We start from the raw sequence: 64669 nt of genomic DNA, 5'->3' as shown, positions 1-64669 counted from the left end.
TCCCAATAAACCAAATAATGAGAAAGAACCAAATTGCTTACCACAGCTATGCAGACGACACACAGCTCTACTTAGCCCTATCGCCTAACGATTACAGCCCCATTGACTCCCTGTGCCAATGCATTGATGAAGTCAAAAGTTGGATGTGTCAAAACTTTCTTCAGTTAAACATAGACAAAACTGAAGTCATTGCATTTGGAAACAAAGATGAAGTTCTCAAGGTGAACGCATACCTTCACTCTAGGGGTCAAACAACTAAAAATCAAGTCAGGAATCTTGGTGTGACACTAGAGTCAGACCTTAGTTTCAGTAGTCATGTCAAAGCAATAACTAAATCAGCATACTATCATCTGAAAAATATTGCAAGAATTAGATGCTTTGTTTCCAGACAAGACTTAGAGAAACTTGTGCATGCTTTCATCACCAGCAGGGTGGATTATTGTAATGGACTCCTCACTGGCCTTCCCAAAAAGACCATAAGACAGTTGCAGCTCATACAGAACGCTGCCGCCAGGATTCTGAGCAGAGCCAGAAAATATGAACATATCACACCAGTCCTCAGGTCTTTACACTGGCTCCCAGTTAAATTTAGGATTGATTTTAAAGTATTATTACTGGTATATAAATCATTCAATGGCCTAGGACCTCAATACATTGCAGATATGCTCACTGAATATAAACCCAACAGATCACTCAGATCACTAGGATCATATCAGCTAGAAATACCAAGGGTTCACTCAAAGCATGGCGAGTCTGCTTTTAGCTATTATGCCAGCCGCAGCTGGAACCAGCTTCCAGAGGAGATCAGATGTGCTCCTACTGTAGTCACATTCAAATCTAGACTCAAAACACATCTTTTTAGCTATGCATTTACTGAATGAGCACTGTGCCAATGTTCGTCCGACTGTTTGTACTGTACTGTATTTTATTTATTTATTTTTTCTTAACTGTTTTAATTATTCTTATTTCTTTTTATTATTTTAATTTATTTTATGTAAAGCACTTTGAATTGCCATTGTGTATGAAATGTGCTATATAAATAAACTTGCCTTGCCTTGCCATGTATGGTAACCCCTACTACTCAGCTTTCTCCACAGAGCAAGAGCCTGTTGGCTTACCTACCAAAAAAAGACGGCTGACACTGTGTGTATATTCTGTGAGTGAGATCCCACCCTCTATGGGCGGGTTGAAAACATGCGGGACAGCCCCTACTACTGGCTGTAGTTTCTAGCCTCTGGCCAAAAAATCCTCCGATGATGCAAAATTACGATTTTTGTGTCATCGGAGGATTTTTTCCAGACAAAAAATACATAAATCTCTCATCTTAGGGGGATATGAGGGAGGGAAGCACGGTAATTCGAAAATACTACAGGTTTTCTACTAATACAAAGCTTAATGCTAAATGCTGACGTATCCCTTTAATGAGATATTTTAAGTGATTAATTGAGTGATGGCTGGGTGTTATTGAAGAAAGCTGATGTTAACAAGCAGAATTACTGAAGGAAAGAGGAACAACAAGAACAGAAACTACAACTGACTTCCAGCCACAGCCTTGAAATTAACTGAAGATAAAAGAAGACATTGAATCTGTGAAGATCTCAGCAGAGGAGGATTAAACAACGCCACAAACAGCATTACCAGCTTCACTTATTACTAACCAGGTTGACTTTATTTCTGTCATACGTCTGTAGCCTGTGGGCCGGGTTAGGATTAGGATCCTTCAGTTCACTCTCATTCTCTGACTCATTTTCATGTTTAATCACGTCACTAATTGGTGGGTGGAGCAGGCATTTAGTAAATCACTTAACGCGATGGAAGCAGGCTTATATATAGACACCTGGGGTCCTTAGACCGGGACCGTGTCAATTTATGCTGGCTCTGGTGTGGTGAATCAGTGATTCAGGTGCTGTTTTTTAGTGTTCAGGTACGTTCAAAAGCGTTTTCCTTGTCTGTCGTTTTCACTGGGGGTTAGTATTCCAAGCGAATGTTTGTTTTAATAGTGCGTGGAGGAGCCGACGCTGACTGAGCCCCGGTGCAACATTGTTTCCCTGTGAGACCGTGAATGGGCGAGCGAACTATGGCAAAGTAATGCCAAACTACTTCCGTGTTCAACAAGCGTCGGCTGGATACTGTGACTGCAGTGGGATGTTTACATCCAACTTAGTGTTTCCCATTCACTGTTAACGCTACGACAGGTATGTTTAAAATTATGTCTTGCCTGTATTTGTGTTGCACACTCTTTCCCTTTGCTGTTTTAACTAAAATATATATATATATATATATATATATATATATATATATATATATATATATATATATATATATATATATATGTATATATATATGTATACGTATATGTATGTATGTATGTATATATGAGTGTATTTGTCTTGTATGCTTAGTATATGAAGACAGTTAAATATAATATTGACCACCTTTGTTTATGTGGCCATTTTATCATGGAATGTGTGAAGACTGCATCTAAAACGTGATTTGTATTGACTGTGAAGCATGATCAATCAAATATTCTTAATGGTGTGGTTGTGTTTACAGACCTGTACAGCTACACCTGAGTTGCTGGCTGCTGTGTGATTTGATTGTGGGGTGCTGCTTATAACATAGGTAGCTTTTATTATTATTTTTTTCTCTTTTCTCTTGCTCAATTAAGACGTTTGCAGTGCCGTGTAGTGTGAACCTTAATGTCTTTTAACCATATTTATTAGAGTGCTGTGAGTTTGCAGTGTGTAGGCATTTAGCTCTAGTGTGTACTACTTAAAAGGCTCTGTGCCTCTGTTCACGGGTGGTAGTGAGAACTTAGCCTTCTCTTAGTGCTTTCCCAAACCGCTCTACTGGCTCCCATGCTGATGGCCTGGTGATTTCTAGTTATATTTATTTATTATTGATTTATTCTTTGTTTTCTTTCAGGCCAACCAACACCTTCAACTATTTATTAATAAAGATTGTATTTTGGTAACACTTTAAAATACGGATCCTTCGTTAATGAATAACTACACAGGAACAAATGAGTAACACAATATTAACAATCTAGTAACTACAGTTAACTAACAAGTAACTCTGATTAACGAATTAGTAAGTAATAGCACACAGATTTAAGTGGTAGTTCACTATTAACTAATCAATAACTACTATTTTTTTAATACTTCCCAGAGAACTACTGAATTTTTTACAGATTTAAGTGGTAGTTCACTAATAACTAATCAATAACTACAATTTTTTAATACTTCCCAGAGAAATAATGGAAAAAAATTCACAATTCATGCAAAACTTAATAACTAATGCAGGAAAAATTACTAGCACTAGATTAACATTACTGCTAGATACTGTACACTAATTATCAATATGTAGTAGCGTAGCAGACTTATGATTTGGGAAAGCTGTCAATAATTAGCCTATGCACTGCTGTCTTTTAGAGAACTATTCATAAACTAAATAATTTTTAAGAATTGTTTTTATAAATGCACTTGTCTGGAACACTTACCCTGTGGCCGATTTTCCGGCATTCCTCTGGACTGGCTTTGAATAACTAGACTCATCATGGTGAGTACTGGAACATACTGAGTCATCAGCCATCCAAATACCAGTTATTTTATTATTTAACCTACCTCTCAAAATAGTTTTTATGTTCATATGTATATATATATATATATATATATATATATATATATATATATATATATATATATATATATATATATATATATATATATATATATAAATATGTGTGTGTATATATATCCTGTGAATGATTAGATGATTCTACCCTTTCGGGTTGGCTCTTCATTAGTAACTACAGCATGGAATCATGATAACTAGTAATGACTCAAGTGTTAATGCATACTTTTATAGGACTTACAAATTATTTGGATCCGTATTCTAAAGTGAAGATCATGTTAACTAACTAGTAATGACTCAAGTGTTACTACATACCTCTATAGGAACTACTAATTATTTGGATCCGTATTCTAAAGTGAAGATCATGTTAACTAACTAGTAATGACTCAAGTGTTACTACATACTTCTATAGGAATTACTAATTACGTGTTGGACACACGCAACATATTGAAAGAGCTTGGTTAACCTACAAAAGCCAAATTTGGCGACTGAGGGGAAACAGGACAGAGCAGCTTCTAAAAGAACATCTGTCTTTTATTGAGTGGACTTACTGGCTGGGACACAAGCACAGATATGGTCCTCTAGGTCGTCTTCTGAAAGACATTAGAAGGCATTACAGCAATTAAATATTGTATGCTAGAAGACAATAAATAGTTTTTTCCAGTTCAGGCATCACATATGTGAAGTTGTTGCATTAAATGGAAATGGTACCAGACGCTTAATAAATAATTATAAAATATATGTTTATAAAAGCTACTTTTTTCATGCCTCATGTTTAAACAAATTTTTCTAGTCATGATTTGTGCAACCAAACACAAGTCATTTCAAGCGTATGAGATATTGTTTGTGAACTTTTAAATACTATACTTTTAGAAAATTTCTTTAGAAGTATGCATTAACACTTGAGTCATTACTAGTTAGTTAACATGATCTTCACTTTAGAATACGGATCCAAATAATTAGTAGTTCCTATAAAAGTATGTAGTAACACTTGAGTCATTACTAGTTAGTTAACATGATCTTCACTTTAGAATACGGATCCAAATAATTAATAGTTCCGATAGAAGTATGTAGTAACACTTGAGTAATTACTATTTATCGTGATTCCATGCTGTAGTTACGGTAAGCCAACCCGAAAGGGTAGAATCATCTAATCATTCACAGGATATATATACACACACACACACACACACACACACACACACACATATATATATATATATATATATATATATATATATATATACATACATACATATCTACATATGAGCAAAGAGACATACATAAAAACAATTTTGAGAGGTAGGTTAAATAATAAAATAACTGGTATTTGGATGGCTGATGACTCAGTATGTTCCAGTACTCACCATGATGAGTCTAGTTATTCAAAGCCAGTCCAGAGGAATGCCGGAAAATCGGCCACAGGGTAAGTGTTCCAGACAAGTGCATTTATAAAAACAATTCTTAAAAATTATTTAGTTTATGAATAGTTCTCTAAAAGACAGCACTGCATAGGCTAATTATTGACAGCTTTCCCAAATCATAAGTCTGCTACGCTATTACATATTTATAATTAGTGTACAGTATCTAGCAGTAATGTTAATCTAGTGCTAGTAATTTGTCCTGCACTAGTTATTAATTAGTTTTGCATGAATTGTGAATTTTTTTCATTATTTCTCTGGGAAGTATTGAAAAATAGTAGTTATTGATTAGTTATTAGTGAACTACCACTTAAATCTGTAAAAAAATTCAGTAGTTCTCTGTGAAGTATTAAAAAATAGTAGTTATTGATTAGTTAATAGTGAACTACCACTTAAATCTGTGTGCTATTACTTACTAATTCGTTAATCAGAGTTACTTGTTAGTTAATTGTAGTTACTAGATTGTTAATATTGTGTTACTCATTTGTTCCTGTGTAGTTATTCATTAACGAAGGATCCGTATTTTAAAGTGTTACCTGTATTTTTTATAATTTTCTACAAACCTGTGTTTGTACATTTTTATTGGGGCAGAGTTCCCCTTGCTCTGACACTTGCACTAACCAGCTAAGCTCAAGGGGTGTTGTAGTCAGTTGTTCAATAGGGGGCGCCACACATCTACAGAAGTTCTCATTGAGAATTAACATGTTTAGATGTTGATGTTTTATTGAACATAATAGTTTGGTTTGGTGTCACCATTATGGTGATCAGTGTTTGTTGGGCAGTTTGACTCTTAACTTTATTATAATTTTTTGTCATAGCAAGAACCGCAGAGTAAAATGTGATTTGGTGCAGTCAGGTGCTTGATGATAAGAATATAATCATCATGTATTGGCTTTATACACTGATATAATTAAACTCTGCTAGTTCTCTTACTGTAAAAATACAACATAATATAATAAACAGTTATTATATTATGCTGTATTTTTACAGTAAGAGAACTAGCAGAGTTTAATAAAAAAAAAATAATAATAATAATTTTTAATACACATTTTGAACTCCTCCAAGTCCTACTCACACAGAGACCTCAATAATCAGCATATGAATCTCAACAACGGTGACATGTTTCATGCCGCAATGCATTCCGTGAGCCATGGACGAGTTTTGTGTGACTCACCCAGAATGCATTGCTGCACAAAACATGTCACCATTGTTGAGATTCATACGCTGATTCTTGATGTCTGTGTGTGTCTAAAAAACACAAGTTTTTAAAAGTGTTTAGTGTACATTGTGTTTTTAAACAGGAGCACTTTTTAAATTTATTTTTAATCATTCAGTTTATCTAATTAAAATCCTTCTGGATCTCATGCAGTAGTTTTACTATAATCAGTAGTGATGGGGTGGTTGATACCGGGGCTCCGATGCTCTATTGACCATTGACCAATATGTGAAATCCGTGGTCTCGTTGTCAGAATTTAATTTAGATGAGATTAGATAGAACTGTATTGATCCCAGATTGATTCCACTATTGTATGTCACAGACTTCCGAAGCTTTGTTTGGTCACATGCTTTTTCTGTTCTGATTTGTTAGATATGGTGGATAAAACAAGTCTGACCACTAGATGTCACTAATGAGCACTGTGTTAAAAGCTTAGAGTAATTAACCTTCCCTTTCGTGGTCACTACGAGTTACGTCGTGACGACGAATGGGGTTTCGCCTAGAAAGCCTATCACCTTCGAGAATTAGTAAACGAGCCAATGGCAATGAAATGCCTTGGGTCTGCGGAATTTGCATAGCATAAATCCGCCCCACCTCATGGGTATATAAGGAAGTACGCTGGCAACATGCAGTTATGTTTTCGCTTCGGAGCCAAGAGTTCTCTTCACTCCCACAAGCCATTTTGAATCATCTTCACGAGCGGCTCTTCAGTGTGTTGGTGCGACGGCCGCGTTCCAGTGAGATTGCATTGCCTGCTGCTGGTCTGTGCAGTGATCTGCCGACAGTGTGTGTGTTTCTCCCTGGGTGCTTCAGCACTCTGCTGAGCTTTTTCCTCTCTCTAAAATAGCTACATGCGGCACGTCTTTTTCAAGACGGCTCGCCCGTGTATTTTCTGGATGTGGGCACGTGATCCATCTGCCTAACGGTCCCGAGCGCTGTTTCGCGTGTTGGGCTTAATCACGCTCGCCAGAGCTTCGTGGATGAGTCATGTTTTCATTGCGGGAACATGACCATTGCAATGTTTAGATCGAGACTCAATGATCTCCGTGTGGGTAGAGTCCCCTCTGCCACACCCCAATCTATCTCTTCCTCGAGAGGGGATACTTTGGCTAGTGGCCAGGGTGATCTGAGAGTTACGGTGTGGCACAATAACCGACGAGTCATTCCTCGGGCCACGTCCCCCTCCACATCGCACACCGTGGAGCTTCCGTGTGTGCCTGGTTCCTCTCGGGACCCAGTGTTTTATCCAACATCACCAGGTTCCACTCCTTTTGAGCATTTGGATTCTACTGTCAGACTGTGTAAGCCTTTGAGGATAATGCCAGTTGAATTATTATCCTTTCCTTTGAATCGTCTGACCATCTCTTGAGTAGTGGTATCCAAAAAGGTGTAGTATACCCTTGTTCGATAGAACTACTCCAAATTCTCAGGGTGATGGTCTTCTCCTGTTGACTTGGAACTGTAGGCCCTACTTATACCTTGCAGGTATTTTTCTGGGTCTTGTCTCACCAGGTATTTTGTCAGCAAACTCAATTCCAGCAACCTCAACCTCTCCTTTGCTCTTTCAAACACAATTTTGAATTCACTTTCTGACCTCAGTTCCTGAAGACTTTTTAGAACTCCTTCCACCACTGTGTATGACACTGCCAGATCCACATCTTTACACTGAAGATCAGCTGATGCAACAGCAGTCTCCTGAAACACTGGGGTGGCCACCTCCAAACAAAGCATAAACTCAATTTATGCTGCGAAACAACATTAGAGCATCACCTGCAGCTGGATCTGGTGGATTGCTGTCTGACATTTTTTTTCAACAGCTGCATAACTGCAGAAAGGATTTCCTGCAGTGCTTTTAAGGCATTTTCTTGACAGGCCCAGCGTGTGTCAGTCAGCCGTTTTAATTCCCAGGTTTTCTCTCCAGCATAGAACAATTTTTGCATTTCTATGAATGCAACATGGCAGGCTAGAAGAAGACAGGAAAGTGTAGAGCCTATCTACCAAATAAAAAAAAAAAGCACAAAATGGGGGCATGATTTAGTGGTCTCCACTAACTCTAGGTTTAAACAGTGTGTGTGGCAATGCACAGAGTGCTTTTTCATTTTGGCTCTGAATTCTGGCCTGCAGCCCCTTGTAACTAGCACTCATGTTAGCTGCACCATCATAGCCTTGACCCCGGATATTTTCAGCGTTCAGTCCATTTTCTGAAAGAAGGGTCATTAAAATTACATTCCTCACTTGTGTTCCAAGAGATCTTATTAGGTCATTTTGGGTCCTGGTAGATAAGTGTCACCTGTGGCTTTCTTCTTGTGCGACTGAATCATGTGGATCCACTCAAGATGCATCCTGAGGACATTGTCATATTCAGCTAGGAGGTGCACATGCTCAAGAAAGTTTCCTCTGTTTGAACTGGTCATCATGGCCTCTAAATGCAAGTCCTTGCCTTGCCAAATATACTGTGATGTCTATCAACCGAAACAGGATTTCTCTGTTTTTCTGTCTTTCCTTTTCATTTTGTAACTCACATTCTGCAGCCTGAGCTTTAAAAGTTTCAACTAAAGGTCCCTTTAGTTGGCCCACCTCACCATACTGATCATGTGGGCTTCAGTGGCTGCATGCTCATTGATCTTTTCAACAGCCTTCCTCCAGTTAACAACTCCAGCTGTTCTCCATGCTGATCTGGCTTTAAACTTTTCTTCTGTCAAGAAGAGACGACAACTAAAGCAGTACATGGCATCTTTTGCTACTCTAGCCAGTTGTTACCAGCATACCACTGGCTCTGAAAAGACTGTCCTTGAGGATTTTTTGGAAAGCCAGATACTGGTTGACATGGCCCAAGAGAGCAGCAGAACTGTATATAGTTGCTATCAACTTTAATTTGATGCTGATCAACAGAGCTGGGTCTGTTGGAAACTGTAATGGCTCGTTTCCACTGAGCGGTACGGTACGGTACGCATTTATTTGCGTTTCCACTATCAAAAGTTGTGAATGGTACCAAAATGCCGAACCGTACCGTACCACTTTCTAGGTACCCTTCCATTGGGGTACCTAGCACAGTGGAACAGTACTAAAAGGTGAAGCTAGACTCACTGCAGGACGTTGATTGGTTGACAGGGAATCGTCACTTGCACGTGCCACAAGGGGAATGACAACATAAGAAGCGCCATTTTTTTTTAATATACAGTTTAATATAATACTACTGTTACTGTATCACGAAATGTAATTTTAAGAGTTTTTCAGGCGAGAATGTAGTTGTTTAAAGCTCAAATCTGTGGTTTATTTATAACGATAATTTTTTTTCCCCCGGTTGTGAGATCCATGCGGTCAGCGGGCGCTCATGTTTCCCGGCTGGATGAGCCTTTCCTCGGCTAGTTCTTCTGACGTTCGCTGCTGACGGTAGTGGTTAAACATGAGATATAATTCGTCTTGTGTAGACCTAACGGGCGATCTTTGGTCTCGTGAATATATAATTCGTTCCCTGTCAATCGTTTTGGCTGAGGGCTAAGTTTAGTTTCATATTAACGTTATAGGCTATTTGTATTTAACTTTACTGTTGTAATGTTAGACTAGAGCGCTGCATTTGGATATTTGACTGAATTGTTTGCTTTATTTCTTATTGTATAGCTTCTTGTACCTTTTACTTAAACTTTTATATTGGCTATTATTGATAAAACTGAAATTTTACAAAAAGAAATATGGTTTCTTGTCATTCTTATTACAAGATTATCACTGATGTTTATTGCAACATTTGTACAAATGCATATATTGCCTGAAATATGCTTAATTTTTTTTTTTTTTAAACGAAAAGAGGTAACGTTAGGGTTGTGTTTTAAATTTCGTTTTGTTATAAATAGAATAACGAATAACGTGCAGTGAATAATCAATATGTGTTGCGCATGAACCACATTTGTGTCCCTATAATGTTTAATTTATTTAAATGAAAACGGCAGAGTGGTGTTTTATAACATTTCGTTTTATTGTTGCTTAAAATGTACATACAGAGTAACAGAGATAACCGGAGTAGCAGTGACGCTTTTAAGAACGCGCTGTACCATTTGCATGTAGGAGTCGCACATGGCAAGTACAAACTTTGCGTACTTGATATTGAGAAAAGCCTAATGTCGGCGCTTGTCTTCTTATGACAAACATGTCGAGGAGCAAGAACAAGATCTGCTGTATGTCATCCATTGTAGTTTACTATGTTCTTCTTCGCGCGAAAATGACGTCGATCGAAACACCACGCCTATCAAGTAAGGGTACTGTTGGCAGTGGAAACGCTAGCCAGATCATGGTTAACAGACCCGAACCGTACCGTACTGTCCCGTACCGTACCGTACTGCTCAGTGGAAACGAGCCATAAGGCCATCAAGGATGGGTAAACTTCTGGTGCTTTTGGACTCAGAACCTGGTATTCAGTATCTGCTGCTGCAGCTCCTTCCTCTGTTATCTCTCCTCCTTCCTCCTCACTTGGCCTAATGTCTCCTTGCATTTCCTGACTCATCTAGTCAAGTCAAGGCACCTTTATTTATATAGCGCTTTTTACAATACAGAGTGTATCAAAGCAGCTTCACATTGATAACATGAAAATAATACAACAAAGTTTGTTTCTAGAAGAAAATTGCATCATCGTCCATGTTACAACCCAGGCTCAAGGGAGGCAACATAGAGGAGTCACAAATGTCTATTATGACCAAAATAAGGTTTATTGCAAACAAAGTTAAACAGACAAAGAACAATGGTGGCTGCTGCTAACAATGCTACTGCTCCAGGTTGCAGTGTGTGAGAGAGAGAGTGGGTGGAGCTAGACAGGGGCTTTTAAATGCTGGCCAGCAGACCCAGGTAATTAGGGAAATGATGGGAGGAGCTTCCAGGATACCTGCAAAACAGGGCACAGAATAACTTTGGACATAACAGTCCACCCTAAATAAGGCAGATCAATAATTGTTGAATATTAAATGTCCCCAACTAAGCAAGCCAAAAGCCAAGGCAACAGTGGCAAGGAACCAAAACTCCATCAGGTGACAGAATGGAGAAAAAAAACCTTGGGAGAACCTAGGCTCAGTCGGGGGCCAGTTCTCCTCTGGCCAATGAGCGAACAGTGTATGATTATGATCCAGGCAGCATTACAGGTCAGAAGTCAGATTGTTCGCGTCGATGAGGGCTTCACAGAGCTGATGAGGCTGGCACTTCAGGGATGCGTCATGGATGAGTCCAGGTGCAGGTCCACCATCTGATCTGGATATGGCCGAGGTCCAGCTGACTTCAGGAAACGGAGAGACTGGTTGACACTTCAGTACTGCGTTGTCGTCGCGTCCAGGCGCAGGTCCTTCATCGAATCTGGATACGGCCTGGATCCGGTGGAAGAGGAGAGACTAGTTGACATTTCAGGACTGCGTTGTCGTCGTGTCCAGGTGCTGGTCCTTCATCAGATCTGGATACGGCCTGGATCCGGCGGACTGCGGTAAACCTCTGTATAAACAGAGAGACTAATATTAGCGTAGACGCCATTCTTCTTATGATGTAACGAGTACATCAGGATTTATGGGAAGTGTTCCTGGTTCCGGATGGCCTAATCTATGCAGCCTAATATGGAATTATAGAAGTCTATAATGTGTTGTGTGTATGCTAGGTCAAAGAGATATGTTTTTAGTCTAGCTTTGAACTGACAGAGTGTGTCTGCTTCCCGGACAATGTTAGGAAGACTGTTCCAAAGTTTTGGTGCTAAATAGGAGAAGGATCTACCGCCAGCAGTCGATTTTGATATTCTAGGTATTATCAACTGGCCGGAATTTTGAGATCACAATAGACGTGAAGGACTATAATGCGTTAAGAGCTCGCTCAAGTACTGCAGAGCTAAACCATTTAGTGCTTTGTAAGTAATCAGCAATATTTTAAAATGTATACGATGTTTAATAGGGAGCCAATGCAGTGTTGACAGAACAGGGCTAATATGGTCATACTTCCTGGTTCTGGTAAGAACTCGAGCTGCTGCGTTTTGGACCAGCTGTAATTTGTTTATTAAGCGTTCAGGGCAACCACCCATTAGAGCATTACAATAATCTAGCCTTGATGTCATGAACGTATGAACTAATTGTTCCGCATTTGTCAATGAGAGCATATGACGTAATTTAGATATATTTTTAAGATGGAAAAATGCGGTTTTACAGATACTAGACACGTGGAAACTAATGCCATGCTTCCTAATGATATCTCCTAAGGGTAGCGTACAGAGTGAACAGCAATGGTCCTAGTACTGAGCCTTGTGGTACGCCATACTGAACTTGTGATAGATAAGACATCTCTTCATTTACTGCTACAAACTGATAACGGTCAGATAAGTACACTGGAAAAAAGGCCACTCCAAAAATAAGCAAAAAAAAAAATTAATACAAGATATTTTGGCTTGTAATAAGCAAAAAAATCTGCCAATGGAACAAGTGAAAGTTCTCTTGGTAAGATTTCTTGAAATAAGACATTATATTTAAGCCTTACAAAATATGAGTGATCTTGAAATTAGCTGGGAAAACTCATTTTTAGCTATATTTTACTAGTATTGTGATGTTTTGTGTCTCATAATACTACTTATTTTCCCCTCAAAAGTAGCATTTTTTTTATAGTCATCCTGTTTGTTTCAAGTGTATTTAACTAATTTTTAGTTCTATAATTGTTACACTGTTCTAGATTTAAGTCACCACCAACTTGAAATAAGATTGGAAACTGGCATTTTGAGACAAAATGTCTTGAAGTTAGCATTCCTGACTCGTATTAGGCAGTGCTCTTTTGCCATAATAAGCCATAATTTACCATCCTGTCATTATCTCAAGTGTATTTACCTTATTGTAAGCTCAAGAAAAGTAATACTGTTCTAGATTCAAGACATTTTACCTTCTAGAGTCAAGACTTTAACTACTGTTTACTAGACAGAAAAAGTGAAAAATAGACTTGCATTTAACCTTTTTTTAAATTATTATTTAAACAGCAAAAAGTCCCAGATGACTGCATAAAAGGGAAACAGCTTCATTTTTCTCAACATTTTGGCTCACAGTATTTATGGAACTGCAATATGAAAACACGGTAGAACATTTTATAGATTATAAATGTAAGATCCCTTAACCCTACTCCCACACATAAACATACCCATTTTATAGACAATATTAAAAGGATAAAAAGTAATGGACATGTGTAGGGAAATGGCAGTTTTATTAACAATATAACGTTAGCATTAAAAGATAGTTTGAGCCACTAATCCTACCCCTAAACCTAACCATTTCTTAAAACTAACGTTACGTAACTACAATTATAAAGAAAAACAACAGACATACACGTTTAATCACAATCATTTATTTAGTGAGAAAATGTCAAAACCGGTACCAAAAGTCGTTCACATGATGATGTGTCGCAGTCCTCTCTGGCAGTATATAATAGTTGTGTATGAGGTAACGTTACAGAGCAGAATTTAAGTTATTAATCCATGAAAATGTTAATCCGGTTTCGGTTCGCTGTTCGCTCTGTGAAGGCGCGCGCGCTTCTCCATTTCAAATGTAGTACATCAACTTAAACACGGCATGTCGCAATCTGTGACAAAGCATGCGAGAGCCAATGAGTGTTTGATATCACTGCCGTAAAACATGTCGTAACGCTTCGGGCGCAATTTTTGAATTTGAATTCACCACGAGCGCGGGATGCCGAGATTTAACGTTTACGGTCGCTGCTGAGAAATGATGAAGATCACTGGATAAAGGGCTGAATTTGGATCTGTTTCTTGCAAACAACGCATGGATTCTAAAGATTTTGATTACACCAAGCTAATAAAATTGATGTCTTTTGTGAATTTATGTTGTGTTTTAGTGTATTATGGGTCTGTAGGAGAAAACGCATTTTGTGTCTCACGGTAAATAAACCAAATATTACAAAATGGTTAAACGATTAAAGAAGGTATTTTAAGGTTTTAAAGTGTAATCTTGTTTAACACCATGTAGGCTAATCCTCCAAAACGAGTTTGCAGCAGAAGGCACGAACAGAGCGAAATGTTATTATTTATGAGTAACATTAAACTATTAATAAATGTGACTGAAAATTTAATTGATAAGACAATTGAATGCAATATAGTCAAAACATTAATGCCACAATATTAATATGCATAAGTTAAATAGGCAGATTTGTTGTCTCAATTCAAGTAAAGTCTGTTTCTTGAAACAAGACGATTCGTCTTTTTAAAATAACACAGCAGCTTAAAAACCTTATGACGTCAAAAAAGCTTGAGATATTTTCAAGACAGTTTCACTTAACAAGATATTCAAGATGCACTGTCTAAAAACAAGCTCCTTTATCTCACTTAAATCTTGGTCTTTAGGTGATTTTTGTCTTATATTAAGTGTGATGAGATATTTTGACTAGAAATTAGAAAAATATACTTGGCAAGATTTTGAGTTTTTGCAGTGTATGATTTAAACCATGCTAATGCAATTCCACTAATGTCAACATAATTGCCAAAAGAATGTTGTGGTCGATAGTATCAAATGCAGCACTAAGATTGAGTAACACTAATAGCGAGATACAACCACGATCGGATGATAAGAGCAAATCATTTGTAACTCTCAGAGCACAGGGGGATTGCTGGGGACAGTGGAAGTCAGAAAAAGAGGTTTTCTAATAATGAAATATTTCACACTAACTAAATTTGAAAAACATTCTGTTCTTTAAAATAATAAATAATGTAAATAAATAATGAAATGATTATATCGTTCAATTTAAAAATAAACATCTTTTCTAAATTTACTGAAACACAGTGAGAGAGATCTTCAGAGAGAGAGAGAGAGAGAGAGAGAGAGAAGTTATAGAAGATTACTGTAATGATTTTGTTTAACGGTGACCTAAAGTATAATTTTTATTAAACAACGTCATTATGTTGCCAAAGCCATAATGATTTTTGTACTGTAACTGCATTTTCTAACCCGTACACCTACACCAACATGACCATCGCAGAGACATCAAGACATCACAACAAGACATAAAAAAATAGAATAAATAAATAAATAAATAAATAATTTAATATAATTTCTAAGCTGTTTTACACACACTCACATTCACATTCACACACACTCACACATTCATTTGGTAAAAATTAAACTTGTATTAAAGCCTGCGCAAAATGAAATACATCCTAGCTACTTTCTAAATTTTTGTTATGGAACTTATTGCGAACAATTCAACCATGCATATGTTTAAAAAAAATAAATAATAGACATCTCTCTGGTGGCATATGCATAACTTCAGAGTGTGTCTGCTTCCCGGACAATGGTAGGAAGACTGTTCCAAAGTTTTGGTGCTAAATAGGAGAAGGATCTACCGCCAGCAGTCGATTTTGATATTCTAGGTATTATCAACTGGCTGGAATTTTGAGATCAAAATAGACGTGAAGGACTTTAATGCGTTAAGAGCTCGCTCAAGTACTGCGGAGCTAAACCATTTAGTGCTTTGTAAGTAATCAGCAATATTTTAAAATGTATACGATGTTTAATAGGGAGCCAATGCAGTGTTGACAGAACCGGGCTAATATGGTCATTCTTCCTGGTTCTGGTAAGAACTCGAGCTGCTGCGTTTTGGACCAGCTGTAATTTGTTTATTAAGCGTTCAGACATCTACAACATCACAAGACATCACAACAAGACATCAAAAAACAGAATAAATTAATTAATTAATATAATTTCTAAGCTGTTTTACAAACACTCACACTCACATTCACACTCACACACACACTCACACACTCATTTGGTAAAAATTAAACTTATATTAAAGCCTGCGCAAAATGAAATGCATCCTAGCTACTTTCTAAATTCTTGTTATGGAACTTATTGCGAACAATTCACGTTTCAATCTTTTAAAAAAAAATAATAGACATCTCTCTGGTGGCATATGCATAACTTCTCCATGATGCTACTTCAGATTCAATGTGGCTTTAATCCTATATAGCTGTTTACGACGTCATGACTCTCTTTATATACACAGGTTTTGTGGCTCAGATAAGGTCCAGTTCTGGTTTAGTTCTTTGCTCTTGGCTGACATGTGGCATTGCTATGGCCTGCTTGTGGCCCAGATCTGGCAAACAGGAGTGAGCCACCCCAGGAGTGAGCCACCCATTCCACGCTGCATGTGGGCCAGATCATCATTCCACATGTGCCAGATGTGGGCCGGATCTGGGCCGTCACAATGTTGCAATGTGGGTATTAGTTAGCATGAACTAATAATGAACTGCACTTATACAGAATTTATTAATTTTTGTTAATGTTAATTTCAACTACTAATACTTGATTAAAATCTTGTTAACATTAATTAATGCACTGTGAACTAACATGAACAAACAATGAACAATTTTATCAACAGATAAAACATTAACAAATATTAACAAATACAATAACACATGTATTGCTCATGGTTAGTTCATAGTTAATACATTAGCTAATGTTAACTAATGAACCTTATTGTAAAGTGTTACCAAAATACCTCCTTAAAGCAACAACTGCACATGTTCACTTTTTACAGTGTACATACGAATAAATGAAAAAACAAACACACAGCATAAGCGACCAATGAGAAAGATCTATGGTGCACTCTGATTAAAGTGCACAAGAAGGTATTTGATCACATGTTTCACCTCTGTCCCACTCATACTGGAACCACCTTTTATTGCTCTGTCCCACTTTACACAGAACATGAAACTGAGCGAAGGACATAGAAAGATATAAACTGGGCTAGTCGGCTGTAAGGAACATTTTGGAGAAAAGGGATGGAACTATTTGGCTCATTGGTGTTGGTTTTAGTCTTGGCTGTGTTGGTGTTGGTGAAATGGAAAAGAAAGGCGAGTGGACTTTCCTTTAAGGAACAACAATTTATGGGAATATACTGCAAAATATAATGCGATAGATTACATAATACATTTCCATAAATGGGAAACTAGTGCTTATATTTTTGAATATACTGCAATATATGCATTGACCATGTATGGCTATATATTAATACATATATTTATAAAATATTTATCTGCAATATACTACACATGCAGTACCATATCTAATCACATATACATCTATATAGTATAGTGTATTACTGAATATAAAATTACATACATTATGATATATTAGTATTGTCACATATTTTTCAATATATGAAAAGCGGCAATTCCTTATGTATTATTCAATACATTGAATAATACATTAACAATATATTATTCTGTATATTTGCAAATATACTGTTAAACCATTTAATATATTGATAATTCATATATTGGGGAAATATATTTTCTTTTCATAAGGGTTCTTTGCCCCCAGGGCCGCTGGCACTGCCACTGATTGGAAACTTGGTAATAATGGACAAGCGTGCACCCTTTAAAAGCTTTATGAAGGTAAGCAGAATCATGTACTTCTGAATGTTATGCTTCAAATATGAGCACATGAATTGCAGGGTATTGTAAGGCATTGCATTTGAATATTGTGCAGATGTTTACTAGTGCATCACAATGCAGTTGCCTTTGAATAAAAATGCCATTGAGAGATTTCATTGTTGTTTGTGAAACATTGGTTTTAGTTTAGCAAATTACATATAGTATGAAATACTCAGAAACACCTGATGAGTTTGCACTGGTGTGTAACAGTAAATTCTATTCTCCCAACAGTGGAGTAAAACCTATGGGCCTGTGATGACGGTGTACCTTGGACCCCAAAGAACGGTGGTTCTGGTCGGATATGAGACAGTAAAAGAGGCTCTAGTGGACCAGGCTGATGACTTCAAAGGCAGAGCCCCCGTTCCCTTTCTAAACACAATTCTGAGAGGCTACGGTGAGATTATTGTTTATTGTTGTCAAAGACGACAGTTGTCAGTTTAATGTAGTTCAGTCTAGATTTCAATCTCCCTAAAATGTTTGTAGGTTTGACCATCAGTAATGGAGATCGTTGGCTTCAACTGAGGCGGTTCACTCTCACCACACTGAGGGATTTTGGAATGGGACGCAAACGAATGGAACAGTGGATTCAAGAAGAGAGCAGGCATTTGCTGAACAGTTTTGAAGAAACCAAAGGTGAGAAAAGAGAGCATTTGACATTTGCATCCTATGAGTTCAGTACAAGTGCAGTGGTATACATTGAGTGTTCTGCACTCACAGCTGTGAGAGTTGTATGCTAAAATGTTTTTCTCCTTTAGCGACACCAGTCGACCCAGTCTTCTTCCTGAGCCGGGCTGTGTCCAACGTGATCTGTTGCCTGGTGTTTGGGCAGCGCTTTGATTGATGACAAAAGCTTCCTGCACTTGCTCCAGATCCTCTCCAGACTTGTGCGTTTTCTCAGCAGGCCTTGGAGCCAGGTAAGCAGAAGTTTCAAAAGTGGGCATTCTGTTTTTGTATGCAAAGACCATGTCCTGTGTGAATGTCTTCTTCACTATCTTCTCAACCCCAACAGCTGTACAACATCTTCCCTAAACTAATGCAGTTATTGCCTGGTAGTCATCATACCATGTTTAGAGAGGTAGATGACATCAAAGCCTTCATTATGACAAAAATCAAGGAGCATGAGCAGAATTTGGATTTCAGTGACCCTAAGGACTTTATTGACTGCTTCCTTTTCAGACTCAAACAGGTACAGAAAGGCTGTTTCTTTTCTTTTCTCTTATCTCTTCTATATACACATTGTTCAGCATTTACTTAGACAATGTATACAATTCCTGTTCTGTTTCTTTGTGTGCTACGGCAGGAGAAACACAATCCTCACACAGAATTCCACAAGGATAACATGTTGGCGACTGTTGTAAATCTGTTTGTAGTTGGTACAGAGACCACAAGCACAACTATCAGATATGCCCTGATGATGATGATCAAACACCCCCACATACAGGGTATGTCCGTAAGATGTCCCTAATTGCCCTCCTTGCATTTAAGCTAAGCAAACTATTAGACTGAGAATCACTGTTCTACTCACTTAAAGACACACTGTCTCATTTTGTGTTGTGTTTGTGCACACACAACACAAAAATATAGATAAGACAGTGTTTACTGAGACAGATGTTTGTTTTATTTTTTTGCTACCATCATTGTCTTGTTTTGTAATGCACTCTTTCACTATCAAAGTCTCATAGTTTCACTGTTAGTCATTGCTACTCTTTCGCTTGACAGTACAGTGCACACACATGAAGAATAATTCATAAAACAAGTTTAAACAAGTCTGAAATATATTGTATCATCATTTTCACAGATATGCATACTACAAGAGTGTTGGACTAAGTTTATTTGTTCACAAGGGCAGTGCACATTAATAAACATGGCTGTAAATGTTCTGGAATTTGCCCAAAAGGCAATTTTTCATCTGTAGACCCTTGACAGAACGTCAGAGAAAAGTAGAGAGAGAAAAAAACATTAACATTATCAAATACATAATAAAAATACAAGTACATGATTCCACTTCTTATCTAAAATATCAGAGAAAAAAAGGCTTGCATTTGTAGTGTGATTTTAGCTTTACAGGGGTCAGGACTAACACAAGAAATACATTTTTAGCCTAACACTGAGTGTACACCCCGCACTCGATCGTTGTCACGTCGCAGCAGCTAGAAGCTGTCCACACCCGACGTGACAACGTGACCATTGAAAATCCATTTGTTCTTCATATCAGAAGTAGCGTGAGCGCTTAAAGTACTTCAGAAATAGAAAGGGGCATCAGTTTACCGTGGCGAATTTGTTGTGATGCATCGCATCCAGTGTAGACAGCATCACTGATTATAATGGGTTCTATGTGATTTTGTCGCGCAACTCTCGCCTGGTGTAGACACAGTGTAGCTACGATAGTATTCTGTACTTATGATATATGTATTATTTGCTTTCTGTCTTGTTTTTTTATCTTTTTTAATTTAATTATTATTGATCATATCATATCATTTTAATCATTGAATATTTGGTGTATTTGGTCTAGAGCAAATTCAGAGGGAGATTGATCGAGTTATTGGACAGAACAGAATCCCTACTATGGATGACAGGAAGTCCCTTCCCTTCACTGATGCTGTGATTCATGAAGTACAACGGTACATGGACATTGTCCCACTAAGTATTCCCCATTATGCCACGCATGACATCTCGTTCAGAGGTTACGTAATACCAAAGGTAAAAATGAACACATACAATGGTCATCTCCTCTTATCTCGGAAATTACTAGATTTGTGAAAATGCATAGAATATTTCCCAATAATCTCTAGTTGGTGTATTGTTGAATCTGGATATTTTGTGTAATTTTTAAATGTATTTTATTTCCCCAGGACACAGTAATTCTTCCCATGCTGCACTCTGTCCTCAGGGATGAGTTACAGTGGGAAACCCCTTGGACATTTAACCCAGAGCACTTTCTGGATGCCAATGGCAACTTTAAAAAGAATCCAGCCTTTATCCCTTTTTCTGCAGGTAAAATCTGTAAAGTCTGTCATGTCAGTCCAGAGTTAATCAAAGTTATCTTTTCTAGCTTTGCAAATGAGTTTGGAATTGTATGACTGAGTGCACTCCCCATCTACATTTCAGCACACACACACGCACACGCACACACACACACACACACACACACACACACACACACACACTTACTTAGTGGGGACTATCGATAGCAAAATGGTTTTTATACTGTCCAAACTGTATATTCTCTCCCCTAACACTGACTCTACCCCTAAACCCACCCATCGCACACAACTTTCTGCATTTTTACATTTTAAAAAAACATCATTGTGTATTATTTATAAGCTTATTTCCTCATGGGGACCAAAAAATTTGATATTGTCCTGACAAACTAGGATTTACCAGGGCCACACAGTCACTCACAGCATGAATAACTATGCATTAATTTATTTTCCACCTTTTAAATGAAGTTTTAAACAGACCAATATAATCAGAGAATAGCTTTAAATTTTAAGCTCCAAATTGTGATACTAAAACTTATTTCATAAATAACATGAATACTTTTATTTGGTCTTGTATCTCTGCAGGTAAACGCGCTTGTGTGGGTGAGTCTCTGGCTCGTATGGAGCTCTTTCTGTTCATCGTGTCTCTGCTTCAGAAGTTCAGCTTCAGTAGTCCAAAGGGTCCAGATGCCGTAGACCCTGTAATGGAAATTTTACATTTAGATGTGTTTTTTTACTTTTAGGTGTGTGCAACTTGTGTTAACGTTGAACATTTATTTTTACTCATAAGCATTTAAAGAAATATAATCATATAAGCTAAAGTACATTATTAAAGATATGTAACCAAGTTTTAGAAATGTATAAGTTAAGATAAGCTTGCAGGGACAAAATGTTCTGGGTTAGAAGACTAAGTAACAAAGAGACAATGTGTACTTCAAGTGACCTATTGTGTACTTCAAGTGTGAAAAGTATGTGCGCAGCTTTGATAGAAATAGAGATAAGCAAAATGTGTGAAAAAGCTGCAGCTAATAACAGGAAACTTTTGCAGACGTGATATTGTTCTGTCTAGATAGGATTTATGTTAGAAAGAGATCTCGAACAAGACGTGTTGCCTTTTAAGGTAAACCAAGGCGATCTTTTGAGACAGACCAGGATGTGTTAAGGGTATATAAGCTGGGCAAAAAGGAGAAGTCAGGGCCTTCTCATATCAGACTCTGACTGATGTGTGAACAGCCAATTTCTTGCAAGAAATAAAGATCTTTATAACTTTTGAGATTTCCAGCTGTCTTCCAATTATTATTTAAAGTTGTGAAAGAATTTCCACGACAAATGGCGACGAGGAATGGGAATCGCAAAGCTGATGACCTCCGTGGACGAAGCAATTGATTGAACATCCCAAAGACAAGAAGTCTCTGGCTCCGATACCCCAACGCTAAAAATGCAAGGGACGGGAGAATTGTGGACACCACGGCAGGCCTAGGTGGACGCGATCCCGAATAAAAGAACCAAGCTGCAAAAGACGGTGAGAGAAAATTATTTACGGGGTAAATAAGAAAATTATTTGCGTATTGAATATTTTTCCTAAAAGGGTCAGGAGTTTGGAATAAGCCTGAAAGTAATTTCCAAACAGGGTTTGAGAATAAGCCTGATAGTAATTTCTCAAATGCCATAGGTTAATTGTTTTCCCAGAAGGGCCAGAGTTTGAGAATAAGCCTGATAGTAATTTCTTAAACGTCCAGACAAGGTGCTGTTTGAAATAAGCCTGATAGTAATTTTCGAACATTTAAGAAGGCACTTGTTTCGGAAAAAGACCTAGCATCGACGGATGTGGGCATTTTGAAAGTCCTAAATTGACGGATTTAGGCAGGCGTGGTGGCCACGCTGGGGGGAAGAATTAACACAGTGAATATAGTACGTGGTGACCACGTGGGGAAAAATTTAAATACGCAAATACAAATATTGTTGAGTAAAATTAGTGCAAAAATGGGTAATGTTAATGATAAAGAGTTGGAGACAGTGGATTTCTCAAAAGGGGATTATTGTTCCATGACCAAGAAAAATGGAACGGGGTGGCATCATAGGATACCATAGTTAATTATATTGTACGGATTTAATGTGTGTTTAATGTCTGAGTGTAAGCCATCTGCAAAAGACAAAGGAAAATTGGACAAAAAACAAGTCCAAAAATATACAGAAAAATATAATTATGACTTTGATGGTCGAATTATAGATGTATGGTTAAATGAGGCAATTACCAGACAAAGAAGACAGATAAACGCAGCATTAGCACCATTAGAGAGTGCAAATAGTAGAGAGACAAAGGCAGAGGAAGCCAGAAAAACTTTACTAAACTCTGTTTCTAATTCTTCCGAGGAAATGAGATGCATGAAAACCCGCCTGGCTGAGGACGACCGCTGTCCGGCTCCCTACTCCCCCTACCAACCACCACCAGCAGTGGCCCTCCACGAACCACAAAGACAACCAAGAGCAATGGGAGGTCAAGATCCTGAGGAAGACAAAGAAGAAGAGGGAACGAGTCTGCAAGCAAGACCACCAAAACACCCATATCGAAGCCTGCTAGGTTCGATCACCCTGCCCTCTGCTCCTCCAGACTACACTCCTCCATCTGCAAAGTTCGTAAATGTTCACCAACCCAAAGAGAAGCACAGGCCAGACAATCAAAGATAAGTACGTATGAAGAATATCTGAAAACTGTTTTTCTGGATGGTCTGGAGGACCCTGAAATAGGGAAAAAGGTCAAAACGTCTTGTGTGGGGTACCACCAAGCGCGGCTGGAAGAAATCCAACGACACGAAACGCATCAACAAAAGCTGCTGAGAGACCAAGCCAAGAACAAACAGAAAAAGACTGACAAAGACACTCAACTGGCTCTGCTGAAGATGGGAGGGTTGATGATGGAAAATTACTCAAGAGGAGGAGGAAGAGGTGGCAGAAGAGGACGAGGCAGAGGAGGAAGAGGACGTGGAATGGGTGACCAACCCGCAATGGACCCTGAAGCTTGTTATAATTGTGGGCGAAAAGGACACTGGAGAAATGACTGTCCGGATCCTCCGAAGAAGAAAGGATTCCAACAGCCACCAGAGCCACAAGGAGATTGAAAGAAGGAGGGGGAGGGGAGCGACGGTGAAGGGTCTGACTCCCAGGTGGTAAATATGTCTAATCTTATCTCTTTTTCTGCTCCTTGCAATGAAGAAAATGTGCTTGCTGTTTCTTGCAATGAAGAAAATTTGCTTGCTGACACTGAACGAATGTATAAAGCATTTGCAAAATTACCAATGATTGACATTAGTGTCGAGGGAAAGAAAATTAAGTTCTAAATTGACAGTGGAGTGACAAACTCAGGAATTAAAAATGAACAATTGCCTGATTTAACTGTATTATCTGGAAAATGGGCAACCTCCAGAAGTGCCACAGGGCATCTGGTAAAGGAACCATATAAAGCAGATTTGTCTTGTCAGATGGGTGATCACTCATTTTCTCATGCTTTTCTTGTAACTACTACCTGTCCTTGTAATCTTCTGGGAAGAGATTTAATGTGTAGCTGAACTTGTATTGTGATGACAGTGGTCTCACTGCTGATATGAGTATGGTGCGAATGCCAACTGAAACATTATATGTTTTTGAATGGAGCACTCCTCGGTGTGGTCTGCAAAACAAAGCCACAAATAGGATGCCTCCTGACTATGATTTCATGGAAGAAAGTGAATTGCATTGCACATGTCATGTTAGCAGTGAGCCAGATGAAATTTTTGCTGAAAAATGGTCTGAACTAGAGATTGAGGAACTGAAAACCTCAGAGTTAGTTTGGTCAAATAAATGATGTGACTGATAGCCAAGCATCACTGTATGATTTGGAGGGGGCCGTCCCTCACATCTCTTTAGCTAAACCACTGACTGCAGAGTGGAGAGAAATGGGGCTTTTTGTGAAACAATGTGTCTCACTAAAAGATTGGTGGCCAACCACTGACAAAAATGTGTGGCAATCTGAGAGCACAGGGTTTTACAAACAGTCACTAAGGAAAAATATTAAGGGAATCAGAACTGTTGAAGTGATGTATGATAGTACAATGGCAAAAAAATGAAGAAATTGATAAAATTATTAATCATAATAATAGGAATATGCATTCTGTGATAATTAGGAAATTTTGAGTAATGAAGAAACTTTTATGAGTTAGACTTTAATTATGTATTTATGTAGATGAGATATATAAAACCGAGCAACAGGTACTCTTAAAGTGTTTAATCTATTTGATTTTGAAAAGTTAGGTTTATGTTCACTGTGTAAACTCAATCACATGGCGACTGCATCGGGCAATTGAAAATTTATATCCTAACGTTCAGACACTGTCGCAAGGGGAATGCCACAGTGTGTCTACGTTCAGTAGTTTCTGTCGTCGTCGAACTTTGTTACCGTTCATATTTGGTGGTATTCCACTCCTAATAAATATATGTTCCCCATTCAGTTCATAAACTGCTAAGGCAGACAAGAATGAATGAATGAATGAATCTCTGGCCAGAGAGAGGGGTGTGTGGAGTGTGTGAAAGTGAGTGTGTGAATTATGGTGTTCAGAGACATAAATGATGTCAATCAAAACAGCTGTATCTAAACAGGTTAAAATATGACCCAACAGGGAAGAAAATATACCCAATAAAATAATGTCCATGGATGATTTTGGCTAACTATCCTGAGCTGGGTTATTGTTGTGGCAGAAATAAACAATGCCACACCTGCGCAGCGTATAACTTTGGGAAGGCAGAGAGCAAGCAAGCTTGCCCTGTCTACCCCATGTTTAACTTTTGACTTTTTACAGGATGTCATGATGGATCTCAGCCAACAGAACTGATTCTGTTTCAAATGTATAAAATATTGTTTTGTTACTGTTTAACATGAAGTTTTACAGGTCTCATCAAAAAAAAAAAAAAAAAAAAAAAAAAAAAAGGACGACCGGCCGGATAAGCAGATGAGTCCGGCGACATGATACATGATGTTGTAATTAACAAAAATACTTAAGGTCTCCATTCACAGGTGAAAGCAGCCAGGAAGTGGTTCACTCCACAAACAAGGTCCCATCTGGGGTGCAGTGACACCTCCGCCCAAGCATATCGACTTAATCTACACCAACCAGCCTCAGCAACCCCAAACGCCGACACCAACGACAACGCAAAGCGTCAAGTGAGGGACAAAGGAAGTGCTAGTTTAACTTTCCTCCCTTGCCAACGAGGGAAAGCCCATTGCGACGGTTCGCAAAGAATCACCCTGGTGAAGATGGAACGTCCATGGGGCAACGAGATGATCAACACATCTGGAGGAAGATGTGGACCAATTAATGGTTTAAGCTTAGCATAATAATTAATTGTGTGTTATGTTAATTGATGTTTTATTTGGTTCAATCAAACTATACTGTAGGACTGAGTATTTAGATATCATGATTTGAACAATTACTGATGAATTTGAAAATATTTCAGGTATATGTAAATTGGACAGAATTAAGTAGTAATTGCAAATTACTACTTAATTCTGTAGAGTATAGGGACTCTAAATAGGTACATTACTGTAAAGATAATAAATAATCTAGGGACTATTTTTGAAGAAACTTGAGGGTTTTAGAACCCTAATTCAGATATCATAGATGCTAAAAAAATGAATAGTGGTAATAATTGTTCTCTAATAAGGGAGGCTAAGTAACTTTGCTGGACTAGGTCCAAATAGATAATTGGGTAGACTTCTATAGCGATGAATGAATGACTAAATTAAATATTTTTTAGGTGTTTCCATTTGTTAAAATAGCAAAAGAAAAACTTTCAAAAGGTGATTGATTTTGGGAAACATATTTAATTTATGGATTATTATTAGTTAAAGAAGTTACCAGTGTGATTATTGAAATGTTCCTTTCATGTCTAATGTCTGTGTTTGATATCTGAGAGGTGACTGCGGGTCTAGTCTATCTATGAATACAGTAACAGTGCTTGCTAATTTAGCCCGGCTTCCAGAAATGAAATATGGACTTGTTTTGTTGAAAAAAAAAAAATTAGGTAGGGAGCACAAAGTTAAAACCTAGACCAAGAACAATGTAACACTTTTGAATTTGAATTTAACACAGTTGAAATGTTCAATTTAAAAACTAAAATGAATCTAAACAGTTAAGACATTTCAGTGAAATAGAATATTTGCTCAAAGCAAAATTCTAAAAAGCTTTTTTAATTCAGAATGAAGTTACAGATTTAATGATCTGGATCAATGGATCCATTATGAATTATTCCGCATTGCTAACAAATAGAGGCAGGACATGTTATGTCCATCAGTTAATTCTGGAAAAATAGGATTTTAGGATAGGTAATAAAAGATTAAATGACATATCAGCAGCTAAAGCTATTCTCATGGCAACAGCTGGGTGAGAGATAATTTTAAAATTAATGACATTGTTTGAAACAAGATAATACAATTATTGATATTTGTGTTAAAAGATAAACATGAAGAGATTATATAATTTTTTGGTTAGATTTTATTACACAGATCCTTAAATAAATTTGACTAAGTAAAACAATCGCCTACTTGAATTAAAAGCTAGCAAAATAAGGTTAAGAAAAATGGTTAATTAAGGCCTAATAGATCAATGTGATTCAAAATTTAGCTTGATTCAAAGTTAAAAGGCAATGTACTATGGTATGATTAGTTTTTTTTTCTGAAAAAAAAGAATTAGATTGCTAGAATTAGAATGTTGGGAAGAAGATGAAGTTGAGGTTACAGTGCCTGAAGATGAGGTATACGAGAACGAGAGCGAACATGAGTTTGACTAAGAAATTAAATGACCATGGGGAAAATTTACCTGTTGTAAATTACTATGATTATGGAGAAGTAAATGTCAAATTGTGTGTATGTTCTTTGAATGAACATGGGGTGGATTGTAATGGAAATTTTACATTTAGATGTGTTTTTTTACTTTTAGGTGTGTGCAACTTGTGTTAACGTTGAACATTTATTTTTACTCATAAGCATTTAAAGAAATATAATCATATAAGCTAAAGTACATTATTAAAGATATGTAACCAAGTTTTAGAAATGTATAAGTTAAGATAAGCTTGCAGGGACAAAATGTTCTGGGTTAGAAGACTAAGTAACAAAGAGACAATGTGTACTTCAAGTGACCTATTGTGTACTTCAAGTGTGAAAAGTATGTGCGCAGCTTTGATAGAAATAGAGATAAAAAAGCTGCAGCTAATAACAGGAAACTTTTGCAGACGTGATATTGTTCTGTCTAGATAGGATTTATGTTAGAAAGAGATCTCGAACAAGACGTGTTGCCTTTTAAGGTAAACCAAGGCGATCTTTTGAGACAGACCAGGATGTGTTAAGGGTATATAAGCTGGGCAAAAAGGAGAAGTCAGGGCCTTCTCATATCAGACTCTGACTGATGTGTGAACAGCCAATTTCTTGCAAGAAATAAAGATCTTTATAACTTTTGAGATTTCCAGCTGTCTTCCAATTATTATTTAAAGTTGTGAAAGAATTTCCACGACAACCCCAGTCCTGAACTCAGCAGCTTTGCCAACATGCTTCGATTCTATGAGCTCATTGCCTCCCCCCGCTGAGCAACATGGATATTTGTCTCATTTTACAAGAATGTGGATATACAGTATATATGGAGAAAGAGATAAGCACAGAGTACAAACTGATCAAAGGATATATCTTTTGCATATACGATTTTTTGATGAGCCTATTTTGTCAAAATTACCACCATAAAACTGAAAAGCATTAATGTAATATAAAATAAAAAGCATTAATGTAAAATAAAATCATTAATTCTTACATTAACACTATAGTGCAGTGGTTCCCCTGATGTACTCCCTTTCGAAAAGGAAGTCTATGAAGGTAGTAATATGATGTAATATGATTTGTAAAAGTGTACATAAGATTGCAAACGGAAATTAAATTTGCACCTGCAAGAGAAGATTTGTAAAGGTGTAAATCGCCTTAAGTGTAAGAAAAAGCTATTTGCAACATTTTACTGTTATTCGTAACGTAAGTGTAATACATGTATTATGAAACTGCAGCTTCATGCTAACGCAAAATAAATATGATCTGTATTCTTCCGACTTCCATTTTTCCCGTGTTTACACTTTTGGCACATTTTTTTCCGCACAAATATGAAAAGCACTGCAAGCCTGTGAACAGCAATTTGCAAGCGAAAACAACAGTCAGGAACTGCAAAGCAGACTGATCTCGTAAAACCAACCTTTGTGTAAAGAATAAACTGCAGGAATCAGCTGCTGGTTTGAGGTTCAAGTTTTCCCTGGTGTCTGTGCACACAATAAGTGGGCAGGCAATATGCTAATGTTTCGTCTTGACATCACAACGAAGCGGATTATGACTCGAATGAAAAACAATTCATTTCATTGACTCAGAGTCGACTCTTACTTTTGAAAGACAATAACTTTATAAACGGTGCACTTTCAGATTTAAAACTTTGCAGGATGTTTTCATTCACTTAGAGCTATGTTACACACTACATGAAAGGTCATTTTCAAAAATCCATAATAGGGGCCCTTTAATGCACACATACATGTTAAATAAATAAATAAATCATGATTGCTTAATAAGCTGTGCACCATAAGGCTGACTATATGAGTTCATACTGAAATTCGAGCTGGTGTGTTAAGAAAGAAAATGTCTGTATGTTCAGTGCATGTGTCCTGCACATCATCATCCTCCTCAGCAGGCCATATAAGTTTGTAAACTTTATGCTGCTGAATATAGGCCTAGTATCTGCACTACTGCATGCATACTTGCACTTGTCTGCTGATCAGGGGTGATTCCAGAATTATTATTATTATTTTATTAAAATGAGTGAGTTATAATAATATTGTTTCTCTTTAATATATTACAATATATTGAGAAATACATAAGGAATTCCCTCGTTTCATATATTGAAAAATATGTGACAAAATATTTACTAATATATCATAATGTACATAATATATTTCTTACATTTTTTAATTATTTACATCATAAATGTTTAATATTTTCAAGCTAGTTAACAAAAGCACAACTGCATGTACCGAAGTATTTAGCCAAGAGACTATCATCATACTAGTGCACAGCCATTACTTTTAAAATATAGTAATTATAGTCTTAATGGTATTAGGCCAATCATCAACCGAACCACAGGCTTTACTCTTCAGCACAATGGAAACCCCAAAAACTCATACTAGAAAACCTTTTAAATTCCAAAATAATAGAACATTAACAGATCTCCCCCTATATTAATATTGAGCAAAACACATTAAATAACACTTAATTTTAACATTTGCTCTCCTTTAACAGTCAGAAGCAAAGCATGCTGGGAACTAGAAATCTGTTGTAACGCATTCCGTGAATGTGTGTGTGTATACTGTATTTGTGTGAACTTACATTCACATTTATATGGGAAAATGTATGTGCAATATATGTACACAATAAAGGATAAAACTTTGTAAATATTACATGTAATGCTATTTCTGTCTTCATTTATAAATAGTTTATATGTATTAATATATAGATGTATAGCCATACATGGTCAATGCATATATTGCAGTATATTGAAAAATATAAGCACTAGTTTCCCATTTATGTAAATGTATTATGTAATATATTGCATTATATTTTGCAGTATATTCCCATATATTTGGGTTCCATAGAGGGTGAATTGACTTGACTTGACTTAAAATGCAGTCTTGTGCATTTTCAATCATTGTCATCAAAATCGTATAGTTTACATCAGGTAATACAGAGTACACTGTCATTTTGATAGCATGACTAAGCATTTTGACTATCTTGTTTGTGAACAATGACACAAGGACTTGTCATTCTGATGGCACTGATATGTTCATTGACATAAATTCTGAGTTTCGAGAGATGAACTAAGGGTTTTAGGCAAATTACAGGCTTTTGCAGATAATCCATTGTGTGGTGCTGTTTGTACGAATTGTTTGGAGAAATGCACTTACTGGTTTGCAAATCTTAAGGATGATTCAAGAAATGTACTGAGAAAAGCTGTCGTCATGATCTATTCTAGTGCTTGTGAAATTGAGACCATTTTACCAGTCACACTGAGACATTTAAAATGATGCCAAACAAGAGAGGGGAAATAATGATTTCACAAGTTACATTATATCTTATTGAACTTTCAGTAACTTGAGGCATGAGGGATAGGAGAGGGATGTTAGTACAATCACAGTAATATAAGGTTTGTATATTCTACATTAATATTAATGAATAAGATCTGAAATTAAATAACGATTCAGGGATCGACTTGATAGTTAGTATTGTAGGCTATGTATTGTTCCTGCCTACCATAGTATACAAACAATATATTCATGTTTTTTTGTTTGTTTGTTTTTTTATCACACCACCAACCACTCTCTCATTCCTGGGCTGATAGTGTTCACCCTGGTTAATGTGTATAAGCATTTCACATTCATCACCTCTGTCCCATTCCGGCTTGAACCTGCCCCCTCCTTCTTGCTCTACTCCCACTGTGCATACAAAAACCTTTAAAGCCACTGGCAAAAACAGATGTAAAGAAAAAAAACTGAACTGAACATAACATAATATTTTGGAGACGAGGGATGGAACTCTCTAGCTCATTGGTGCTGGTTTTAGTCTTTGCTGTGCTGGTATTATTTCGATGGAAAAGAAAGCCAAGTGGACGTTCTTTGCCCCCAGGGCCGCTGGCACTGCCACTGATTGGAAACTTGCCAATAATGGACAAGCGTGCACCCTTTAAAAGCTTCATGAAGGTAAGAGAGAAGGTTTGTAGCTTTGATCTATACCTGTTGCTTTTACTGTACTGTATGATTCATTAGAATGTGGTCTACATGAGGGGGAATCACATAAGAGAGACATACTGTAATGTGCTGTAGGTGGTGCTCAATGACCAGGGTACAAACACTGAAAAATGGTAGCGAAGAAGGCACTGCCCCTGCACACATCAAATGTACTTCACCATAGGATTGGCAGTCTAATCAATCCTGTCTTTGAAAATGAATTGTGCCGCTCCATCTAACTTTGGTGGCTTTTGTCTGCACCATAAAAGTGTATAGATGTAGTCGCACAGCGATAAAGACTTGTGAGATATAAAGATGCTATTATTTTTATTATTACTACACTCAATAGTTTTTATTATTATTGTTATAATTTTTATAATGTGGGGTCTGATCAGGGAAAAATTCTCCAAATTCTTATATTCACACTGCACAGCAAAATCGCCAGTGTTAAATTAACACTCTCAGTGTTTATATGAGTCCACACTCAGGTCCTGATTACACGAGAATGCTCGCGGGTGAAAACGTAAAAATATTTTATCAGATTTGCCTTTTGTTTAGACGGCGACAGCGTTTTTGGGGCTTAAAAACGCAAAAAAGTGAAACCACCCTCCAGAGTGGAAATCTTAAAAACGCTCCGCCGTCGCGTTCCCGTCTAATGGGCCTTTCACACAGGACGCGGTATGCGCGGCGCTTGCCGCTGGGTTCAGCGTTGCCCTTCAGATACAACGCGAAAAAACTTTACACACATTGTCTACCTACAAGTTACCTGACTGTTAAAACACAACTATTTTTAATGTAAATCTGTCTGTCTATGAGACGATCGTTCATACCATACGATGTCTTAATATAATTTACTTTCATCCATTTTGATTTCCGTGCTTGTTTGGATCCCCCGATTCTATTGGCCGCGCTGGTAATCGTCACAGAGCGCAGCAGCAAAAGTTGAACTATTTTGAACTTTGACCGCGGCGTGCGCGTGAGCACGCCAATGATGCGCACCGCTGCGCTTGCGCTTTGGTCGACGCAGCAACAAAACGTCCTTGCGCGGCGCAAGCCATTGAGATTAATGGGTTTTATAGCGCAGCGCCGCGCATACCACGTCCTGTGTGAAAGGCCCATAAAGGGTAGAAACGCAAAAGCCTGCTAGACAGTGAAGGCACCGATCTGCTCACGGTGGCTCTCTCACATTGCCACCTAACCGCCTGGAGTGCATACTACATCGAATTTCACACACTTTTGCGTCACCATATGCACGCAGATTTCCCCCCCATAACGCTCGTCTAAACGCAGAATAAAAAGTGATAACGCAACGCCACTTTTGCATTTTCTCTTCAGATCGTTCCGTGTAAACATAGCCTTAAGGCCATTGCACACTGAGTCCGAAATTTTCGTATGCGTTTTTTCGTGTTCGTCAGCCTTAAAATTCGTCACGCACAGAAACCTTGCACACTGAGTCCGATGCGTATTTATTAAACCTTTGCGGAAAAAACGCAAAAAATACAAAATGGATTCGTCAAGCAGTGAGGATGATTTTGTTTTTGTTGCCCTCTTTCTTCTTAAAAAGAGAAAAAGAAAGAGGAAATATTGGGTCCATCCAATCCTGAGATTGCGCCGAGAGGAAGGAGAGTTTCACCTCCTTATCAAGGAGTTGCGAAATTATCCCAAACGATTCAAAATTTACCTCAGAATGTCAGTGGTACAGTTTGATGCTTTGCTAGCGATACTGGAGCCACATATTAAAAAGAAGACCACCAATTTCCGTGAACCAATCGATCCTGAACAGAGACTGGCAGTAGCCTAAGCCTATATGTCTAAGGTATGGGCACACACACACACACACGCATACACATAGCCTGCGCACGCACGCACAGACACACACACACACGGCCGGCGGAAGCGCTGGGCAGACAGAACAGCTGTATACAGGTTATATTTTATACCCAAATAATACATGATTAGTAATCGAATTGGGTGCTCGATTTTGTCGTTCGCTTGTACAGTGGCTCTGAATTGTCAAAAAACCTCTCAAAATACTGGCTGTGGATGCGAAAAACACAGAAAATCGAACCTGATCCGAATTTTTTTATTACGGACGAAAGTTTCGTAGACAGTGTGCAAGCGTGATTGACATAACGTGAGATCGATTTTTTTTTTTTACGTGCGAAAATTTCGGATTGCGAAATGCAATGGCCTTTAGAGTGTTATAGGTAACACTGAAGCAGTGTTAAAGTTAATGAGATAATTAAGTGATTAATTGTGTGATGATTGACCATTATTGAAGACACCTGATGGTAACAAGCAGAATCACTGAAGGAGAAAATTAATTTAATTATCGGGTTTAGTTTAGCTGGACTCTTGACCCTTACTTTTTTAACTTAAGAGTTTGTTTGTCTACTGTAATTCAGTTATAACAGCCAGATTAACAAAGAGAAAAGGTGATCTGATGGTGTTGGTTGTGTTGTAACATAATCATTACTTGGCCTGAATCACTGAACTCACTGAGAGCATAATTTCTGAGTAAAGTTTACCTTATGAATTATAGCAGCACTGTCCTTGTAGAGCTTGCCATTTTTAGCATTTTCAATGAAATCCAAATGATCAAATCAATAAAAAAATAAAAATAAAAATAAAAACTTCTCACAAAATATTTTTTTGCAGGCACACACAGACATCAAGAATTAGCGTATGATTCTCAACAATGGTGACAAACAGATCAACTCTGAACATAAACTTATTATTTATTCATGCAGCAATGCATGATGGGAGCCATGAATGAGTTTTGATTGGTGGCACCCAGAATGCACTGCAACATGCTTTGGAATTTATGCATGAAATTATTTGGATTACATTGTAAAAGTTAAAAATATTATGCTTTTCAAGTATAGTGCTGCTATGATTAATAAAAGTGGATCTTACTCAGAAATTGGGCTCTATATGAGTTCAGTGATTGTGAAATAATGATTATTTTAAAACACAACCAACACCATCATATCACCTTTTTCTCTTTGTTCATCTAGCTGTTAACTCAGGTACAACAGCCAAACAAAATCTAAAGTTAACGACTTAAGGGTCAACAGCCCAACTAAAGCAAATACTGATCACCATAATGGTAACATACCAATCACAGTTTTCTCCTTCAGTGATTCGGCTTGTTAATATCAGGTGTCTTCAATAATGCTCAATCATCACTCAATTAATCACTTAATTATCTCATTAACTTTAACACTGCTTCAGTGTTACTTATAACACTCTGAGTGTGGACTCCGACTCATATAAACACTGAGAGTGTTAATTTAACTTTGGGGATTTTGCTGTGTGGTAATTTTTATCACTCATGGAGACAATCATGCCAATATACCATTAACATATATGACATCACTGATATTTTTTAGATTTATAGTTTAATTGAATTACATATTTTCTGTATATTTTATCTTTTTTTTCCTAGCAAGGCAGAAAGGTGTGCCAAAATACAACTGTCTTGTCTTGTCTGATCTCATCTAGGGCTCCATGTTATTCGGCAATGCTTCAGAGCAAGTCCTCATAAATGCTTCTAATGTCTGCAACGTCAAAGTCTGCTGAACCAAAAGCAACATTAGCCCCACCCTAAGTGGACAATGAGGAGAAACAATATTGTATTAGTTGTTATCAGAGAGTAGTCTATTTACAAACATGAACCTGTCCCAGTCCTTCGAATGAGACGTTAAACCGAGGTCCTGACTCTCTGTGGTCATTAAAATTTTGGAAAAAGAGTAGGGGTGTAACCCTGGCATCCTAGCCAAATTTACCCATTGGCCTCTGTCCATCATTGCCTCCTAATCATCCCCATAAATACTGATAAGCTCTATCCCAGCTAACAGATTTTTCTTATAAGAACATTCCCATGATGGTAATGTCAAATGAACCAATCATTCATCAACATCTAAACCTCTGTTAGTTCTCAATAAGAACTTCTGTAGACGTATGACAGAAATAAAGTCAGTCTGGTTAGTAATAAGTGAAGCTGGTAATGCTGTTGTTTAATCCTCCTCTGATGAGATCTTGAGAGATTTAATGTCGTTTATCTTCAGTTGATTTCATCTAAGGCTGTGGCTGAAGAAAGTTGTAGTTTGTGTTCTTATTTCTCTTTCTTTCAGTGTTTTTCACAGCAGGTGTTGGAATGATTGAAAGAATGTTTCAGGAACATCATACTAACCTTTCAATAACATTCTATTAACATTCAGGAAACTGGACATTTTTATGTTCTTGGAATGCTACAAATCAACGTTCCTAGAATGTTTAATTGTTAATCAAAATTAAGTTGAAAGAATGTTTAAGGAACATCATACCTTCAAAAACACGTTCCGCTAACGTCAAGAAAACTGGACATTTTTTACGTTCCCAGAGACAACACTGAATATTTGGAGAACGTTCTTGTAACAAAGCTCTGTTAGCTGGAATCACTCTGTCTCCTCTCCACCAATAAGCTGGTGTGTGGTGGTTGACGAGATATAAAAGTGTAAAAGTGCTTTGAATACCCAGAAAAGCACTATATAAATGTAAATGTAATGAATTATCCAACCTTGCACTGGTGTGTGATTGCAAAGTCTGTTTTTTCAACAGTGGAGCAAAACCTATGGGCCTGTGATGACGGTATACCTCGGGCCTCAAAGAACGGTGGTTTTGGTCGGTTTTGATACAGTGAAAGAGGCTCTAGTGGACCAGGCAGATGACTTTGCACCCAGAGCCCCCGTTCCCTTTCTAAACAGAGTTGTGAAAGGCTATGGTACAAGTGATGCTGGTTTACTTTTGTTTTATAAACACATACTATCAGTTCGAAGTAATTTAGTCTAGATTAAATGTTTGTAGGTCTGATCGTCAGTAATGGTGAACGCTGGCGTCAACTGAGGCGGTTCACTCTCACCACACTGAGGGATTTTGGAATGGGCCGTAAAAGAATGGAACAGTGGATTCAAGAAGAGAGCAGGCATTTGCTGAAGAGTTTTGAAGAAACCAGATGTGAGGAACTGACGAACACGCTCCATTTATTATATACTAGGATTTGTATATCTTGACAGTTCTGCGCTAAAAATGATAATGGTAAGGTTTTCTCCTTCAGCTAAACCAGTCGACCCAGTCTTCTTCCTGAGCCGGACTGTGTCCAACGTGATCTGTTGCCTGGTGTTTGGGCAGCGCTTTGATTATGATGACAAAAGCTTCCTGCACTTGCTCCAGATCCTCTCCAGACTTGTGCGCTTCATCAGCAGCCCTTGGGGCCAGGTAAGCAGATGAGACAGGACACAAGAGAACTAAAAGAACAGGAAAGTATTATTTCAAATTCTGTTTAGGACCACTGCAGCTGTGCCCTGGAACAAAGAACTTGATGTTTAAGAAACATAAATAAAAAGATTGAGAACGGAGGAAAGATTGAACAGAGTAAATTAGCTAAACCTCTTTAGCTAAACTTCTTCTGAACATTTTTTTTCACTAGCACAGGTCAATCGTCAAAATCCTAACATTTTGACAGACGGCACCCAAACCAAAATTTAAACCCTGTATGATTGATTTGAAATGCCCTTCATAAGGAGAAGCTTCATCAAGAGTCACTCTTATGCTCTCACATGAATAACACAAGATTGATGCACAAACTGTTTGTAAGGGTGTGTTCACGCTTGTAGTTCAGTTCGCTTGGTCCAACTGTATATATGTACTATATATACAGTTGCGGCAGGTTTGAACTTTACATGTACTTTTGTCCATTTGACAGACACTTTTATCTAAAGTGATTTGCAATTCATTCAAGATACAAATTTGTTACTATGATGTGCACTTCCAGACCATCAAACCCATAACCTGGCATTGCTAAAGCTATTCTCTAAACCAGTGTTTCCCAATCCAGGTCCTGGAACAGTCCCATCTCTGCACATTTTGTCTAACACACCTGATAAGTGAAGTGTGTTATTTGACTCTCCTAAAATAAGGAGAGTCAAATAAGAGCCACATACTGTAGTGTAAATACATTTTTAAAAATGTATTACAACTCAATTTTCTCATTCTCAACAGCTGTGTAACATCTTCCCTCGACTAATGGAGCTCTTGCCAGGGAGTCATAACACCATCTTCAGAGAGATAGACGACATCAGATCCTTCATTTTGAATAAGGTTAAGGAGCATGAGCAGAATTTAGACTTCAATGACCCAAAGGATTTTATTGACTGCTTCCTTAACAGATTAAATCAGGTATCTAATGTTTACAATGATTGTATATCAGTTTTTGTAATTGTCTTTTTGCTGTGTGACACAAAAAAGCAACAGTAGTATTTGTAAAATTCTGGTGGGTTTGTAGCCTGGCTAACGTCAGACCTAGGGCCCTATTTTAACGATCTGAAACGCAAGTGTCAAAGCGCAAAGCGCAAGTAACTTTGTGGGCGGGTCTTGGCGCTGTTGCTATTTTCCCAGCGGGATAAATGACTCTTGCGCCAGGCGCAAATCTAAAATGGGTTGGTCTGAAGTAGCTTCATTATTCATAGGTGTGGTTTGGGCGTAACGTGAAATAAACCAATCAGAGCGTCATCTCACATTCCCTTTAAGAGCAGACGCGCTTTGTTCTAAAGCGGATTCCTATTATAACGGCGGATTTGCCAGACGCGCGCCAGGAGCGGTTCACAGCCAAGGAGAGCAACGCTCTCGTCAGGGACGTTGGGGATGGAGAAACCCACCCAAATTAACTTCGGTTAAAAAGGTGTATGATAATATGGGTAAATGTGTAAGCTAGATGTATGCTTTTATAATAAATTGTCTATCTATCTATCTATCTATCTATCTATCTATCTATCTATCTATCTATCTATCTATCTATCTATCTATCTATCATAATAATGTATGATTTGCAAAAATGAAAACTGCTGCTTCTGTGTAGATGAGAGAATCAAAGTGTATGCGCGTTGTGCACACGCTACATTGATTAGGGCCAAGCATGCGCCCTTAAAATAGCATATGAATAACATGCGCAACGCGCCACTGACTTTAAACTATTTTTTCCTGGTTAGTGGCGCAATTGTTTTCTAAACCTGCAAAATAGCATGAAGGAACGTTTGCGCCGGAACACGCCTCCTTTTTTGCGCTGAACCGCCCAGGGAGCGCAAGTTCATTCCCTAGTTTAGCGACGTGCTTCTGTGGAGGGAAAAGCGCGCTTTGCGCGGGTGCAAAATAGGAATGATACATGCGTCAGTGTACAAAGTCAATTGCGCTGGGTGCAAGATAGGGCCCCTAGTCTCATTTGAGACGTGGTCTGGGAACCACATGTTCATTTTCTCGTATTTGAGGCGTGGTTTACGAATGCCCAGAGCCGTTTATTGGGCGCTACGAATGTCTATCAAATGCACCTGTACGTACTGTACTGTGCTCATAGCCAATCATTTCAATTATACCAGATGACGTATGTAGAGCGACAGAAATTCGACGAGGAAGAAGACGAAATAAACTTGCGTTCTAAACTACTAAGAACACTATCTAAGGCTGCATCGAAAGGTAACTTCGCGTCTGATGCCATGTTGTATCCATAGATATAAACAAACTGCTTCGGTGTGTTGCATAGACGTCATCATCGTCTTGCTGCTCCCTCCCCGTTCTGTGATTGGTTCCCTTTTTGAGGGGAAAATCTGGTCCATGGTATCCAGGCTGCCTAGCAGCGTGAATAAAATTGTGCTGCGTTCAGGGCAGCATGGGGAAACCCAGGCTAGTGGATTTGCTCATCAACCATGACACTTGCTGAGAGAAATGTTGCAAGTGGAGTGATACAAATGGCTAAATGGGTGATACTGGTAGAGTATCGTATGGTTTGAAAGGCTCTCTCAGATTCGAGAACCAGAACGAACTGTTGTATAAATAAATAAATATATAGAGTATATGTGTGTGTGCATGCATGCGTGTGAGTGTGTGTGTGTGCGCGTGTGTGTGTGTGTGTGTGTGTGTGTGTGTGTGTGTGTATGAACAATAAATTGAAGAACTGTACAGCACAAGTTAACAGTACATTGAAGGACTGTAGCCAACATATAATTTCTGTTCTACTGTTTCTTTGTGTCGTACAACAGGAAAAAGACAATCATGACACAGAATTCCACAGAAATAACTTGATGGCGACTGTTTTAAATCTGTTTGTAGCTGGTACGGAGACCACCAGCACAACTCTCAGATATGCCCTGATGCTGTTGATCAAACACCCCCACATACAGGGTAAGACAAAGGTTACACAATTAATGTCAAACCTAGTGTGATGCTATTATTTGTTGGGGTCTACATTGTCTCATGTAGCCAGATCTTTGAATCATGGCAAAAAGTCTGGGTAGGGTTGCACCTGTCATTCATAAGTTCATACTTATAATGAAATTTAAAATGTAATGTAAATTCCACACTTTGTAGTCTCACATAGCCAGAACTTTGAGTGATAGCATGGTCTGGGCTCTTTAGCTGCTTCAATAGCTGGGTTTCAGTCACGTGATTATGATGACGCGCGAAGGCGGGGCGATTTCAGATGGAGGGCAGGAAGTAAACACGGAGAATACGTCTATGGAGGAAACCGTTGCGGAGTGTCCATGTTGTACCTTTATCCGATTTTTTTGACCGTCCGTTTACACGTTCTTTCAACTCTGACCCATATCCGATTCATGTGTTTACACTTGCCATACTATCTGAAACATCGCGCATGCTTAAAGGGTTCAATTCTCTGGCACAGATGGGCGGACGCGAAATATGCTTGATCCTAGCTCTGCGATGTATGCGAAGTTCGCCAAATATCACGATTATGAGGCGGAGGAGGACGAAAAGTGCCATCATTGCACATATGCTTCAGTTATTGTGTGTGAGAGAGATCTCAGGACTGGTGGGAGCATATTGTGTTTAAATATTGGCTTTAACCGCGGAGACGTTGCCTAATGCCTCAGAAAATCCGATCTGCCTGTTTACATGACAGTCGCATTGGCACATATCCGATTTATTTCCACATATGAATGAGGCCTGAAACCGATCTCGAAATATCCGAATGCATGCGTTTTTTTCCTGTTTACACTGTCATAGAACACATCGGATCTGTGTCATATATGAGCAAAAAATCGGGATTGGGTCACATTTCACTGACAGTGTAAACGAGGCCTAAGTAAATGAGCATTTAACGACAACCTAATGCTATATAAACACAGAAACAAAAAACACGTTGGCTAGCTAACATACCTCTGACGAAGTGGTCGCTGCAGACACAGGCATTAACAGACTCTGCTCCACCCGACCGCAGACGTAACTTACGTTAAAAATCCACTTTTTACGGCGTTGTTCTGTGAGCTTTTTACATTTCTCACCTTTATGAGTGACAATCTTCTGTACTCTATAAAAACCCTTTCCCTTTTCTCGATTAGAACGATTGGAGCAGCCGTAAACTACACAAAACATTGGCATTTTTCAGACGGCAGATTCTCAGCTATTTCACTTCCTGCCCTCCATCTGAATTTCGCGCTCTCGCTATGCAGCAGCGTGACGTCACGTGAAACCAACCTATTGGCCAGGGACCACCCACTTAGAGGTATTCTGACTGACATGTAAAGCAATCAGTTACAGTTTGTCTTTTTTAACGTCATGTTTAGTGGTGGGTTAATGTCACTACAACAACAGACAGTGTTGGAGAAGCTATTTTGAAACTGTAGTTTGACAAGCTACAAGCTTCTCATAAGTTAAAGTAGTCAAGATACAGTCAAGCTACCCTATTGAAAAAGTAGTTAACTACTTTACAAGTTACTATTAAAAAGTAGCTAGCTACATTAAAACTACATTTTACAATGACATTGTATGTAACAAATTGAAAAGTGAATAATTGTTAAAGAAGAATGTTTTAAGGTAAGATTTGGGGTTTAAACAACGTAATGTAATACAATTATGATCTCAAAGAATATTTTTAATTTTGTAAACTATCTCAACTGACTGCAAGAATAAATGCAAATACAAAATGTAAGCAAATTAAATTGGATACACAGGAGCAGTCAAAAATGCACGATAAACTCGCATTACATGCAGTGATTAAGCTTGCAGCATTTACTGAGATGCGAATCATGAGCTTCTTGTGTGAACACAGTGCGCTTCACTCTGAAACCAGCCACAACTTATTTATTAGATCACAGCCTTTGCCGTGTGACAAGCGCACTAAGCTACATCGCGATTTTGTTTTCTGTTCGATTGACAGATGCTATGCCAAAGCAATGGTGCAAAACACAATGTTAGTGACCTTTTAGGTTTATTACAAAACTGTGGTGGTACAGACAAAAACTATGACGGGTCATTATTGTAATTAAATCAGAAACAGACATTTGAAATAGAGTGCAATAAAGCAGGATAATTAAGGAAGCAACACCCCGAGTGGAGTGAGCTCTCACCCCTAGGGGGCACGGCTCGCCTTGGGACTGGTACGCCAAGGCAATGGCATCCACTATCCAGTGGGCCAACCTCTGCTTGGAGACAGCCTTTCCCTTCTCTTGACCTCCAAAGCAGACAAAGTGCTGCTCTGAGCTTCTGAAGCTCTGAGTGCGGTCCACGTAAACACGAAGTGCGCGAACGGGGTGCGCAAGGGCTGGGTCTGCCTTCTCCGGGGGCTTTGCTTGCAAGTTCACCACCTGGTCCCGAGGCAGTGGTGGGAACTTTGGGCACGTATCCAAGCCGGGGTCTCAGGAAGACATTAGACGAGGCCGGTCCGAATTGTAGCCACGATATGCTGACCGAAAATACTTGCAGTTCCGCCACCCTCTTGAAGGAAGCGAATGCAGTCAGGAGCGCTGTCTTTAAAGACAGAACTTTAAACTCAACTGACTCTAGAGGCTCAAAGGGAGCTCTCACCCTGATGGTTGAAGTGTTGTCCATCCGGACAAGTTCTTGCTTGACTTTGGTAAAGACCTGGGAAGACAGGGACTGCCCGAAGGGGAGGACCTTGAACTGACATGCTTGACCCTCAAACGCGAAGTGAAGAAAGGGACCGTGTCAAAGGGAGAATTGAGACATGAAAGTACGCATCCTTCTGGTCGATCGAGAAACACATGGACGGAAAGACATCTTGAAAAAGATGCTGACCGCCTGTGCTGCTCTTTTAGGGAAACTGCTCTTTTAGCTTAAGCACCCAGGGACGAATTCTGCACTCTCTTTGCCCAGCACGCTGAACCATCACTGGAATGCGGCTTCACACCAGCCAAGTAAAACCCATGATGAGCTGAAAGGAAGGCCAACAGTAGCAATAATAATTGCTGTTTTCAGAGGAGAACTCCTAATAGGAGAAAAATTAAAAATGAGCGATCGCTTGACAACTACTTGGCTCCGAATCAAAATATGAATGAAGTGAGTGTGCCGATCCTATTTATACCCGTATGTCTGGGTGGGTGTGACTCAGCATGCAAATCACACTGGCCAATGTCCATTCGGTCATTTTGTTACCACTTGGAGGTGATTGGGCTCCCAGGCGAGACCCCATTACATCACCCCATTACTGGGGTGCAAACGTATGTCATTCACACAAGACTGACGTAAAAGTTAAAGCAAATTGTTAGCGATCGCGCTCGCGATCAAAGGCATAATAAGATGAAGGTGACAGGAAATCCCAGTTGAGGTGAATTTATTGTGCAGACACAATAAAGAATTTATTGTGCAGAAAGAAAAAAAAGTAAATAAATAAATAATAATATTTACAAGTCTTTTTGTGGGAATGTAGCCACAGCAGCAGTTGTATAGTTTGGAAAACAAACCTTCTTAAACACAAGCTTCTATTGCTTTACTTCAACTCCACACAACCAACCTGACCCTCTACTCACCATGTACTAACTCTGGCAGCCATTCATAGTCTAGGCCATACCCCTGGAGTGTACCATTCTACAGGTAAGTTTTACTTTCTTACATATGCACTAGCTAACAGCTAACAGTTTCTAGGAGTTGCTGACATGTTTCAAAATAGTGCTATGTTTTAGCCAACAAGACAGTGATTAAGGTAATATAAAGTTAGATTTGGTGACGTACACACCCAACTCAGAAACCTTCACAAAATCTTATCAAAACTTTCCATAAATCCGCAGGAGACCGTCTTCTGGCAGCGAGAGAAAATAAGCGAAAACACAACCTGTTTGACCCTGACTAACTATGTAAAAGGTAGTCAGGGTCAAAGGTAGTCAGGTCCGTGTTAACCCCGCGTTAGGTTGTGCCCCTCGGTCCCCTACATATCCACTACACATAACGAGCAAATACACATCGTACCCTCACATCTTAAACACATACACAATACATTCAAACATTCACAAACATTGTACAAGTCCGAGTATGCATGATATCAGTGTCAGTAAATGGACCATGTTAATGCTGCGACAATATATGTGTGTGTTAGATATGGTGTGCGTGCATACAGTCCATTCATGATCATGGGGTTGCTCCAACACACAAATAATGGCACAACAATCTGCAAAAAAAAAAAAAAAAACACCTATGAAGTTAGATGAAGATGTCTGTAAAGTGTGTTTCCAGAATTTGTATATATATTGTAACAAAAGAAGCAGGAACTGGCAAACTGGTTCAACATAAAGTTTAATCACTAAATAAAACAAACAATAAAATGAACTGAATCAGAAGCCATCTTACAGCATAGGCCTGGTTTTCTCTCACCCTTCACTGTTGTTTCTCCATCTTATATTCTTCCGGAGCTCCTCTGTGGGACTTCAGACAGGTGTGTCGTGCAGGTGTCATAAATTAGCATATATGCAGCCATTTCAGTCAGACGCTTCATGTCCATTTGGAGCACATTTCTCCTTTTTTTTTTTTTTTTGTGCCCACAAGCATTGGCACTTTCCCATTTGATGTCATTCACTTGATCTTCCATTATAGATGTGAGAATATAAATATGATACAGCTATGAGATCACTCTAAAATCCATTCTCCATTGGAAGAACCATTTTCCGTATCTCTTGCATAAACATGCAAAAATGGCAGGTAACATTTTGTAGGTAAACAATTCCTTGTGCATTTAAATAAAATAAAATGTAATCCTGCATGTAGTTGCTCATGTGAAGTGTTCATTGTCACAGTCTTCATAAACATGGCTTAAATCAACCAATCAGATTTAGACTTCTGACTTCGCAAATGTCTAAGTTTAGTGTGCCATATAGAGGAATTGTTTAGCGAACATCAAAAGGCTGGCGGTCTTTGGGTGTGATCTCTGAGGCTGAAACTACAGACCGGTATCTCTCCTTCCATTCGTCGTGAAAACACTTGAATGAGTTGTTTTCAACCAGATCTCTTCCTTCCTTACACAGAACAATCTCTTGGACAACAATCAGTCTGGTTTCAAAAGCGGACACTCAACTGAGACTGCCCTGCTCTCAGTAATTGAAGCTCTGAGACTGGCAAGAGCAGCTTCCAAATCCTCAGTTCTCATCCTGCTGGATCTGTCTGCTGCCTTTGACACAGTTAACCACCAGATCCTCCTGTCAATCCTAAAGATGAAGGGCATCTCAGGAACCGCACTCCAATGGTTCAAGTCTTACCTCTCAGGTAGGTACTTTAGGGTATCGTGGAGGGGTGAGGTGTCTAAGACACAACATCTAGCTACTGGAGTGCCTCAGGGCACAGTGCTTGGACCACTTCTCTTCTCCATCTACATGACATCACTAGAATCTGTGATTCAGAAACATGGCTTTTCCTATCACTGCTACGCTGATGACACACAACTCTACCTCTCATTCCAGCCTGACGATCCGACGGTAGCTGATCGTATCTCAGCCTGCCTGACAGACATTTCTGGCTGGATGAAGGACCACCACCTTCAACTAAACCTTGCAAAGACAGAGCTTCTCGTGGTCCCAGCCAACCCAACACTTCATCACAACTTCACCATTCAGCTAGACTCGTCATCCATAACTCCATCAAGGTCAGCCAGAAACCTTGGTGTAGTAATTGATGATCAATTGAACTTCACAGACCACATTGCTTGAACTGCCCGGTCATGTAGATTTGCCTTGTACAACATTAGGAGGATCAGGCCCTTCCTATCAGAACATGCTACTCAACTCCTTGTCCAAGCGCTTGTTTTATCCAGACTTGACTATTGTTATGCTCTCCTGGCTGGTCTTCCAGCTTGCACAGTCAAACCTCTGCAACTGATCCAGAATGCCGCAGCTAGAGTGGTCTTTAACAAGGCGAAAAGGGCACACGTCACTCCTCTCCTCACAAAATTGCACTGGTTGCCAGTTGCCGCTCGCATCAAATTCAAGTCACTGACGTTTGCCTACAGAACAACCACTGGTTCTGCTCCCTTTTACTTTAATTCTTTACTTCAGACTTACGTGCCATCCAGGAACTTGCGCTCTGCAAGTGAACGACGTCTTGTGGTGCCATCTCAAAGAGGCACAAAATCTCTTTCTCTGACTTTTACCATGACTGTTCCCTGCTGGTGGAATGATCTGCCTAACTCAACCAGAGCTGCTGAGTCCATAACCACTTTCAAGAAACGGCTGAAGACGCTTCTTTTTCGACAGCACTTGATCCAGTAATACTAACACTTTCTCTACTACTCTATTCTATTCTGTTCTATAACAAAAATAAATAAATAAATAAATAAATAAAATTCTGCGTTAGATTAAACTGAGAAGGGTCATAGCACTTGCATTTTGTTGTCCTACTGTTAGTTTAACTGCTTCTATTGTTCTCATTTGTAAGTCGCTTTGGATAAAAGCGTCTGCTAAATGAATAAATGTAAATGTAAACTAAGGCTTAGTTACTACTAGATAGTTTGCTACTAACTCTGCACTTACTTTGGTTGCTCCATTTGTTCCATTTGGCCAAACTTAGCTGGTATTGTCAAAAGCTCTCCTTCAAGTATTGCATAGGCTACGTTAACATTAATCCGGATACATTTGAAAACGGCGTTTTCTTTTTTTTATTATTTAAAAAAAATAGAAATTCTTTATTTTGGTGTAGCAGCATAAACAACAGCTTTTCAAAACAGAGGTAGTTGTATTTTTCACTGCCATTACATTTTTCTTTTTTACATAAGACAAAAATAAAGAAAGTAAGCCAAGTAATAAATTAAAATAATAATAATAATATAAGGATAAAATAAATTAAAATGAAAATAATAATAATAACAATAACAATAACAATAACAATAACAATAACAACAACAACAACAACAGTAACAACAATATTTTTTTACAATTTGGGAGAGGATTAATGTATACTCAGTGATCCAACTCTACACTGAAGGGTGTTAATTGTAAGTTCTTAGCCCATGGTAAAGACTGTGGGAGAAAGCATACTAGTTTCCAGTGTGGTAGTGGAGAGGTATGCAAAGAAGTTTACAATGATATTTTTCATTCAAGAGGTAAGGGTCATTTGTTATATACTTCCACAGAGTCTGGCTGTAACGGCCTCACATATTCGACCCACTTGGTCCAGAATTTAATAAACACATTTTTCTGAAGACGAAGGGAAAAAAAGTAATCCTTTCCATAACACATATACCATTTACTATGTCTATCCACTCTTGTATTGTGGGGGGTTCAGGAAGCAACCAACACCTAGTGAGCGCTTTTTTACCAGCAGATGTTAAAATGCCAAATAAATATTCATCCTGCAGTTTTGCCTGGAAATCTGCATTTCCTAAAAATAATGTGGAAAAATGCAAGGGCAGGGCAGTGTTAAGTATGGTAAATTCTGTCAGTAATTACTCACTCTCATGTTGTTCCAACCCCGTAAGACTTTCGTTCATCTTCAGAACACAAATTAAGAGATTTTTGATGAAATCTGAGAGCTGTCTGACTGCTTCTTAGGCTTCTAGGCAATTTCATTCTGCCGGTCCAGAGAAGTTAGTAAAAACATTGTTAAAATAGTCCAAGTGACTACAGTGGCTCAATCTTATGTTTATCAAGCGACGAGAATACTTTTTGTGCACAAAAAACACAAAAATAACTACTTTATTCATCTATTCATTTTCTTCTGTGTGGGCCTCTGAGTGAGTCCACGAGAGCCATGACACATGCGCGAGAACTGAGATACCTTCCCTTCACACAGATACCCAAGACGTTCGCAGGACAGTTCGACAGCAGGTCAATTCAAGTCCAAATACATGCTTTTTTATTTCGATAGCTACAAAAATATGCAAGTATTCAGCGGTTTATAATAATGTTGCAGACTGGTCTAATTATAGTTGGTATTGGCTACACTCACATCATCCGCCCACAATTAATGTAATATTTATATTCATTAATGTAATATTTCAATTTATTTTCTTTGACCAGGTGTGTCTTTTCTGTTGTTAATGTCTGTCATGTTTTCTAATAATTTTTTGTAATTTGCAATTTATACTAAGTCTAGTGCACTTTTCAACAAGTTATCCAGAAAGCCAACCATATCAGGTCCTTCTTTATTTTCGGGTATTCCGTAAATCCTTAAATTGTCTCTGTGCGCACGGCCCTCCTGATCTATTAACCTGGCTTCCAGGTTAGCCTGGCGCTGTGTTTGATTAACGTTGATGTTGCTTGAAGCGCGGGAAACTCTGCCTTCTCCAGTCTGTCGTTTGTTCTCTTCAATTCTTGTTTATTGTCGGAAAGCTGTACCCTATTGTCCCTTCTGAACTCCCGGAGTTTGTTGAGAATACATCGCAGGCTAGCTTCGGAACCATCTTCACCATGTGGAGATGAACTCGGAGAGCTACTTCTGCTACCTTGCCTCACTTCAGGGTCATTTTCTATCACGTTCATCATTTTTCTACTTCTAGTAGTAACCCCTTTCTCCATTGTTACACAAAATATTCACTAGGGTTTACAAAACAAATTTTTTTGGGGTTATCTCACAAAACCGTCGGGGAGCTTGAAAATTAGGCTGTCATGCTCTTGGTGGCATAACCGGAACCGAAAACAGCATTTTCATTTCAAAACGCTCACCTTACTGCACATGCGTAAACCAGCGTAAACACTCATAAAAGCTCACTGAGATGATATACAGAACATAATAAAGTTATCACGCAAATCTTCTGTTAAAGGATCATTTTATTTAGCAAAATATTTCACCATTTACTGATGCATCCAGGTCACACTTAGTCACACTCATTATTTGTTTGGTCTAAAACGCAACTGCTCTCATGTTTTGCTGCAGGACAGTACATTTTCTGTCATCTTTGCAGGACTGTGATATGAAGAGTGTGCAAAGTAACATTTTAGCAACTGTGTGAAAGTGAATAGCACATAACGGGCACAATAGGGGTATAAACATGAATATCTATCAGTAAAATATGCATCACGTGACTAAACATGCGCCATCGTTTTCAAATACCTCAGTTTACACAGTCCACACTACATTGCGAAAACTGTGTTTTCAAATGTATCCACTCAGTGTGGATGGAAGGCCAAAACGGAGAGAAAAAGATGCGTTTTCAAACGAAAACGTATTATTGTGGACAAGGCCATAGTCGCATAATATGATAGCAGCCTTCCCTTGAAATACATTCATTTTGTGCTAAGTATACTACAAATACATTTATATATTTATGTGCTTAATAAAAATAACCTGCAATTGAACGTTTGGTATACCAAACTGGTATGCTTAAAGTCTCCTAAATTAGAATGACTTATTTTTTACTTAATGCACTTTAATTGTAGAAGTAGTTCTAAGGTCCAACTAAAGATATATTTAAGTGTATTTGATGGGGCTAAAGTGGAACTATTGCAAGTATACTTTAGGTACACTTTAAATATCTTGCATTTAAAGACTGACAGAGATCATACAATCCTTATTAATAGTGATATTGAAACACATTTTAGGCATAATATTAAGAAATGTTCAGTGTGCAATAAAATAAATACTCCAAATAAAGTTTAATTATAATTTTATATCAGTAAGTCTTAAGTGATGTCAATAAATATGTCTTTTAGTGCTTTGTGCTGAAGTAATTCATGACATAATGTTCCCTTTCAGTCGAGAACATCAGATGTAGTCGACGTCGACTGAAATGGGATCACGCTAGGGAGCCAATTGTCTTCGAGTGTGCGAGCACGAGCAAATGAAAACCTTGTGTGCGTGATTTGCATCACACTCTCCGCCCCGCGGAGCGGGTATAAATACGGAAGTGGATGCACGCACTAGTTGCTTTTTGCTTCGGAGCCGTTCAATGGTGTCTGAAGAGTGTTCTGAGTGTATTCTACGAGCGAGTCTGTCGGTGTTCTTCTGGAAAGACTCTCCCAGTGTTGGTGGTTTCTACAGCGCGGTGCAGCGGTGGTCGCGAGCTTTGAGCTCTCAACTGCTGTTTTAACAGCAACAAAGTAAATGTTTGTTTGTGTGTTGACGGTTGGTTGAGGGCGAGAAAGTGAGTGCTTCACTGTCTCAGTTCGCTGAGATAAGTATTGCCGCGGTCATTCCCTGTGTGCTCCGGCACTGGTGACGGGTCCCATTTCTAAAAGAGCAACACGGGTGTGAGTGCGTCTTTTTCAAGATGCCATTCCATCCGTGCGTTTCTGGGTGCGGTAAGGCTCTGTCCCCCTCTGACGGTCATGAATGCTGTATCACGTGTCTGGGCTTACAGCACACTGAGGCAGCTTTAGTGGATGACTCATGTTCCCATTGCGGGAATATGACCATCTCGGCGTTGAGGTCGAGACTTGCCTTCGTTCACGAAGGTGCAGTCCCCATCCCCAGGCCCCACTCTAGTGTTGCTTCCGGGTTTCCTTCCCGGAAGAAACCTCGAGTGCTGTCCGGATTGGGTGACCTGAGGATTACGGTGAGGGGCAATCCGCCCGCTCCCGCTGAACCACCGCAGCAGCCTCCACCCAGGTCTCAGCGTGGAGCCGGCCGCAGAAGGGGCGCCCCGTCTGCCTCAGGTGCTGCCAAGCCAGGTGGCAAGCGACAGCGGAAACGCTGACCTGAGCGGACCACCCAGGGATGGAGGATTGCTCTGGGAGATGGTCATCAATCCACTCCCTTCATCCGGTGGAGGGCCGGGTGAAGCTTTTTTGTTTTGTGTGTGTCTGTTCCGCCGCTGGCTCCCAAAAAAGCAGAGCCAGCGGTACCCACATTTTTAAAGAAAGAGCAATTTTCTATTCCTGGGCCCGAAGAGGGCTAGTCTGATGGTGTGTGACCCTGTAAAGCCTTACACCCCTCAGCCGCCTCTTCCTCGCCAGCTGGTAGCTGGGTGCGTTTGAGGACCCGGTCATCCGCCTTCTCACGCTTCCCCTGCCACCCAGTGGAGTCAGGTAAGTGCTGCACCGCACACTCAGATCCCGCTTCGGGCCGCCTTTGGGCCTCTTGAGCCGGATCCCTGTCCTCCACTTCGCTGCCCCACTTCGGGTACATCTGTGGTTCCTGGCCCCTGGTCCGGTTTTGTCGAAGTCTAAGATGCTTCCAACCAATGACCAGCCTGGCCTCACGGTACGTTCAGACCCCGCTTGCGATTCATTTTCGCTTGGCTTCCTCCAGGCTCAGTGATATTCATCATACATCAGAAATGCTCCTAAAGAGATTTTTTAGTGAAATTCATCATACCTAGGTGTTGAGCAGAGCTCCTGTCCTGTGGGTGTGCCCCACAGTCCTACTGGCGAAGGACGCATACTAGCATTTCCCTCCAGCCTGAATGGAGTCTGGCTTCAGAGCCTGTACTTCATTGTACCCTTATTATGTGGTGGGTTATGACCATCTTGGTTCTGTGTCAACTAAAACGGCCCTTTTTCGAAAGCCTTCGTTCACCTGTTAACACAGAATTGCATTTTCTATGCCCGTTCCCAAGCTTGGTCTGCAGCGTTCAACCTGAAAGACGTGTACTTCAGATCTCTATCCTTCCGCTCCACAGACTCACTGTGTTCTTGCGTTTGAAGGCACGAAGTATCAGTACATGGTCCTACCCTTCGAGGGCTCATAGCCAGTTGGGTCTTCAGGTCAACTGGGAAAGTGTAATCTCGCCCCAGTTCCGAGTTTCTCTTTTCTAGTTTGGAGGTGGTCTTGGCCTAGCACATCTCTCAAACGAGGTGTGCCAGCTTAGTGCTCTGTAGAAGTGAGAAAGGGTCCCACTGAAACTGTCAGAGGCTCCTGGGGCATATGGCAGATGCAGCCGCTTGGCTTCCTCCATATGAGACCGCTTCAGCACTAGCTCGATGACCGAGTCCTTAAGGTGGCCGTGGCACAGCGACACGCTCCACTGGCCTGTCGCCAATCCCTCAGCCCATAGCCAAAGCATGGCTGAGGGGCCACGTATAAAGGGCATGCAGTAACAGAACTCTGGGCGCCTCTGACTGCATTGGCATTCATTGCCTCGAGTTGTTCAGTCCCTCGCTTCGAGACACCGCTGCTCAGCGAGCTTGTACTGTTCCGACAACATTGCGACCGTTGAGCTGCGCTCCCCTCGCATGTTGCAACTTGCCCGCCACCTCCTCGGAGTCAGAAGCTTCTAAGATCGCTTCATTCCACCTATTTTTCTGGCCTGCTCACTCGTGCCGCTCACAAGCCTCACGACAGCCTCCAGTACAGATACAGTGGAGACTCCATCCCCAGCTGGCCAGCTGTTCGGACCACTTCGGGGCCGCACAGCCACGTCTGTTGCCCCTCCGAACTCGTCCTCCGTCAGTTGTTTCTTCTTTTGTCTGAGCAGATAACCCTCAACAAAAACTCTGGCCACAGCTGGCCCTGGGCTCTGCAGAAATGCGTTCCCCAGTGAGCCTTCTTGCACTATGGTGCTTAAATCAGGAAGAGAACAAGTTCAGTGATCTTTGTCACACCAGCTGTTGAGCAGAAATGCTCCTGATGCTCAGTGATATCCTTTACATCTGGTGTTGAGCATTGCTCCTGTCTTGTGCAATGGAGCAGGTCTTGTTAGTTGCCCCTTATTGCAACCAACCTCCTCCTCTCGACAGCCTTTCTGACACCTTCCTCTGAGCATATTCTCAGGGATGGGGCACAATGGCACCCACGTCTAGACCTTGGAAAGACCCAGGTCTAGTAAGAACGTGACACGGCGGTTCTGGTCTACCGCAAGAATTGTTATGCAGTAGAGACCATCACTTCTGTGAGCACCTATAGAAAGAAGCTTGGTCCTCTAAATAGAAATCGAACTGGTTCGCTGAATTGAGTCTTCTCCCGTGAGGAGATCCTGAAGGTGTTCGATCACTTCAGGGCTCCGTTTAAGAACTGCTGGTGGAGTGAGGGCTGTCCTCCACCTCAAAATGTTGTGGCTTCTACGTTGGCGCATCATAAAGCAGTGGTTTCAGACGGAGTGTGATTTGATCGTCAGGTCCCTGAGGCGAGCAAGGATAATCTATAAAAACCTTGCATCTCCTCCTTAACCTCTTGGCTTTTTCTCTGGTGCTACTGCACTACAGAGACCGCCCTGAGCCATCCTAGGCAGTGAGTTAAAATATTCTGTTTTTTAAGAAACAGCTCTCCTGCTCACATGGCTCCACTAGAGGGTAGGGACTTGCTACCTTCAGTCGACGAGTTGTGCCTGGAATTCGGCTGGCCATCTCTCACAAGTTGAGACCCCGGTCTGAAGGTGTGCCCAAGGTTCCTACCTCTCCTACTGGACCAGGTGGTGAGGCTGCAAGCGCTGCCCCGGAGGAGGCAGACCCAGCCCTGGCTTTTCTCTGTCCGTCCACCTCAGCGCGGTTATATGTGATCAGATTGCAAAGCCTAGACCTTAGACCAGCTCTATCTGTTATGGAAGTCAGCAGAAGGGAAGGCTGTTTCCAAGCAGAGGTTGGCCCACTTCAAAGTGGTTGCCTTCGTCTTGGTGAGTAATCCCAAGATGCACTGGCCACCTGGGTGGTGAGCTCCTCCTAGGCCTTGGCATACAGTGCCTCACTAAACAGATGTTAAATAGAGTTGGGGGCTGGGCGACACCTATACACATCTAGCATGTGTCTCGAACCGCTGCTTCCCGTGGGCTCCCTTCACATGAAGCCAGTTTCACCATAAGCACAGTTCGAAGTGTCGGCTTGCTGCGCCATTCCCCTCCTATGGACTGGATACGTGCGCAATTTTGCTCCAGTAGAGTTCCCCTTAACCAAACCCTGTTGAGTTCCTCCATACCCTGTGGCATCGGACGTGGCGGAGTGGCCGAAGCCAGGCCTACCAATCGTATGCTCTAGTGGAACCTGTGTTAGGCTGGGTCCATATGTTGCGATCCCTACGGCGATCCCATATGTGTATTATTCCACGGTACGGCTCCCTGCGGTGAGCCTGTGTCTTCCCTCGGCAGAGCCCACTCTGCCGTCACTGTTGCTTGATCCTCCCCCCTGTTAGGCTGGAGTCATCCCAGTGACATTTCCATATGTTGTACTGCCTGGTCACCAGTCCATATGTGTATATCCCACATAATACCTCCCCTTTGGGCCAGGATGTGGTTTCCGCAGCGTACTTCTTCCTTGTCAAAGGTACGCTTTCCCAGTGGTCCTGTAGGAACAGCAGTTGACTTCCCTGGCCTAAGCCTCGCCTTCGCTGCCTCAGTATTGCGGGGGGAATTGAGGCTTTTAACCAGGCACTGGAAGGTGGCAGCTTTAGTGGTGGATTCCAAGGGCCTAAGATCCCATTTCAGTCGACGTCGACTACGCGTAAAGCTCCTGCTCCTCAGCGTAAAGCAACTAGTGCGTGCATCCACTTCCGTATTTATACCCGCTCCGCGGGGCGGAGAGTGTGATGCAAATCACGCACGCAAAGTTTTCATTTGCTTGTGCTCGCACGCGCAAAGACAATTGGCTCCCTAGCGTGATCCCATTTCAGTCGACGTCGACTACGTCCTTCAGGGAACGGTGGGTTGCATACGCAACCAGGACGTTCTCTCTCCTAAAATGTAAAGAAGTGTAAATGTCAACATCATATTTGACTAAGAGATTGAAGTCTCATTTAAAACATGAGCTTAATGATAGTTTTATTCTAAACGTTACCCCTGGTTGGAGGCTTCTGTAATATTTAGTTTGAATGCAACATTGTGTTTCTGCTCATTTTAATGCTGCAACACTCAAATATTAAGAAGTGCAACTTGCGTATAGTTGGTGCAACTGGCCCCTGGTCCTTTTCACAGCTTATTCTGGTCAAGAACCGGACACTTAGAAAGAAAAAGACGGTCATATTGATAAAGTGACCAACCACAATTCTCAGCCCACAGACTGCCTACCTCTGCTTTGAGTCAAATGGCCACCTATGTGAGACAACCTTCAAAATAATTCTTGATAAAAATGCAGAAAAAAATGTATAATTGTTTCGCATAGAGGTAGCCTGCTCACTTAGTGTACTTTTTGTATGTATATATATTAGGGCTGTCAAAGTTAGCGCGTTAATAACGCGTTAACGCAAAATCATATTAACGGCACTATTTTTTTTAACGCTCAATTAACGCAGCGCGTATTTTCTGTTTGACCCGTGGCCCAAAACCTAGTTGGAGAAATGGAGATACACAGTGTTACCAACTTAGCGACATTGCAGACCCATTTAGCGATTTTTTTCCCTTCAACAAAGCGCCCAAACCTTATTTAGTTTCTGAGAATCTACCGGTACCGCCGGTACTGCTCTCCCAGCACGCGCGCGCGCCTCTCTCTCTCTCTCTCGCTCTCTCTCTGCGTCTCGCGCTGGAGAGAGGAGCAGCGCTTTAATTCAGTTAAACACAGATATGATGTTGCTTCTCTAATTTTACATGCAAGTATAGCCGAAATCGCAAAACAGATATTGTGTTTATCTTATGTGTATTTGATTTCATCAGACGACGGCTCGATTATCAGGATTATTGTGCAGATTAACATCTTGGAAGGGAGAGCTGGTTATGTCTTAATGGGTCGCGTTTCAGTCACCATTTCATATTCATTCCGTTGTTTGACAACAGAAACAGTATATACCAATGAAAACAGTTTTATTGAGAATTTAGCTTCATCAAAATGGGCACAGAGAGAGACAAACTATAATGTAGCCTAATAATAAATAATAAATGTACATTTAGCATTTTCAGAAGAGCTGCCCTGTCATGCAAAAATCTAAACATGTTTGTGTTAATTGCTCAGTGCAAAGAAAGAGAAGTAATGGGAACCTGGTATTTCTTTGTTCTTTCTACATGTGTCTAATAGACATGAACAAGTTCTTTGAAAAACATCTATGACCTTTGAAACATGTCTCGTCTTCATGCTTTATGTTGACTATGGTTTCAATAATAAACATACATTTGCATAAAGCATCCATATTTATCCATGCCCACGTTGATTAGAGTATTACAAACTTGAAAAGTATTAATTTAAGGTACATTTAGAACAAATAAAAAAATGTGCGATTAATCACGAGTTAACTCATGACAATCATGCGATTAATCGATTAAAATTTTTAATCGATTGACAGCCCTAATATATATATACGTTACTTTTGTATTACTTTTCTTTTTCTTCATTAATTGCATTGAACTTTTCACAATTAAGAGAGAAAAAAACAACAACAAAAAAAAACCTTTGTGTTTGATCTTTACAAAAACGTTTTTTATTGTGTTGCTTTAGGGCAAATGCAAAGGGAGATTGACAGTGTTATTGGAAGAAACAGGGTCCCTACAATGGAAGACAGGAAGTCCCTCCCCTTTACTGATGCTGTGATTCATGAAGTACAACGTTTTCTGGATATTGTCCCACTAAATGTTCCCCATTATGCCATGAAAGACATCACATTCAGAGATTATGTAATTCCAAAGGTAACGATTAATCACACAATACTCAGCTGTTTATTTTATTGTATAGCTGTTGAGTATTGTTGATTTTGGAAATATTCATATAATTTTAATTTCATAAGCTTTCATTCTTTCAGGATACAGTGATCATTCCCATGCTGCACTCTGTCCTCAGGGATGAGGTACAGTGGGAAACCCCTTGGACATTTAACCCAGAGCACTTTCTGGATGCCAACGGCAACTTTAAAAAGAATCCAGCCTTTATCCCCTTTTCTGCAGGTAAACTCTGGACTGTCTACAATCTCACACCAAACAAAAGTTTTAAAGTTGTTCATTTAAAAAATAAAATTACATATTGTGAAAATGGTTAAATGTCTTTTTAATTTTCAGATAAAAATGGCATTATTAAAATTTGTTCTTTTGAAAATCAGTCCTTAAAATCAAGTCAAATAATGTTTAACATAGACCTATAGCACTATAGAATAGCTCCAGATGTACACAAAGCTTCTTCACGCAGTTTAACTTTATATGAAGTAACTATTTTAAGCTGCTTGTTTCGAAAATTACTTCAGTCAATGTGGCTAATTTTTATTCAACACTTGTTCAAGTTCAACAAGCTTAAATCCAATGTGACATTGTAATAGGAACCAAGTAATGGGCACAAAAAAATGTCTGGCCCAATTAAACAGAGGCAGAGTGAATACAAAAAGTTAAGTCTATTTATCCAAATGTGCAAAATCATGACAAATCCTAACCCAAATATATAACATTAATGGAAAAATTAAACAAGACTATTTATCCAAATGTGCAAAATCATGAAAAATCCTAACCCAAATATATAACATTAGTGGAAAAATTAAACAAAAAGGGAAGAAACTTACCCAAATTACATTTAAAAGTAATAATGCCAAACGCAAATTTTCCAAAAAATAACTTCCTCAAAAAGAAAACCAAGAAAAACAAATCAACAAAGTACAAAACACCTGCAGCACTCAGACCACACTCTACACTGCAGCAACCAACACAGACTAACTCCATTAAACACAGATGAGCACATTTATACTGGCGGCCAGCACCATTACCCCATGGGGAGGGACAAACTCACATTCAACAATTTACACATTTGCTCATAAATATAGAGTCTAGAAGAAACATTTTGTCATACTGTTCAAAATAGATAATCTACTCTCTTATGCAACAGTTGATATAATTTACAATACATTGAACAGGAAATAACAGAAGCAACTGCTCCGCATTGTCCCTGAAACACCCATCCTCAATTAATAGATTGGTAGATTCCAATCCTTAGCGGAACCAAAGATTTCCGCCACCGTTTCCCCATCGGACCTTTAAAATTATGGGACAAACAATACTGCATAAAGTATTTCATTCACTCATTTCGATCGATAATCATAATAAAGTCTTATTTCAGTAAACAGTCTCTCTGTGTGTGTGAGTGCATTTATTAACTCAAGTCCATGTTAAATGTGCGGTCAATCCATGACCGTCACAGACATCCACACAAGGAACGAATGCCTCACGCAAAACTCTAGACAGCATTTCTTGAGCAATGCAATGAAACCAGCTGAAGGATAACTGAAATTGTAATTTAAATTGAAGTGATATGATAGGCATTGTATTTCTAAGTAGATCAGATGCTGAGTATCAACTGGTGAAGCTTAACTGATGTGGCCTGTCTGACTGACACAATATACTTAAAGGGATAGTTCACTTTGAAATTAAATTTTGGTATGTTTTAGCTTACCTCAAGGGCATCCAAGATGTAGGTGTCTTTGTTTCCGCAGTAGTTTCAATTTTGATATTTTTAGGTCAAACCGTTCTTGTCTGTCAATCATATAATGCAGGTTTATGGTCATGGTCACCACCTCAAAGAGCATGCACAGAGTCCAAATTAAACAATTCCCCATCGTAAGTACACATTCATGGCCTAAGACACAAAACGAGCAGTTTTGTGTGAGAAAACGAACAGTATTATGTCGTTTTATAACGACGTACACGCACAAGAGATCACTTCCGGCGCTTTCCGGCGCTTGGACAGACTAAGCCAGAATGCCCGCACACGTCACACACCAGGAAGCGCGTGCGCCCTCAGATCACTTGGACGTGGTTGTGTACAAGAGGTAAAAACGATATAAATACTGTTCGTTTTCTCACACAAACTGCTCGTTTTGTGTCTTAGGCCATCAATGTGTACTTACGATGGGGAATTGTTTAATTTGGACTTCACTGTGCATGCTCTTTGAGGTGGTGACCATAGACCTGCATTATATGACTGACAGACAAGAACGGTTTGACCTAAAAATATCAAAATTGAAACTACTGTGGAAACAAAGACACCTACATCTTGGATGCCCTTGAGGTAAGCTAAAACATACCAAAATTTAATTTCAAAGTGAACTATCCCTTTAACAACAGGCTAAACACTTAAATGCAAAACTAAATATTTATATATAAAAATAAATGACAAATAATTATTTATAAATAAATAAGTTATTTCATTTTTTTTTTTTTTTTTTTTTTTTTTTTAGCACAACTACCTGTTAGAAAAGGATTTTGTTACATGTCACAAGTTCATCTCTTCTGCATTCTATCTCTGCAGGTAAACGCGCTTGTGTGGGTGAGTCTCTGGCTCGTATGGAGCTCTTTCTGTTCATCGTGTCTCTGCTTCAGAAGTTCAGCTTCAGTAGTCCAAAGGGTCCAGATGCCGTAGACCCCAGTCCTGAACTCAGCAGCTTTGCCAACATGCCTCGATTCTATGAGCTCATTGCCTCTCCCCGCTGAACAAAGAAACATGACCATAATTCATACTAATTACAAGTTCTTTGAAGCTGGATCAGTTTAGAGAGTATTTGTATATAATTTGTTTAGATCTTTTGTTTAACAAATTTAGAAAAAACACCATTATTTCCAAATTTTCAGCGAAAAAGTTACAGTGAAAACTGAAAAATTGATATTAATGAAGAATGTGTTCTCGTGCAATGTTCTCGTTCTTATTTCAGAATCTACAGGTTTATTTGAGAGATGTTGAGAAGAGATTGAGGGAAAGTATTTTTCTGGAGTCTGTTTCTGATTCTTATATATGTGTGTTACTTGCTCCTGGGTGTCAGTCAAATGCTCCGTAATAAATAGCTCAGCAGTCAGCAGTCAACACCAGGATGAATTACTAGAAAGGGCATTTGGAATATAAAATGGGGCACATTTGTCAATTTACCCTAACATGTACTGTAACATTGCTGATATTCTGATTGTTTTTCATCAACAACATCACCAAATCACCAAATAAAAATATATCATATGAAAAATAAATATCACAGACAATTTTGTGTATGTTTGAATTATGTAACAATGAATATGAAGTCAATTTTTACAAAAAAACAAACAAATCAAGGGTTGGTTCGCCCAAAATTGAAAAATCTGTCCTTTACTCACCCTCATGTTGTTCCAAAGCCGTAAGACTTTCGTTCATCTTAAGAACAAAAGTTTTCTGTACCTCCATTGACAGTCCATGCAACTACCACTTTGATGCTTCATAAAGAGATTGTAAAATAAACTGAACAAGGCGGAGCCACAGGGATGAGGAAGCCTGGTCAAGCCGTAGGGACGATGGTCCCAGATGGAGCCGAGGGAGTGAGTAACCAAGGTGGAGCCAACTGGTCAACGGGCCGAGGCGGAGTTACGGGCTTGGAGGTTCTAGGCGGACCTAGAGGGTCAACACTCCAGGGCAGAGCTGGCGAACTGGAAGCCCCAGGCAGAGCCGAAGGGCAGTAAGGAGCTAGCAAAGACAGGGCCAAAAAAAAACTGGGTAGCACAGGCAGGGGTCTACAAAACAGCCTCCTTGGCCGATACAGGGCAGAAAGAGACTTTAACCCTCTGTGGTCTGAGCTGTTTTCTGGGCCCTGGAGGTGTTCTGACATGGTCTGACATTTGTGCTTATTTCTGTTACTTGTGACATTTTCATGGCTAAAGTCTGATTACACTGTATTCAGCACAAACTCTGCTACACTAATATATCAGCAGCATGTATGTAAAAGTTTGTAGTTTTGAGATAATGACATTTATGAGTGGTTTGTGAAAATACCAAAAAAAAAATCTCACTGAAATAAGGCCATGAAACCCATACTGATTATTTCTTCACAAGACTTTTGAAAATTGTATCACGTAGCCTAGAATATTTGCTCCAAAACTATGTGAAAATCCCTGACTGCTCATTCAGATAAGACAATATATTGATTTAAAATTTGTACGACGTGTTTTGTGTGAGAAAGCTTTATGCGGGAGGTGTGATCACATCATTAATATGTAAGCTTTTCACACCTGAGAAAGACAAAGACCCTCCCCTAACGGCCCTATTAGGAGCTATCAGGCCCTATCATTCTGAGCAACCTTGCACAAAGAATGAGGAGATTTAAAAAAGAATGGCTTTTTGATTGTTTGGATTTATTTACAACACAACATAATCCAAAGATACAAAACAAATGACAAAAAAGCACTTATTGAAAACAATGATCCAAAGACAGAGACCTTTGTGCCATTCCTAAAAACATTGTACATACCTTTCATTTCTAAGGTGTTTGATTTTCACTTTACCATGTTCATGTACAGCAGGGGTGCCCAATCCTGCTCCTGGCGATCGACTGTCCTGCACAGTTCATCTCCAACCCTAATCAAACACACCTGCCTTTAATTTTCAAGTGATCCTGACGTGCTCTGAAGACCTTAATTGGTTGCTTCAGGTGTGTTTGATTAGGGTTGGAGATGAACTGTGCAGGACAGTCGATCGCCAGGAGCAGGATTGGGCACCCCTGATGTACAGAGACTCATGTGAATGTTGAAGTCAGCAGGACTCAGTGGCATCTGGGCCCTGAAAAAAAAAAGAAAAAGTGAACATACTGATATCAAGAGAAAGGCCTGCACGATTTGGGGAATAAATTTTTGATTTTTCTGGTTAAAATTGCTTTTTAAAATTCACAGAATACACACACACACACAAATGTTTACAACAATATATAATATAATGAACACCAGGTTTGTTGTGAACATAGGCTATGCGCAGTGCTGCATAAAATAATAATAACAATAACCTATAGCAGCCTATACATCTTCCAAAAGATTTCAGTAACAACTAAGCTAGAGAAAAATATATTGATTATCATATGTTACTTCAAATGTTTCCATTCGTTATGATGATATGAAATGAGATAATAGTAAAAACATGAAGCCGTTTGGTGCGTTTTGCTTTTCAAACGCGATCGCGTTCCAAAATATGATACATTCAAACGCGATCGTGCTCCAAAATATGAAACATTATGGTTACCATATACATATCTACGTTTGAGCAGATATCCACAAACACAGTAACAGTAAACACGGGTCTAAATATTATAATATTCACCATATATCTAGCAACAGTTCAACTGCAATGTGAAATTTATGCAACAATAACAAACTAATATGTAAGAATTTCTTACCTTACATCTTTCTTGTCTTCAAATCGCGTTCTTCTTCTTCTGAGGTAAATCCAATGTAAGCTCACGGCGCATCTTTCAAACTCGATGAAAAGCAGAGACTTGTGAAGTTTTTTCGTGCTTTGTTTTTGAGGTAACGAGCGCGTTCGCGTTCCATGTGGAGATTTGCATGTGAATCTCTTTTGCGCGTGTGGGTGTGGTCAAATTAAAAATAATGAGCAAGCGTTTGAGATACTGGACATCTTGTTGGTTTTATACAAATTACTTAAACAGAGAATATTTGTTTTCAGTTTGAATCCGATCATTTAAAAGTACACACTTAAATGTTTATAAAGGTATATGGCTCATAAATGTGTGACAAGTATTCGCTGAGTTTGGTTTCAGTTTATAGACGTGCTCAAGAAAAGAAAGTTCACCACGACGGAGAGGCACACCCTGTTTATTTTCTTTATTTTAAAAAAGCACAATGTTTTGATTTGATTGTAAGTGGACACATACAAAAGTAGAAATATCACAGATTCTTTTTTTATATTTATTTTTTCTGTATGACCATAAATGACGGAGTAATTTAAGTTTATTGTGCTACAATGTGAAGAAAATCCAGCAAAACGCGCGGGCGCGTTTGTCGACCCCAGAGGGTTAAAAGTGGCCACCTTGGCTGACATGGGACAGGCAAATAATTCAGGAACTGCCTCCTTGTTAGAGGGTAGAGGAGGTGGAGATGGGAGTGGGAGGCAGGGTGGGAACATCACAGACAATTCTAACTCAATACAGGGCGACGAAACAGGCATGGTGCTCTGCGATAAAACAGGCATGAAGTTTGGCTACTAAACAGGCATGGCGTTTATTCTTGCAAACTCCACACTAAAGGGGTTCAGGGTCAGCACACTCACGTCAGCCTTGGCAGTAGGGTCTGAGCTCCACTCCATTCCCTCATATTCTACCAGCACGCCCACTGGAACAGATAATGTTGTCTGGCCTGGGAATTGAGAAACTGATGAACACCTGATAAGCAGAATCACTGAAGGACAGAGAAACTTGCAGCCACACTGAGTGTGAAAACAGTTTACAAACCAGTTTAACATTATGTATTTCATACATGTACAAAAGTTATTGTTGAGAATTAACAGATATTTAGTTGTTGATGCTTTATTGAATATAATAAAGTTTGTAGTCACCATGATGGAGATCAGTATTTGCTTTAGTTGGTCTCTTGACACTTGACTCTTGAAATTATTCTGCTTATTAACATTAGGTGTCACCACTATGGCCAATCATCACTTAATTAATCACTTTATCACTTAATTTAATCTCATTAACTTCAACACTGCTTCAGTATAGTTGGACACATGTGTACACTGAGGAGTGTTAATTTAACACTGGGGATTTTGCTGTGTAGATTTATTAAACTTAGAGAAATATAACACTCAGAATACTTCAGGCTAGAAAAAACAAAAACAAAAACAACCGGTAACAAAACACACAAACTGATCAATGAAACAAGCATCAGGTGAACAACATAATCCGATCAATTAGAAACCAAAGAAAAAAGAATCAAAACACAAGACACTGAACTAAGAAATGTGCCAGACCAACCCGAAACAAAAAAACAAGAACTGATCACACGTGACAGTCCATGCAGCATTGTTCCTTACAACCACATCATTCTAAGACTGCAATTTGATGAACCTGATCCAGGAATCAGATTCCAAACAGCACCAGGCCACAGCCTGTTTGCAGACACACTCTATAATCCAGAAAAAAGGATGCAATTCAATTAATTCCATGTTGTTCAGTGCCTTCACAAACCAAGAGCTGCTTAGATTTCATTCAGAAACGAGCAGCTGACCCAGCCTCAGGAGACAAGCCCGAAAATCAGGGCCTGAATAGATCCTGATCGCAGATTCAGACAAAACAAAGCCAATCTCTAAAACTTATCAAACGATAATAAACAACAAACAAGCAAACATACAAACTATCCAAAATTCCGTGGCGTCAATTTAGATTTGGTGTGAACTACTTGTACTATTTTTCATGATTTTTTTTTTTAACTACTAGCATCAGAGTTGGCAGTACATTACTGTTTTTTTTTTCTTTCTTTTTTTCAGTTAGCTTGTTTACTGTTTAAAAGTCTTACGTTTGTGTAAACACTTTATTGTTTAGTGCAAATCAGCACATATTTAATTAGATAATGGGTTTCACTTTATTTTGATGGTCCCTTTAACACGTTCTGTTGACTATAAGTAACGCTGCACCTACATGTCTACTAACTCTCATTAGAGTGTTAGTTAAGTATTAATAGACTGGTAGGGTTAGGGTTAGATTAAGTTGACATGTAGTTGCAAAATTACTTATAGTCAGTAGAGTGTCTGTTGGAGGACCATCACAATAAAGTGTTTGCAGATAGTTAAGCAGACAGTCTACTTATACTCCAGTGAAAGTTAGTTGACATATAGTTGCAAAGTTACTTATAGTCAACAGCACGTTCAAAAGGGACCATCAAAATAAAGTGTTACCAGATAATGCCTAATTTGCATATTTAAACATTAAATTACAGTGATAAATACACTTTATTGATGGTCCCCCAACATACATTCTACTGACTATAAGTAACTTTGCAACTACATGTCAAGTCTTTATTATACTAAACCAAACCCTAACAACTAACCCTAACTTAACAGTCTACTAACAGTCTACTGCAGTCTACTAATACTCTGGGATTTGCAATGTAGTCGACATATAGTCGTTGCTTAACCCACCTTTTCAGACCTTAAAATTGTTGGTTGTTCCCCACATAGCAACATTGTGACGTCCCAGATCCGGCCCACATCTGGCACATGTGGAAAGATGATCTGGCCCACATGCAGCGTGGAATGACGGCCCTTGGGTGGCTCACTCCTGTTTGCCAGATCTGGGCCACAAGCAGGCCATAGCAATGCCACATGTCAGCCAAGAGCAAAGAAATACACCAGAACTGGACCTTATCTGAGTCACAAAACCTGTGTATATTAAATAT

General features: G+C 39.3%; 1 protein-coding gene across 1 annotated transcript; it reads left to right on the top strand.

The window, feature by feature from the left end:
* The first annotated feature begins 16933 nt into the window (after positions 1-16933).
* On the top strand, positions 16934-59504 carry cyp2y3 (cytochrome P450, family 2, subfamily Y, polypeptide 3). Its single transcript, XM_084125682.1, is given in 22 exon segments — positions 16934-17125; positions 17579-17668; positions 17939-18101; positions 18191-18340; positions 18463-18544; positions 18546-18621; positions 18717-18893; positions 19008-19149; positions 20220-20407; positions 20560-20701; positions 21274-21388; positions 28233-28294; positions 31289-31485; positions 36115-36277; positions 36361-36510; positions 36611-36771; positions 37555-37731; positions 39585-39726; positions 56004-56251; positions 56255-56297; positions 56300-56446; positions 58788-59504. Coding segments are annotated over 22 exon segments (3069 nt in total). The 5' UTR covers positions 16934-17053; the 3' UTR covers positions 58970-59504.
* Positions 59505-64669: the final 5165 nt, after the last annotated feature.

Source organism: Abramis brama (assembly GCF_963993115.1).
Source record: "Abramis brama genome assembly, chromosome: 10".
In the NCBI taxonomy this organism is placed as follows: Eukaryota; Metazoa; Chordata; class Actinopteri; order Cypriniformes; family Leuciscidae; genus Abramis; species Abramis brama.
This window is presented reverse-complemented; position numbering and strand designations above follow the sequence as displayed.